This window comes from Ailuropoda melanoleuca, chromosome 12, assembly GCF_002007445.2.
Source record: "Ailuropoda melanoleuca isolate Jingjing chromosome 12, ASM200744v2, whole genome shotgun sequence".
Classification (NCBI taxonomy): Eukaryota; Metazoa; Chordata; class Mammalia; order Carnivora; family Ursidae; genus Ailuropoda; species Ailuropoda melanoleuca.
This window is the reverse complement of record NC_048229.1, coordinates 69,879,664-69,951,413: the sequence shown is the minus strand read 5'-3', so window position 1 is coordinate 69,951,413 and position 71,750 is coordinate 69,879,664. Positions and strand designations below refer to the sequence as shown.

The following is a 71,750-nucleotide window of genomic DNA, read 5'->3' as shown; positions in this document are numbered from 1 at the left end:
ATATGGAGCCATTTAGGTCCTTATATTTTGCCCCAGCTGAAGAAAGGAAAGAAAGGAAAGAAGAAAGAAAGAAAGAAAGAAAGAAAGAAAGAAAGAAAGAAAGAAAGAAAGAAAGAAAGAAAGAAAAGGAAGACAGGAAAATTTATACAAGGACGAGGTATTTGATTGTATTAACTATTGTTAACAATTCAAGCCTCACAATGAAATTATTTTTATATTTTTAGATATACACTGAAATATTCATGAACAAAACAATATAATTTATTTAAAATTCAACCAGGTGGGAGTGCAGTGGATTTATTTTTGAAACAAAATTTTTGGAGGCACCTGGGGGGCTCAGTTGGTTAAACGGCTGCTTTTGGCTCAGGTCATGATCCTGGGATCCTGGAATCAAGTCGCACATGGGCTCCCTGCTTAGTGGAGAGCCTGCTTCTCTCCCCTCCCACCCTGCTCATGTGCTCTTAAATAAATAAACAAAATCTTAAAAAAAAAAAAAAAATTTTTTTTGAACCAGGATGATGAATATCTGGCTGGTCACTATACTATTCCACCTTTTTACATATTTGAAATTTTCATAATAAAAACTTTGAAAATAAATAAAAAATAAAACACATGATTTGGCTTGTGGTCCAGAGTCATGTATTTTTTATTCCAATGGGCTAACTACATTCTATTAAGAATGGAATGTGGTTTATATAAAATGCAGTATTTTGGACAACCTAATTAATCCACTGGTCCACCCATGAGAAAAGGGAATAAGGTAAGACACTCATAGTAGTTCCTAAGCCATGTTGAAGGCCAGGTTTTCAATAGTCCATGGCAGTAGCAGCTAGCGTCAGCGCACTACCTTTCAAGATGCCCTGGGTGACTTCCCACCACCTGTATCTGCAGTATGGCACCTGAGGGCCGCTGCCTGCACACCTGCCTGGCAGGCGGGAAGTGCTGAGGAAGTAGCAGCCCAAGGAACGGTCCTTGAGAAATGACTATCAGGAGTTGCTGTACTTAGCTTCATAGCCCATTTCCTAGTAAAGTCTGAAGCTTTGCAAGTTTCCCAGAGATTCCCTGTGGGATCCTGCTCCAGTAAGCTCATGATGGCAATGGCCTGGGGGCTCCCCCTTCATTTGGTTCCCTTTGATCCTTCCCTTTGATCTTTCCCTTCCTACCAGTTTCCTACCAATGTATCCTTTGCTTCCCTACCTCACATCTCAGGGTCTGCTTTGGAGGGAATCTGAACTAAGAAAAATAAATATAAGCAGTTGTCTTTCCTTAAAAATAAGTTTATTCAAAAATATTACTATGGGATAACAAATAATGACAAACACTTAAATATGCTAACACATACTAAGTATTTACCATAAGCCATGATATACAGAGATATATAGATATGTATATGTTTATGTATGCATGTATATATGTAACAAATATGTGTTAGATATAATTTATATAATATATAATATATAATATATATGTGTATATTATATATATTTATCTCACTTGATATTCAGTTACCTTATTTTATACATAAAAAGAGATATTAACCTGACCAAGCTCATACAGCTAGTAAATGATGGAGTTGATAATAATATTGTTACATTTTCGTATTCAATTGATATTGTTATTAAGTTGATAGTGTTAATTGTTTGGGGGAAAGTCTGGGGAGGGAATGTGTTGTGCTACAGTATTCTCACTTGGCAAAATGAAATATGTACTATAAGTCCTTCTCACTCAAATAATTATGAAAATAACTAGGAAAACTACGTTAGCCATATCTTCTGAGAAGGAATATAAACAAATGAATAGACCTTTTATCCAAACCTCCTCCCCCCATCATAATGATGCTAATTTTTTTCTTCTGGAAAGAAACATTTTGAAAACAGAATGAAGAGGAAATGTACTCCATTAGGATAATTCCATCACTCCAGGCTTCCTTCCTACAGAGAAGGAAGCTTTCCTGAAATTAAAGCTGTGGCCGCGAACAGAGCACCAAAGATAGCTCAAGATAACTCAAATCACCACATCCCTAGAACAGAGCTGAACCTCAACATGTAGCTGGCTCTGAGATTTGCAAGAACTATGCCCAGCTGTCAGTCAAAGGACATCTCCATTTAAAACAGAAATACCTAAAAAAACAAAAAACAAAACAAAACAAAAACTCAAATGCAAAAGATCAGTGATACTGGGGGAATTGTTTAATAGCATATAGCAAAAGAGGTAAATGCTATTCCTAATGATGTCTGGCCCTGGGACATGTCCATCCTGGACAGCATGAACTAAAATGATTCATTCTAAGATCTTCACATTTGCGACAACACAGATGGACCTAGAGGGTATTATGCTAAGTGAAATAAATCAGACAACAGAAAACAAATACCATTATGATTTCACTTCTATACAGAATCTAAAAAACAAAATAAATGAGCCCAAAAGACCCAAACCAAAACAAAACAAAAAACAGACTTATAAATACGGAGAACAAACTGGTGGTTGCCAGAGGTGATGGGAGGAGGATGGGAGAAATAGGTGAAGGGGATTAAGAAGTACAGATTTCCAGTTACAAAATAAAAAAATTAAAAGTCACAGAGATGAAATATACAGCATATCATCAATAATATTGTGATAACACTGTATGGTGACAGATGGTAACTACATTTATTGTGATGAGCACTGAATAATATAATCGATTGTTGAATCACTATGTTGTACACCTGAAACTAATATAACATTGTATGTCAACTATACTTCAATAATAAAAACTTAAGTAAATAAATAAATAAAATTAGTCATTCTTAGATGTAGTTGTTCTCTGCTTTAATTAAACCCCAGAGGTTGGGGTGCCTGGGTGGCACAGCGGTTAAGCATCTGCCTTTGGCTCAGGGCATGATCCCAGCATTGTGGGATCGAGCCCCACATAAGGCTCTTCTGCTATGAGCCTGCTTCTTCCTCTCCCACTCCCCCTGCTTGTGTTGCCTCTCTCGCTGGCTGTCTCTATCTCTATCGAATAAATAAATAAAATCTTTAAAAAAAAAAACCCAGAGGAATACTCAAGTGAGTGCGTTTTTATATTTATAAAACTTATCAGGCAGTGGATGGTAATATGTATCAAAATCTGCAAATCTGTTTACATTTTGACTTGGAATTTCAATTCTGGGAATTAATTGAACAGAGATAACAAATATAGAAATATGTATCTATAAGATATTTTTATTAAATCAATACTCTTAATAGCACAAAACTAAAAGAAAGAACTAAATTGCATAGAGTATTGACTAAAGTATAACATATATATAATGTGATTCCATCACAGGCATCCATTGTGAAGAAGGAATGAGGTGATATAGGAAAAGTCTTCATCACTGAGCATGGAAAGTACTCCACTAGAGAACGTGTGGAGGCTCTTCATGTTCTAAACATATATAGAAATATTTAGAACTTTGCATAACAAATTCTGGCTAGCTTTATCTCTTCAACTGCGATTAGCAAGTTCATTTCAAATTTTGTTAATTTTATTATTTTACAAGTGTGTATTTTTTTAAGATTTTATTTATTTATTTATCAGAGAGAGAGGGCACAAGCAGGGGGAGAGGCAGGCAGAGGGAGAAGCAGGCTCCCCACTGAGTAAGGAGCCTGACGCGGGACTTGATCCCAGGACCCTGGGATCACGACCTGAGCAGAAGGCAGCCGCTTAACCAACTGAACCACGCAGGCATCCCTACAAGTGTGTATTTTTACATCACTTTTTTACACTTTTGCAACCAAGAGAAAGTAAAGATGTTTTGAAAACTAAAAAAGGCAATATAACACAGAAGAAACTGATTTTACCTGTAATATTATTGCCCTAACAAGGAGATTCTATCCGCAACAAAATTCTTCATCAAAAGATACCCTGAAGAATGAATTACTGGTGCTTGTATACTTAGTCACAGATTATAGTTCCTTGACTGAAGGTGCTAGAAAGAGAGAAATTCAAGATTGGAGTCTTAAAGGCTATTGTCAAAAAGTGAAAAGAATCTCCAAATTTCTATCACTACAAATATTGTAAATTGGGAAAAACTTATAAATTTGCAAAACTCCCACTGAAATTCAGTTTATACAAGCCTATGTCTATAGTTGCTTAAAATAGGGTCCAAATGCAATTGTGCCAACCCGGCTTCCTTCAGGTCTCATTGGAGTCCAGGTCACAGCTACACATCATCAGGGCGCATATACCTTCATAGACAACAAAGCAGCAGCACCAAAGAACAAAGGTAATGATCTGAGTCTTAAGGAAGGAAGACAGAGGTCATGGGCAAGATACAGTAAGAGTGATGCCTGTTGACTTATGTTACAGCCTTCTGGTTTTTTATTCTATTAATTCTATGTTATTATTTAATTTCCTCTTGCATAACCAAAGAAGACATCTTTGTAAGTCTTTGGCACCCTCTTTTGGACAACCTGATAATTTCAAAACTGATATTTGTTTCAGTGAAATGAATTTCTGAGTATATCACAGGCAAACTGAAATTAAACCTGAATTGATATTTTTAATATTTTTGTTTTCTATAATTGATAGACTTTACTTTTAGAGCAGTTTTACAGTTGCAGAAAAATCAAGCAGATAATATAAAGCTTCCATACACTCCCCTCCCCCATAGTTTCCTCTATTATTAACAACTTGGATTAGTATGGTACATTTGTTAAAGTTAGTGATATAATAGTAATATATGATTATTAATTAAAAATCCATAGTTTACAATAAGGTCGTACAATTTCATGTTTGCCATTATAGCATCAGAGAATAGTTTCACTGCCTTGTGCTTCACATCATCATCCTTCCTCTCTTCCCCTCAGCCCCAGTAACCACCGATCTTTTTTATTATCTCTACAGTTTTTTATGTCTCTATAGTTTTCCAGAATGACATATACTGGAATAATAAAATATGTATTTGGAGGGTATGTGGGTGGCAGAGATGGTTAAGAGCCTGACTCTTGGTTTCGGCTCACGTGGTGATCTCAGAATTCCTGAGATCAAGCCCCAAGTTGGGCTCCATGCTCAGTGCAGAGTCTGCTTGAGTTTCTCTCTCCCTCTCCCTCTGCTCTCCCCCCTGCTTACTCATGCTCTCTCTCTCAAATAAATAAATCTTACTATTATACACACACACACACAACGTATTTTTTTCAGACTGGCTTATTTCACGTAGCAATATGCACTTAAGAGTTTTCCATATCTTTTTGCCATTTGATAGCTCATTTCCTTTTGTCACTGAATAGTATTCCATTGTATGGATGTACCAAAGTTTGTTTATCCATTTCCTATTGATGAACATTTTGATTGCTTCCAGTTTGTGCAACTACGAATAAGACTGCTATAAACATTCATGTGCAGGTTTTTATGTGTGTTAATAGATATGTTTTCAACTCATTTGGGTAAATACCAAGGAATACGCTGGCATGACCGTACTTGGAAACTGCCCAACTGTCTTCCAAATTGACTGCACCATTTTGTATTCCCACCAGCAATGAATGAGAGCTCCTGTCGTTCTGTATCTTCAACAGCTTCTGGTATTACTGAATTTGAGCCATGCATATTTGTATTAATCATGATGTATAAGTTCCTATTTACTGTTGAACTCAATTTGTTCATATTCTGTTGAGGACTTTTGCATGTATGTTCAGAAGAGATGTGAGCCTGTTTCCCTTTTTTTCTAACGTCTATATCTGGTTTGGGGTGGGGGGATGTTAGTGTAATGCTAACTTCATAGGATGTGTTAGAAAGTGTTCTCTTGGGGCGCCTGGGTGGCGCAGTCGTTAAGCATCTGCCTTCGGCTCAGGGCGTGATCCCAGCATTCTGGGATCAAGCCCCATATCAGGCTCCTCCACTAGGAGCCTGCTTCTTCCTCTCCCACTCCCCCTGCCTGTGTTCCCTCTCTCACTGGCTGTCTCTCTCTGTCAAATAAATAAATATCTTTAAAAAAAAAAAAAAGAAGGTGTTCTCTCTGCTTCTGTTTTCTGTAAGAGGTCGGAGAGAATTGGCATCATTTCTTCCTTAAATGTTTAGTAAAATTCACCAGTGAAACCATCTAGAACTGGTGCTTTTGGTTTTGCAATTTTATTAAAGAGTGATTCAAAATTATTAACAGATATCACCCTATTCAGATTATCTACTTCTTCCTGTTTGAGTTTGGTGGTTCTGTCCAATTGGTCCATTTTATCTAAGTTACCAAACTTGTATCATAGAGTTGTATACAGAATTCCTTTATTACCCTGTTTTTGTCCACAAGATGAGTAATGATCAGTTCTTTTTTTTTTTTAAGATTTATTTATTTAGGACTGGAGGAGATTATGCTAAGTGAAATAAGTCAAGCAGAGAAAGACAATTATCATATGGTTTCACTCATTTATGGAACATAAGGAATAGCAGGGAGATCGGTAGGAGAAGAAAGGGAAGAATGGGGGGGGTAAAGAGAAGGGTGAATGAAGCACGAGAGACTATGGACTCTGGGAAACAAACTGAAGGTTTCAGAGGGGAGGGGGGTGGGGGAATGGGATAGGCCGGTGATGGGTATTAGGGAGGGCACGTATTGCATGGAGCACTGGGTGTCACACGCAAACAGTGAATTATGGAACACTACATCAAAAACTATGATGTACTGTATGGTGACTAACATAACATAATAAAAAAAATTTTTTTAAAGATTTATTTATGTATTTGAGAGAAAGAGAGCATGTAAGTTGTGGTAGGAGTAGAGGGAGAGGGAGAGAATATCCAGCCAACTCCCCACTGAGCATGAGCATTATGTGGAGCTAGATCTCACCACCATAAGATCACAACCTGAGCCAAAATCGAGTCAGAAGTTTAGCCAGCTGAGCCACCCAGGCACCCCAGAGTAACAATCAGTTCTAGCAGTATTTTACTTCGTGTATTTTGATGCTGTGTTGTTAGGGACATGCATATTAAGGATTGTTCTGACTTTTTAGAGACTGACCCTGTGTTCTTTATGCAATACCTCTCTTTAACCCTGATAATTTTCCTTGTTCTGAAGTCTGCTTTGCCTGAAACATAGTTACCCCAGTTTTGTTTTGATTGATGTTAGCATGGTAGAACTTTCTATAGCCCCTCTCTATCTATTTGTGTCCTTATATTTATTTAAAATGGCTCCTTTACAGACAGTATATAGCTGGGCCTATTTTTCTTACCCACTTTGATAGTCCCTGTCTTTTAATTGGTGTATTTAGACCATTCACATTTAAAGTAATGATTGATATTTTGGATTAAAATCTACCATATTTATAATCATTTTCTATTTGTTGCCCTTCTTTCATTCCTTTGTTTTCATCTTCCTCGCTTTTTCTGCCTCTCTGATTTTAACTGAGCATTTTATATGATTCCATTTTCTCTACCCTCTAACATATCAATTATACTTCTTTTTTAAATTATTTTTCTGACTGCTATAAAACTTGCAATATTTATTTACAATTGAAATTCACTTTCAAATAACATCATACCTATTCATGGGTGTTGCAGGTATAACAGAATATCCCAGTTCCTTCCTCCCATTTTTATAACATTGCTGTCATTTATTTCATTTAAAATCTCTACCTAAAATCACCCAGTACATTCTTGAATAGTTATCTATCATATCAATTAATAAAAATAAAATATCTTATTTGACCTTCATATATGTATATCTGGCTTTCTGACATACATCATTTTCCTTCTCTGAAGAACTTGACATTTCTTCTAAGGCATGTCTACTATCAACAATTTTCTTTAGTTTTCTTTGTCTGAGAAAGTAGTTTTTATTTCTCTTTTACTTTTGAAGGATGATTTCTCTGGATACAGAATTCCAGATTGGTGGGTCTTTTTAAAAAAGACTTTAGGGGCACCTGGGTGGCTCAGTCAGTTAAGCATCTGACTCTTGGTTTCAGCTCAGGTCATGATCTCAGAGTCTTGAGATGGAGTCCTGAGTCGGGCTCTGCACTCAGTGCAGTCTGCTTCTCCTTCTCCCTACCCTTCTCCCCTCCCCTGGCTTTCTCTCTCTCAAATAAATAAATTCCTTAAAAAAAAAAACACTTTAAACATTTCACTACACTCTCTTGTTTGCATGGTTTATGACTAGGAGTCCAATATAATTATTATAGGGGTCCCTCTATAGAGAAGTCCCCCCACCTTCCTGACTTCTTTCTGTCTTCAGTTTTTTTGTAGCTTGAATATAATATGTATAGGTATAGTTTTTTGGTGTTTATCCTGCTTAGTATTATCTAAGCTTCTTGGTTCTGTTACTTAGGGACCAACAATCACTTGGAAAATGCTCAGCATTATTACTTCAAATATTTCTTCTGCTCCTTTTTCAGTTTTTCCATCTGTTATTCCCATTGTGTGTGGATTGCATCTTTCATAAATGTCCCACAGCTCTTGAATATTCTGCTCCATTTTTTTCATTATTTTTTCAGTTTGGGAAGAAAGATAACAGAATTTGCTTTTATAATATCCTATTTATTTTTTATGAAGAAAATTTCATTCATAGATTTCAGATTCATAGTCCTAACCCCCAGTACCTCAGAATGGGACTCTATTTGGAGACAGGGTCTTTAAAGAGATAATTAAGTTGAGATGAGGTCACTAGGGTAGATCCTAATCCAATATGACTGGTTCCTTACAAGAAGAAGAAATTAGGACACAGTTACAGAGGAAAAGCAATGTGAAGTCACAAAGGGAAGACACTCATGTACAAGCCAAGGAGAGAAGCCTTGGAAGAAACCAACCATGCAGATACATTGATCTCAGATTTTTAGCTCCCAGAATTGTGAGAAATATAAATTTCTGTTGTTTAAGCCACCCAGTCTGTGATATTTTAATGGCAGCACCAGCAAACTAATACAAACACCAGAGGATGTGCCCAAGGGCCCTAAAAACAACTTTTTCCAATGTACATTCATATGCCTACATTGCAGCACCAAATTTTTATTTTGAAACCATTTTTTTTCTCTTTGGCTATGTAGAAATAAACGGGAAGTAATAATAAGCAGGGAAAGTTAGACAGAAATATGTCTGCCACCATACAGATTTCACATGGCTCAAACTGCAGTCTGCTTCTTGGAGACTGGGAATTTTTATAATCCCCAAATAATACCAAGGTCAAAACCAAGTTCATGAGAAGAGCTGTGGGGCTATGGATAGCCTTATGGTATCTCATCATTTTCAAAGTCTCACAGGGACTGGCCCACATGGCCATGCAAAAAGGGAAATCATGTATAGAAATCTGGGTGATGAGACTCAGGAAAATTGCAAAGAGGGATTTGTACTATCTTTGTTTGAGCTCTAACCTGTAGTCTGACTTCAACTCTAAGCTCAGCTACCAATTAGAGGAAGAAGCCAGACAATTCACTTCTCTCCACAAGAGATGCCAGTTTTCTCATGTGTGAAATAAAAGTATCAATCCATGAGCCAAACTCTGAGGCTTTTAACAGCTCCCAAACTTTATAAATAATAAAAGTAGAAGAGGATAATATCCAGTAAGAAAAATCTACGATGACATACTTAAAAGAAGCTTGAGTCAATCTCTCTATGGCATCCACATGACTTGGACAAGTCTGTATGAAAATAACCAAAGGCAAAGCAGTGATCTCACTGCCGTGTAAGTCATGCAATTGAAGTGATATCAGTGAAAATGTCAGAATAGGGACCTCTGAAAATTTACCTCCTCATAAAAGCAATGAAAAAATAATGGCAAAGATTATCAGAACCAACTTTTTTGGAGCTCTGGATATTAAACAAAGACTTGTAGTAACCCAAGGAGTATTTATTCAAGAAAAAAAATGGCTAAATAGTCCTAAGAGCAGCAACGTTTTTGGTGGTTTTCTGTTTTTTTAAGATTTATTTATTTATTTTAGAGAGAGAGGAGATGGGGAGGGGCGAAGGGAGAGAGATAATCTTCAAGAAGATTCCCCACTGAGCTTGGAGCCCGAGGCAGGGCTCAATCTCATGACCCTGAGATCAGGACCCGAGCCAAAACCAAGAGTCCAATGCTCAACCAACTGAGCCACCCAGGCACCCAGCTTTGTGGTGTTTTAACCTACCCTAGTACTATCCTCCCCTGCCCATCTCACCAGTATCCTTGGAAACCAACAGTCTACATTCTTGGTTCCAGAGAGAGCAAAGGGGATCATCAATAGACACATCCCACAGAAAGGGGACTGGCTATCATTTTTTTTTTTAAGTGGAATGTAACAAGTGTTGACAAGGATTTGGAGAAATTGGAATCCTCATACATTGCTGATGGGGATGAAAAATTGCACGGCTGCTATGGGAGACAGTTGGCGATTCCTCAAAAAGTGAAACAGGGGTGGCTCAGTCAGTTAAGCCTTTGCCTTTGGCTCAGATCATGATCTCAGGGTCCTGCGATCCCGCACCGAATCTGCTCCCTGCTCAGTGGGGAGTTTGCTCCTCCCTCTCCTTCTGCCTCTTCCCCCACTCGTGCTCTCTTTCTCTCTCTAACAAATAAATTAAATCTTTTTTTAAAAAGTGCAACAGGGGCACCTGGGTGGCGCAGTCGTTAAGCACCTGCCTTTGGCTCAGGGCATGATCCCAGCGTTCTGGAATTGAGCCCCACATCGGGCTCCTCCGCTATGAGCCTGCTTCTTCCTCTCCCACTCCCCCTGCTTGTGTTCCCTCTCTCGCTGGCTGTCTCTATCTCTGTCGAATAAATAAATAAAACCTTTTAAAAAATAAATAAATAAATAAAAATTAAAAAAATAAAAAATAAAAAAAGTGAAACACAGAGTTACCATGTGACTCAGCAACCCCACTCCTAGGGATACACTCAAGAGAACATGCAAACATATGTTCACACAAAAACCTGTACACAAATGTTCATAGCAGCATTATTCATAATAGCTGAAAAATGGAAAGAAAGGAAGTGTTCATCAATTTATAACTGGATAATAAAATGTGGCACAGCTAGCTGTGCAAGGGACTATAATCCATTCATAAAAAGAAAAGAAGTATTGACACTTGCTGCCACGTGGATAAGTATTGAAGTTTCTGCTAAGAGGAAACAGTCAGGCACATGATATGACTCAGTTTACACGCGATGTCCAGCATTGGCAAATCCAAAGCTACAGAAAGTGTATTAGTGCTTTCAACGTTTTGGATTAATGAAATATTCTGTAATTAGTTACGACAGTTGCACAACCTTGTGCATGTACTCAAAATCACTGAAATGTACACTTTATTTTTTGAGAGAGAGAGGGAGCATGAGTGAGAGGGGAGGGGCAGAAGGAGAGGAAGAGAGAGAATTCCAAGCAGACTTCACACCCTGCGGGGAGCTGGACGTGGGGATCAATCCCACCACTCTGAGATCATGACCTGAGCCAAAATGAAGAGTCAGACGTTTAACCAACTGAGCCACCCAGGCGACCCTGAAACATCCACTTGAAAATGATGAATCTTACGGTATCTTAATTGCATCTCAACAACGACAACAGGCCATTAAACCAAATACTGTTATGGATTCCGAAAGATTGACCTTACGCATGGCGCAAACCAGCCACATCGATAAGAATAAATAGAACACCAGCACTGTGGCTTCTCTGATTTTGACACACATTCTCAATCTTTCAAAAGTCCAATAGTGCTGCCCGTAAAGCATTTTCATTTTAAGCTTCATAATAAGCTCGTCCATTGTTGTCATCATTCCTTGCCTGACATGTGATTTTATTTTATTTCCACAACGTAGTAAATTTTGATAGATCACAGTAATTTCAATCCATGAGGAACTTTCAACTGTAGGAGTGAATTAGAAAGATATTTTTATATTGCCTATTTAAGATAACAGGTCCTAGCACCATGCTCCGGGCAAAATACATCAAAAGTATGAACTGAAGGTTAAGTTTCCTTTTAGATCTCAATTTTTATAACATCACAAAAATTCTTGCCTAAAAGCAATCCAAATTATTCAACTGCAAGATATTCTATATTCACCTCATTCAGCCTGAGGGAAAGAACAAAGTCAGTAGCTGGAGACACTTCTAAGGTTGAAGCACATTCATCTCCTCGTTATGCCTTTCTCAGTCACCAATCCCTGAGCACGACCCTGGTACCCTCAGAGAGAAAATGCAAGTAAGAGCTCTTTGAAAAGTTTTCTATGATGTCATATTTGCAAAGGTAATTCTCACGTGAAAAGAAGCAATAAGAAATTCAAGTAATGAAATTTAAATACCATGTCCAACAATTATTGCCATTTTATCCTACCCAAATCAATTAAATTTAACTATCTCTCTAAATTAGTGTTGATAGCACTGAATCCCAATTTGATGTTTAAAAAGATACTTTGTATACTTGTTTCTATTTTATTTTTTTATAATTTTCCTCATCATTTACTTAAGCAAATGAATTTATTTTTTCTTTTTTTAAAGATTTTATTTATTGGGGCGCCTGGGTGGCATAGCGGTTGAGCGTCTGCCTTCGGCTCAGGGTGTGATCCTGGCGTTATGGGATCGAGCCCCACATCAGGCTCCTCTGCTATGAGCCTGCTTCTTCCTCTCCCACTCCCCCTGCTTGTGTTCCCTCTCTCGCTGGCTGTCTCTATCTCTGTCGAATAAATAAATAAAATCTTTAAAAAAAAAAAAAAGATTTTATTTATTTATTTAATAGAGAGCAAGCACGAGAGAGAGACAGAGCACAAACAGGGGGAGTGGGAGAAGGAGAAGCAAGGTTCCCGCTGAGCAGGAAGTCCCACGCAGGGCTTGATCCCGGGACCCCTGGAATCATGACCTGAGCCAAAGGCAGACGCCTAACCGACTGAGCCACCCAGGCGCTTCTACTTGTTTCTTTTTTACAAAGTGTCTTGCTGTGATTATGAATGAAATGTGGGAATGAAGTGTGGTTTTTCTGCCTCTAATGCTGTTTATGACAGCAGAGCTGATACTCAGTTTCAGAGGGCTCTGTGGGGATCTTCACCCAAAAGAGTTTATCTATTGAACTATCCAGACATCCTCATTACAAGATGATTCTAAATACAGAGGAAGTCACTGGCACATTATCCAGGAGCTACTTGGATGACAAGTTTCTATTCAGTCAAGTCTTCCTGGCATCACTCTGTTTTGTGCAGGACCTGGTCTTACGCGCACGCGCACACACACCCACACACACACACAGAGCCCATTGGGGTTGTGCAACACTGTGGTACTGCTTAATAAATGCTTCTTTAAAAAAAACTTTATTGGGATATAACTGTCATATAAAAAATTGCACACATTTACTGCATACATCTTGATGAGTTTGGACATTTGCATGTACCCAACATACCATCACCACCACCAAGATACGAAACATAACCATCACCTCCCAAAATTTCCTTGTGTTCTTTTGTGGGTTTTTGGTCTGTTTGTTTGTTACTGGTTTGGGGGTTAGAACACTTACTATGAGACATATATTCTTCCCATATTTTCAACTTCACAATGCCGTAATGTTCACTATGGGCACAACGTTGAATGAATGTTTCGTGACAATCAGGTGTTATCGCATATGTTCATTTATTTACATAAACAATGTTTTTTTTTAAAGATTTTATTTATTTATTCGACAGAGATAGAGACAGCCAGCGAGAGAGGGAACACAAGCAGGGGGAGTGGGAGAGGAAGAAGCAGGCTCATAGCAGAGGAGCCTGATGTGGGGGCTTGATCCCATAACGCCGGGATCACGCCCTGAGCCGAAGGCAGACGCCTAACCGCTGTGCCACCCAGGCGCCCCATAATCAATGTTTTTGTACTGACCACTCAGTTTGTGCCAGGTCCAGTCTTGGCAGTCGTGACAGGATGATGAACAGGAAAACAAGGCCCCTGACCTCATGAGGTTTTACGTGTAAGTGAAGGAGGGGCAGAAAGTAAACAAAATCATTTCAAATACCGGTAAGTGCTATGGAGAAAATACAGTTGAAAAATAAGATAGGAAGTGACCAGGCAGAACAATGTACAAAGGTTCGCTAAAGTGCACAGGGAAAGTGGTCAGCTCATCAGGCCATCCTGCACCTGCAAAGACCAAGGGAGCTACTATATAGAGAATACTGTGGAAACGTGACATATTCCAATAACAGATGTTTGAGGGCCAGGTAAGGAATCAATGTACCAATAAAAACATTCAACTCACATCAGGTTTGCACTGGGGTCTGCTTTAAAAAGTCTCCCCTAAGATTTGGTGGGTAAACCTTTATACACATGTAGCTCCATCCTGTTCAGCTTTCAAGATTTTATTTATTTATTTATTTATTTATTTATTTATTTGAGAGAGACAGAGCACATGCAAGTGGGGGGAGGAGCAAAAGGAGAGGGATAAGCAGACTCCCTGCTGAGCGCAGAGCCCAATGCAGGACTCGATCTCATCACCCCAAGATCATGACCAGAGCCCAAATCAAAAGTCGGTCATGTAACTGACTGAGCCACCCAGATACCCCATCCTGTTTCAGCTTTCAAAGGTGTTCACCTAAAGACTAGTCACAATTCTGCTATTTAGCAATGAAAAAAAGCATACTTTCAACTCTGTCTGGAAGACAGAATTCAGAAGCTATAAATCCTGAAATGTCTCACTGAACTGGTATCACCCTCACACTCAGAAGTAAGAAAAGGGATACAATTTTCCAATCAACAAATGAACAAGGTCAAAATGCAATTTGGGAGCAAAAAAATGGTCGCTGCAAATGGTCTAGGTATAGATTATTTAGAACCAGTTCTTTCAAGACAGCTATTTTAATGCTTCACATGATATTAAGAAACAAACTTTCTCTGAATTTATGCAATATTTTTCATGTACTTGATGCAATTTATAAACAGTAGTTGATAAGTTTGTATAATAAAGTTACCTGCAAAAGTGAGGCAGGGGTGTGATGCTCCTTGCTACACGTGAGCAGCTCAGCATCTTCGCTGAAGTAGCCATCTTCGTGTGAAGGGCTGACGGCTGGGCAGAGACATGGAGAGATGGATGCCAATTCAAGACTCCTTGGGCATCTCCTGCAAAACTGTGGCAGAAAACCGAGGTCAGGGACGCCGGGGTGACTCAGTCAGTTAAGCGTCTGCCTTCAGCTCGGTTCATGAGCCCAGGGATGGAGTCCCACATCGGGCTCCTTGCTCAGCAGGGAGTCTGCTTCTCCCTCTGCCTGCCACTGCCCCAGCTTATGCTCTCTCTCTCTCTCTGACAAAGTCTTTAAAAGAAAGAGAAAGAAAGAAAGAAAGAAAGAAAGAAAGAAAGAAAGAAAGAAAGAAAGAAAGAAAAAGAAAGAAAGAAAGAAAAAAAGAAAAGAAAAAGTAAACCTAGGTCAAATATTCCAGTTTATCTTTGCTCTTGGTCCTAGTCCATTTGAGCTCCTGTAACAAAACACCACTTGTAACTAACAGACATTTACTTCTCAGAGTGCTGGATGCTGGAAGTCCTGGATCAGGGTGCCAGCGTGGCCAGATTCTGGTGAAGCCCCTCTTCTGGGCTGCCAACTGCTGACTTCTCACTGTGTCCTCACCAGTGAAGGGGTCTTGTCACTTCTAACACATTGGCCAGATAATCAGTCGCAAAGTTTTCTTTCCAAACTAATTCTAACCCATGTTCACTTGTGATACCAGAACTTTGGGGGACATAATTATTATAATATTTTGCTTTGTTAATTTACAAGAGGCTGAAGTGAAATATGTAGTATTTGAATTGGACTGTAACTGTTCATCTCGGATGTAATTGATCTCTGCTCTAATTACCAACAGACAAGCAGCTCCTGTTCGGTGTCCGTGCTGGTTTCCCGCCTACGTTGTGCAGGCTCTCCGCACTGCAGCCAGAGTCACCCAGCCCGGGGGTGTGTGAGGACACGTGTATCACAGGCTGCACAGAATGCTCCATGCGGGACAAATAAACAGTAAGTCTCCAATGTGCACTTGTCTTATATTAACGAATAAGAAGTTAGACCTCTAATACTGACGTGGGAGAACAATCCTACTGTTGTGTATGAAATGTGCAGCATGCCAGGCTTGAAGGAAGAGTGCAAGTTCACTGCCATGCTCCAATTCCTTGAAGTGATCAAGAGAACACCGAGACTCAGTTGTCTTCTGTTCCACTTAAATTAGCTCCACTATGATGTAAAACAGGGATCTAATCAGACCTGATGTATAATCTGCAAAAAATTCAGAATTGTCAAAGGCTACGTCATTATTACCGCAAGCTGCATAGTTCTGTGCATAGTTTGTAATCTGCATAGTGTCTATATAGTGCTACTTATGTGCAGTTTATATCTATGCATAAATATATTGGATGTTTACTAAAACAACATTTATTATAAAGGCCGTTCAGCCAACGTAGTTGAGAGACTCTAGTCTAAAACATCACTTTAATCATATCAATCACTTAATCGAAAACTATTATTTATTCTCCACTGGCTACAAGCTATAGACCGAAACTTTATGCAGCAAATCTGGCCCTTCACGCAGTGGTCCTGGTCCCCTTTCTTATCCTTATTTCTTCCTGCTCTTTCATTCCTGCTAACTGCATGGACCCACTCCATCTTCCCTGATCTGGTTATGATATTTTGAGTGTCTATCTCCTTCTACGTGATATTTCCACTGTTGGAGACAGACTGTTATTTGCCCCCTGCTCAAGTGGAAAATTTCTGCATATCTTTTGCACCCTGATAGATGGTCACCTGCTCTGTGAAGCATGCCTCCTTGGTCACTGGGGGTCCACATCTGTGTCTCCCCCATGAGGACAGGAGCCCTCTGAGGCAGGAAACACATCTTATTCTTCTCTGCACGTCAGGAATGAATGTTAATCAGTGCCTTCATAAAGATATCTAAATCCATTTTAGAGGTAGAAAACTACCTTTAAGAACTGTAATATTTCTCCTACTGGGTCCTATGAGGAGGTGTCGTAAATCAATCTATGACATGTATGATTGTAGGCAAAATATCTTTATAAATTTTACACTGAAGTAAAAATTCCATGATAACAGTTATAGGAATAAAGCATAGCTCAACAAAACACTTGTGTACCCACACTAATACCAAATATTAATTTCATAGATCTCTTAAAAGAACTTAGAAATTTTTTGCACTGGGCCTTTTTTAAAAAGCATCTCAGTTGTACAACATCGCCACCTAGCGGTAGACTTCAAAACACAGTAGGTCAAGCCTGTCTTCGCGGTTTCAAAGATAACTCAGTTAAGTCTGGCCATGGTGGAAAACTACGGGATGAACTCGCCCTTCTCCCGGGGGGAAAAAAACAGATAAAATGTACCACACAACTATTTGCAAGACACTGGACAACGCACAATAAAGGACAGGAGTCCTGTGAAACAGGAAACAAACAAGGTCAGCCCTACAGTTGTCCCCAGATTGCTGCCTTGAAAGAGATCCCAGGCCACAGGCAAGGGTGGGGAGAGAGGGGAAGTGACTCATTAATGATAATATGTCAATATCTGCTTATCAATTGTAACTGTGTCACACTAATACAAGATGTTAATTATAGGAGAAACTGTGTTTGTAAGAACTCTTTGTACATTTTTTCCGTAAACCTAAAATCACTCTGCATAGTGTGTGTGGGCAAGGTGTTTGGAGCTCTGGGGGTGCCCCTGGGCCCCTAAATAAATTTGTTTGAAAAAAAAGCATTGGTCAGGGTTTTGTATTTGTCCCTCTCCCCCACCTCGGCTGAGGTCCGCCTGGCTACCCAGCACTGGTTTGGTTCCAGGCATAAGGCTCTCTATGTTCTCTGAAGTTAATGATATTCTGGATGTGAGGTGACTCCACAGTGGCCTCATGTCATATCCATGATGCTCTGTGTCCTGCTGGTCCTGGGGGCCAGTCAGTAGCAGCACGTCCAAGACACCTTACACCAGACCCAGCTCCCCACTCACTGCTGTGTGCAGTGGCAGCTGTGATAGTCAAGGTTGGATTTTTCATTATCAAGATCTGACTTAAAAAAATAAAAAGATCTGACTTCATACAGAGACAAAGTGGACACTGGAGGGGCGCCTGGGAGGCTCAGTCGGTTGAGCAGCTGCCTTTGGCTCAGGTCATGATCCCAGGGTCCTGGGATAGAGCCCCAAGTCAGGCTCCTGCTCAGCGGAGAGCCTGCTTCTCTATCTCCCTCTCCCGCTGCCACTCCCCCGCTTTTGCTCGCTCTCTCTGTCAAATAAATAAATAAAATCATCTTTAAAAAAAGAAAAAGAAAGGAAGTGGACACTGGAAATTCTGCCCCTCTGGAGGAATGACAGCACAATTTTGAGTAGCTATGACTAATTGAAAATGAATGTGCAGGGCCTGAGTCCAGTTCAGTGGCACCCTTCTGGGAGACATGGTATCGGCAACAAGAAAGTTGGAGACCGTGCGTAAAGACCTAGAAACACCTGATCTTTTACTTGGGTGTAAAGTACACATTCCAAAACTACCCAAAGAGGACAAATGTCAAGATAAAAAACAAGTCGAGCTAATGGCCAACATACCAGAAAAACGCAGTCTTTACAAGCTATATGGGAGTACCAAAATCAAGTCACTGCTGCTGTTAACATCTGCAAAAGCCATCAGGCAAATGAAGGAAAAATTCACGGAGCTCTCAGAGAGGCTCTGCAGAAAAATTCTCATCTTCAAGGAAGCCTGACACTGTTTTCAAAAGAAGCTAAATGAATGAACAAGAGTGAAGACAACTGTTACACAAAATAAATACTACAAAACTCTTTTTTAAAAAGTCAGATCAAGCTTCTGGGCAAACCCTGCAGGAGATGAGGGATGGGGCTCCTGCTTCCAGAGAAGACAGGGATGGTGGGAGCCTGGAATTGGATGAAAGAAGTTCACCAGAAGACAAGACCACATGGGAGGTGAACTGAAGGAAAGACAGCGATCAGTATGGCCTGAGTTTAAAAACTCATTTTAAAACTCCTGAAAAAAAAAAAAAAACCAGCTGCATACTAATGGAACTGAAGACTATGAAATAATCAGTGCCTTGAAAGATCATCTGAAATGTCTCTAAAAACCAGGAAAGCTTCGCTGCAATCAGGAAAAAAAAAAAAAAAAAAAGCAGTTAGAAAGGGAGACGGAACAGCTCCAGTGGAAACTTCACATCCTCCTTCAAGTGTATCAGCATAAAAATCATTTTCACCAAATACCTGATTTAGAGAGGATGTCCCCTGCAGAGAGGTAGGAGACTTCTTCAAAACCATATGACAAGACTAGCCATTAATGCAAAGAGCTGGGCTCCTACAAAATACAAGCCAAAATTCTGTCAGGAAATTTTTAAAGAATCGTGTGTTATTATTGAATCCTATTCAAAGAAGAAAGAGCTCATGACAATGAGCTGAGAGACACCTCCGTAGCTTACGAAAAGAAAGTGCATACCTGAGAAGAAAGAAAGAAAGAAAGAAAGAAAGAAAGAAAGAAAGAAAGAAAGAAAGAAAGAAAAAAGAAAGAAAAAAGAAAGAAAAAGAAAAACTGAGGAAGAATGTACGATTCTGAAAAAATATCCTTATGTCCCTGATGTTGCAAATAGGATATTTGACAGAGGGCAGAGACCACCAGGGCGCCCTTTGGACGTCCAGATCTCCAAGGAAGGAGCAGCACTAGGCTGTGGTTGGTTGAGGATCCAGGGTCCCACCAAGGATCAGAAGCCCAGGGGAAAGACCCCTCTGGCAGGTCAGCTCCATCCTGACACAGATCTTTCTCAAGATCTCAAGATGGTGAGGGTATCCAGGTCCTCCTGGTGCAGACAGCTGCTTGGGACTTTCTTTTGATTCAACAAATTACAGGATCAGAATTCCACTGACCTAGACTCTGATCCTCTCCCTTACCCCCTGTCGGACTTCAGATGCTTTAAAAAACCCTAAGGGGATTGCTTAGGTGGGTAGGACTCTCTGGTCTTCCCCCATTCCAGAAATTCAGAAGAAATTGCCTAGGAATCTTCCCCACCGAGGGCCTTCACTGGCCCCGCACTTCCTCCCCATCCTCCATCAGCCACAGGAAATGTCTCTGCATTGAAGGCTGTCCACACCGCCTGAAAACAGAAGTGAGTCACCACTGAGCTGACCCCACCTTCCACTGATCCCACAGCTATAGAACCAGAACCACAATGAGATGTTTTCTCTCCACTAAAATAATTTTCTAATACTATTTTAGTCTTATTGCTATTAAGCAATTCTGTAATGTCTACAACGAAAACCACTTGGGATTATATCTCATAGACAATGCTCTGTAGTTGTGCATTATTTCAATGTGACACTAAGTTAATTGCTTCATTTTATCCTATTTGCAAGCAGCATAATTACAGCTTTTTGTTGTTTTTAGCAAGTCTTCTAAAATAATCCAGGAAGCCAGTATTTCATTTTGCCTTTCTTTTAAAATAATTTTGATGTCGTTCTTCTGGTTTTATTGCCATTGTATAAAGTGATTACACATCTCAGTGGGAGACCTGACAGAATTACAACATTGAGGATTGTGGATTATTTTGTGCCTGATGTGAATGTGAATCAGATTTAACCTGCCTCTCTTCTCAACTTGCACTCCTTCGGGTGTTGACTGGGAGGCAACCTTAACCTTGACTCTGAAAGGCGACCCAGGTTCATAGGTCAAGCCCAGCTGCTCTTCACCCAGGTCCTGCCCCAGACAAAATTATGAAGATGACAAAGGCTTTCCAAGACCCCAACTCCCTTCCCTGTCCTGTGTCCTCTACCACCCTGCCCCATCACAACCCTGGATTTGGGGCTGGACAGGACCTCGGAGGCTGGCAGTCAACCTTCACCCCTCCTTCCCTGAACTGTCTTGCCTTTACAGCAGCACACTCAATGGAAACAGTTTAAACCCCTAAATGAGACTATGAGTCCATGACGCTCAAAGGCCACCAATGCCTCCAAATCACACTGAGATGCAAATCCATGCTCCTGGTCGAGACATGCATATGTCCAAGGCCCTCCTACTCAGCCACTGACCATCCTTCTGTCCAACTAGCATCTCAAGCTCACTTGTGCCATTTCCTCTGCGAGGAACACCTTTCCCCAGATGGGGAGCTGCTGCCTCCTTCATTTGGATACCAACGCTGGTCCTGTCTTCTTAAAGTGCCCTTCCCTGACCACCCCAAGCCAGTGGATCTGCTCCCTCAACCCCTTCTATTCCCTCACCCTATTTGTGGCCTCAGAGCCATCATCCTTTCTGAAATCATCTTATTTCCATATTTATTCACGTGTTTTCTGCATCAGTCTCTGCACTAAAAAGGGCAAGTAAGGCAGAAAGATGATCTTATTTCTGACAAGACCTCTCTCCTGTCAAGTATATGACACGCACTCAAGGATCTGGGAAACTGAGCAAGAAATGAACAAGTGAATCCAGTGCGAAGACACCCATGAAACCTCAGACCTGCCCAAACAGCCACTGTGGGCCTCCCAGTGCAGGACCCGTATACCTGCGATATCTCCTTGGAGCCTTCCCTGGATCCCACTGCTCCCATGGGCTCAACGGTCCCTGAAGAACACAGGCTTTACCCTGGAAACGGCTCCTCTCTCAGGCGTGGGTTTCAGGCCAAAGACTCCACATTAACACAGCTCATGGAGAGGGCTGGGGAAGGTCAAGGTTATGGGGAAAGAGGAGGAGACATGGTGAGGTAGCCACTGCCTCCTGTGCTCAGCGTTGAGCTGGAAGGAGCTCAGAAGCTTTTGTGATGAAAAAAAGCCACCACACCTCAAGGCCCAGGTTTTTCACTGGTTTGGAGAGTCCCTAGCAAGGAGGGACTTGTGAGCGCTCAACACTCAGCTCTTCCCTTGGAGTCACGGCTAATATTTTCAAGACGCAGAACTCAACAAAGCACAGACCTTCATAGGAACTCCACACTGTTCTCTACTTCATCCCCTCAAAACCCACCGATGGAGCCCCCCTAGTGCAGGGGTCCCAGGTGAAGAGGAGGAAGCTGAGGCTCAAACAAGCTCCAAATTATAAAACATTGAGACGTATAAAACAGAGCTCATGCTCTGAAGCCTAGGGACAAGGCTCACCTCTGCACCTTCCCAGCTGGGTTTCTTTGGGCCACGTCCCCTAAACCTGCTCCCTTGAATTCCTCAACTCTTACAGAGGTGCACGGGTTAAATGAAATGAACTTGCGGGAAACTTTAGCGCATGCTAAGAGAAGTTGCTATTTTTATGATCACCCTCTTAAGTTACTGGCAGCTGAATCTGGGACATCCATCCCAAAATCCCATTCATTTTCCATTCCCTGAAAAGCTGCTTGGCCTCTGTTTAAGCTTTTATTGGCTGGCAGACTGCACCAAGAGGCAGTATGAGGACCTCTCGTGGAGGCAAATGGTCATTTACTCTGGAAGAGCTGCCCCGGAGATTGCAAATATGCATGTGCTTGGGCCACGTACGTGCAGGTTGGAAGCCTAAAAGCACACTCTTCCAGGGGCAGAGCCGAACATGAGCAGGTGTAGGGGGGTAAGGGGCTCCGCCTGGAGTGCAGATCACAGGAATAGTCCCTGGAGCTGAGAAAAATCAAGGGAAGAGGGGGTCGGTCATTCCAGGCTCACTGTGAGTGGGTAAGAAACAATGGGAGTGTAATTAGCAAATGCAGTCCTATTTAGAACCAGGGGCTCTTTCTGCAAGTGGCAAAAACATTTTGAAGGTAACTATGGGAACAAACGGGGAGGGCATCAGTAAAGTAACATTGGAAATTAACTTGTGTTTCTCTGCAACAGTAACAGCTGAAACCCAGGGGTTGCTCCCTCTGCCGGAGCACTCACATCTGACTCGGTATCACCAGCATTCGAGTCTGAGCCTCTTATCAAGTTCAGACGGTGGCAAGGTGTCTGCCTCCCTCCTGGCCATTGGTGACCTGAAGGGCTTTCACACAGACCACGCACTGCCCCATGTGGGAACTTGATAGGACTGTAATTCTTAGATAATGCTCTGGAACAATAAGTGTTTCTACTGTGGCTCTCAAAATTCAGGGTCTCCATGTTGCTCCATTTGTAGGTGGTATTTTGTGGCTACTAACGAGTCCACTAACATAATCAGGAACACAGGATTTTCTTTTTTCTTAAAATGAGACTTTTTCTTTCTTCTGCTTTCATTGCTGGTATATAAGTAAGAACAATATTTTGGCTAGCTCTATTTAACAAGGCCCCATAGCACGAATGCTAAGAGGGAGTTTTACATGAGTGGACTCACAAGATTTGGAATGCAACGTTTATTTCGGTTGTAACAAGAGCTGAGTTACTCTAGTTATAACATCAATATGTTTAACAAGATCAGTTTTTGATTTAAGAAAGGGTAAGGCTGTGAAACATTTTGTATGGCCAAGCTTCTTTTTCTTCACTATTCGTCATGTGTAGCTCTAACAATGGTTCCAAAGAGACCCGCCCCTGTGAATCCTACCACCTTCATCCTTCATCCTCAGAGTGGAGCTTTGGCACGGATTAGCAGCTCAGAGAGGGAGTTTTCCTCCAGAGGCAACCAGTTTCTCACACTTAGGAGTCAGTGTTCTCCACCACAAGCCTGACTGACACCTGCCAGAACGAGCCTGGGTCCAGTAACGAATGCTCGCAGGCACACAACTCTCAAAGCCCAGAGCGCCACATTGTCCCCATCCCAGGTTTCTATCCATCTCATTTAATCCCGCTGTGGCTCACCTTGAGGAAAGGAATGGCAGGAGGTGAGGTGAGGAAACTGGGTCTCAAACAAGCTCTAGAACGTAAGTTTTTTCAAAGTGACTCTTCAAATTCGGTGTTTCCCTGTAATTCTATTTGTAGGTGGTGTAATGACAGTATCTTTGTTCTTGCTAACAAGTCCACTAAAATAATCAGAAATACAGCAAGAATATTGTCTTTCTTCTGAATTAATTTTGATTTCTTTCTCTGTTTTCCTTTTATTTAAGTGATTCCACAATATGGAGAACTAATAGGATTATAATGTTTAGGATGTTTTTTTTTTAAAAAAAGATTTTTATTTATTTATTCGACAGAGAGAGAGACAGCCAGCGAGAGAGGGAACACAAGCAGGGGGAGTGGGAGAGGAAGAAGCGGGCTCATAGCGGAGGAGCCTGATGTGGGGCTCGATCCCATAACGCCGGGATCACGCCCTGAGCCGAAGGCAGACGCCCAACCGCTGTGCCACCCAGGCGCCCCTAGGATGGTTTTTTATAAATGTTCATTACACAAAACGTGAATTATACTTTGGTCATTACTATTTAATCCAGAAACAGGAATACTTTTTCTCTCTTCTGATGTAATTTTGGACTTTCTTACAATTGTTTTCACTGCTGTTGCCAAATAATTGTATATTTGCTCAAACTGAAGCTCAATAGAATTATTATTTCTAAGACAGTGCTTCATAAATGGATCTTGTTTGGAAGTAAATTTGGTGAGTGCCTTGTTTCTTTGTCCCAGATGGTGTAAGGACAGTATTTCAGAGATGGTTGTTTATTAAGGTCCCATAATGAGAGTTTATCATGAGGGATCTTACACCTAGAGGGATTTGAAACACAAAGTCTACTTCTGTGTGCCAAGAGCTGAATTGAATCTACTTATAAAGACAGATATAGCTAACTAAGTTATTTTTGAAAGAAAGTAGTCTGTGAAATTTCTGTAGGCCAGGCATCACTTCCTTCAGGATTCACCTTGTATTTAAGTGTATGAACAGCTCCAAAGAGACATGCCTGTGGATTCGGACACCTTCAGCCTCCAGCCTCAAAATCCAGCTCTGCACAAAGATGACCAACACAGAGAGGGAGTTTGCCTCAGACGCAACCCAGTCTCATGGTTTTCTTCATACGGCACCCTACTCCGTGCCCCTCGCCCCATTCCATGCCCCTTGCTCCCTGCTGACCCCGCTGACCTTGACTAACAGCCCTCAGAACCAGCCTATCAGGGCACACACTTCGGTGAATGAGAATGTAGGTAAAGTGCAGTCACTGGGACGCCCGAAAGAGAATCTGAACTCGGATCTAACCTGAGGCCACAAGGCGTCCTCCCCAAGCTACCACGGACAGCCCAAGGCCAAATTATGACGGTGAAGACACTTTCTAGGACTCCTAAGTCCCGTCTCTGTTCTAATGTCCTTCACCTCTCCCTCCCCATGGCAAAGCTTATCTTGAGAATGGAAAGGACCTCAGTGGAGCTGTCGACCCTCCCTTGCTCCCCAGTTGCCACTCTGGGCCATCCTCGGCCGCTGCCCGGCCAACCCAGTGACAGCTGGAGCTGATGTCCACAGTCTAGAACTCTGTCTTCCACCAGGGCACAGCAAGGGCCCGTGCTGAGGAGCAGCTCACCACAACTGGGCCTTGGGAAGCCCTCCTTCTCCTGGGATCAGTTTTCTGTCACTACAGTAGGACTGCCAGGACACATAAACAAGGCTGTGGGCCTGCGGCTGCCCTTTGACCCTCACAGTACTGTCAGCACACGGGTCATGGCGTGTCACAGGTGGAAACGACCATCTATAAACGAGCCGGGCAACAGCAGGTCACTTTCCCAATGACCCTGAGGTCTTTGAAAATGGTGACCTTAATGAGGTGGGGTCCAGGAGTAAATGTATTCCGTTGCTCAAGTCAACAAACTGCAGACTACTTCCCAGTCTTGTGGAGACGGGCATAACACACGCAATACTGCACCTCTCTAACCTTGGCCGCAGGTGAGTGAGACTATTATAGACATTATGTAAAAAATTCCCAAAGTGTCCCCTACTCGGTTAGTTTCTAAAGACAAAATACCCAGTTGTTACTTGGAGGGAAATAGTAGCCCAGAGGAAGCACCCTCCTTCCACAGCCAAAGAAGCACTGTGAGTTTTTGACTGTAGCATGACATTTTGCTCGGTCACATGACTGCAGTTTTTCTTTGATCATCTTGAATTATGAATGCTTTGGAGATCAGCAGATTTGTCCCCAGTTAAAGCAAGTATATGGGGTCTCCATCAGTTGATGTATTTTCATCCTAAGTGACGCTCTAACACGGTGTCTGTCTGGAGGCTTCCAGATTCAGCCTGCACCTAAACGGACTGCCTTGCAGGCTGGGCCTGTTGCTCTGAACCCCTGACATGACCCAAGGTGAGACCTGACCCCCGGACACATCACTGAGTACTGATTTATGTGAAGTGTTCCTCGATATCAAAGGTGCCCGACTGACCTAATGGTGTCCAGGACGAGCCCAACATGGGTCCAGACAAATCAGCTCCTGGTAAGAACTGTTTGTGAGCTCACCGTGCTGGGCACTGTGTCCACCAATCCCTTTGTTATCCTACTTCCAGTTATGTCTTTCTTTGTAACTTTAGTTTGTATTCCTCTTGATGTGGGCATAAGTTCATGAATTTTGATTAGGATGTTGGATCCAACTTAAGGAAGTCACAGAATTGGATTTTGGGGGGAAAGGCACGTAGCAAATGATATACCATTCACAGTAAATTGAAAGCTATTCAGCATGATTTCATGGTTTGTTCTAAAAAACAAAAAACCTTTTTTCTGTTAAATAATTGCATTAACCAAGCTGCCTTAAAACAAAATATAGAATCTGAGTTTCAGCAGATAGAAGCATTTTCTTTAATAATACTTTGTACTTCCTCAGTGGACTATAAGAGATATATAAATAATTAAGAAAAACAAAATTAGAAAGGAAATTTTAGAATTGAGGCCTGATTATTTGGTTGGACTAGTCATTTTATATTTCTTCTGATAGAATATTATCAAATAGAATATCTAATTTATAGAATTGTTAGAATATTTGGGATGCTTTGGGTTTCAGAAAGGCAGCTGGTCTTTTTCTTAGACAAAATAGCAGAAGAATAAAAAATAATAACAGAAGAGTATTATCAGAAGACATAAATACATAAGTGTTCTATAAATAAATATATTCACACATGGTATGTGTTCTGTTCTAAGGAATATGAAGAAAGTGCTACCCTAGATTATTAGCAATAAACAACGAGGCATGTGCTATGATGAATACAAGATGAGAGGTAAGATGTGATAGGACATAGGGGCGCCTGGGTGGCACAGCGGTTAAGCGTCTGCCTTCAGCTCAGGGCGTGATCCCGGCGTTCTGGGATCGAGCCCCACATCAGGCTCCTCTGCTATGAGCCTGCTTCTTCCTCTCCCACTCCCCCTGCTTGCGTTCCCTCTCTCGCTGGCTGTCTCTGTCTCTGTCAAATAAATAAAAAAATAAAATCTTAAAAAAAAAAAAAAAAAGATGTGATAGGACATAAAGTTGGTGCCACGGAAATCTTAAGCTCTGAATACATTATGACATTTCTGGCCACTTATGTCAAGTTCCCAGGGCCCCGCATGTCATTAGCAACCCCTCTTCACCAGTTTATTCACGGAGAAATGCCCCTGGCCCCTCATGATCATACGAACGTGAAAGGGTTCTGAAAAGGATCCCAGGATTGAATGAGAAGAAATACATTTCATACATACCCGTTCCCATTACATTTAATAAAATTTACATTCTTGGGAATTTCACTTATTTTGAACTTCTTAATTTGAATACTAGAAATAAAATATGATTGACACTAGAACTTATATTTCTTCCCGTAGCACCCAGACAGCAAGAGGCCTCAGATTTTAAAACAGCAGGGTTCAGTGATACCATCGATTTTTATCAAGTCTGGGAGTCAAAAGAAAAGTGGCATGAGTATCTTAGGAAACCAGAATGATGTGAAAGGGTAACTTTAAATGATACAATAATAACTACAATTTAAATGATAGAATAATTAACAAAAATATTAAACATCAATTATAATTGAGTGTTCTAACAGGAAACATATTGTAAATTCTAATTTTATTTACATTTTTACATCATCTGGGCTCATATTATTGAGTCTGGGTTATGAAATAATGATTAATAAAATAATTATATTTTATCAATATAATGATGTAGTACTATTACAAAATGAATAGAAACTTAATTTGAATAAAATTGTTACCACTATTAGTGATAAAATACCATATTTTCATAATTTTTAGGGCAATACTTTCTAAGTTTAACATTAATACTTATTCAAAATCACATGCAATATCTCTTGGCCAATAAATACAGTAGCATTCTTTATATTAATGTTATTTTCTGTTTGAAAAAAGAAAGTAAATCACTGGAAATGAATGGATGCTTTTGAGTTACGTTTTAATGTCCTTTCATTTTTCAACATTAATCAGATCGTATTATTCATTCCATACTTTTGAAATTTCCAGTATTTGTCAGTATCTTCTTTTGAAAATTTGGAGTTATCCACACAATTAAATGCATAAAACTTTTTTTTCTGGTCAAAGATATGTTATCGGAATATTCAAGTTACAGCGAATGAGACGATTTTAATCTAAAATGCGTGCTCTGTCAATACAATATGTTGACAAGCATTAATAGCAATGGCCTTAAATTTCACAATAGCATGTGAATTAATTTACATGTTCATTTTAAGCAGTTTTCAATGTAAATTGTTTTTGGAAAGTTACCTCCGCACATTCACTTGCTTGTATGGTAAACATTTTATGACCCTTTCCGTTATACCGTCTTTTTATAAGTTATCCTCTGTTTAATAACAGTATTATCAAGATGTAATTATTCACCATAGAATGTATCCTTTTACGGTGTGCAATCCAGTGGTTTTCAGTATATCGTTAGAGTTGTACAACCATCAACATTAGCTAATTTTAGAAAATTTTTATCATCTTTAAACAGAAATCCCTTATCAATCAGCACTCGGTCCCATTCTCCCTCCTCCCTTAGTAGTGAGCGGAAACTATGAACCTACTTCTGCCTCCATGGATTTGTGTACCCCAGACATTTCAGTATGAATGGACTCAAACAATAGGTGGCCTTCTGTGTCTGGCTTCCTTGACTCAGCATAATGTTTTCAAGGTTCACCCATGTTAATAGCATGTATTTCATTAATTTACATGTCTGAATAATATTGCATTGTAAAATATGCCACATTTTATTCATCCATTCATCAGTTAAAGGAGGTCTCAGACACTAACACTCAGTGATTACCAACATCTTTCCTCATCATTCTTAAGTAAAGAGCCTGAAAATAAAATCTGGGAAACAGGTGGACCCTCCTGGAGGAGAAAAAAGCCCTCAGATGCCCCCCCCCCAAAAAAATGGGTAAGACTTATTTTATGAAGCTGCAATGTAAACTCATGAGGAAATTTGTCTCTAAGAAAGTCGGTTCACTGTGCACAGGCGAGAGTGACTCAGTAGCCAATCTGGCACCCAACATTTATCTGAGGAATATGTGTGCACACAGACACAAGCACACATGCTCCTATTGGATCCAGTGTACAGAGTGCCATTTTATTCTGTTAAGTCATGAATGGCTTAAACATTTATTTTCAGGGTGAGAGTCAAATTTTTTTTCCTAAATTGAAGTACTTTTTCAGTGCTGTGAATATTTTATGCAAAATGCTTTCCATAATAGAAATTTGTTTCATATCAGTTCCACTATCCCTTTGGAATATTCCTAGATGTGCTACAGGACAGACGCTGTGGTGTTCGAATGGGGGTCACTGCTCAGCCTCCTGTACCCCCTCATCCTCCCCAAGATGACATCTGGCAGTGAGGAACCTGAGCACTTCCCAGCCCTAAGCTGTCATTTCAGCATTTTCCTGAACTGAGATGGCTGATGTGAGAGAGAGAGGGGGCAGCAACAGATGGAAGAGAGTTGGAGAGAGGGGAAGGTAGAGAGGGGTCAGACATCAGGAGAGAATGGAAAGGAAGTGGTTCTCAGGGGACAGACCCAGGGCAGCCTGGCTGCCTGGGTACTGGCTCTTCCCTTGGCAGCAGGCTCTGGATGCAACCGGCCCAGGTTCCCCTCCTCCCCTAGTCGACTCCTTGTGGCTCCATTATTTTCCGACAACACTTTTCCTTTCCTTCTATCTTTACTCCAGACCCATATTTGAGAGCAGGCACCACAATGGATTAAGCAGATGGGCTGCAATTCTCCAGCTCACTTCCTGCCCCCACTTCTCAATGAAACATATGAGAAAGAGGAAAGCCACACCTGATGGCCAGGACCGGGCCTGGTACCCTCAGTTATGTCTTGGTGTTCTTCTGCAGAACATAAATGTTTTTAAAGACTGTGGACATCAGAGATGTCCACTCTATGACCGTGATGGATCAAGACACAAACAAGATCGCTCTGTGACCTGTTTAAACCACAAAATACCAACTGGCCTCTCTCCTTCACAATTATGGCACCAGCCTTGTTCAAATTTCCCTTCCTAAAGATAAGATTTATTAAAATACCAATCATAGAACCATCTCTGTACATGGCAGCACAAAATCCAGAGAAAAATGTCAGTTTCCATGAACTCACTCCAAAATCACCCGGCATCAGTGGAAATCCTATAAGGCCCTTCTGCAAGAGCAACAACTGCCAAACGGTGGGGGAGGGGGGGGATTCGGAGGATGGGCAAGGAACTCAGCAGCAGGACCGGGAAGAGTGATGGTGGCCCCTCAAAAGAGTCAGAACAATCCCTTCAGCCACTGTAGACTGGGGTGGGGCCATGAGGAAAATGCTGGCTAGAAAGGTGCCCTCTCCCCTACCCCTCTCCTGTGGGGGCTGGGCTATGAGGGCTCCTTGTCACCCTATTGGGGGAACAGGGTTGGATTCCATTCCCCCTGTCCACCTAAGGTCTGTCTACAGCATCCATACAAGTGGATCTTCCCTCTTACCTGGTGCCCCACTCAGGGTTGAGACGCTCCAGGCTACCGCTGTTGTGAAATGAGAGCCGATGGTCAAATCTGTGGATGTCAATGATATAAGAACTGTGTGCATAGAAGAAATCGAAATTTGGGGATGTCAGAAAGTGTGTCATTACTTCACCCTGGGTGGGGCAGGTTGAGCAAAGGAACAGTTGTAGGAAAGATGCATTGTGTTGGTGGGACGGCTGGGAGCCTCTTGTAGGACAGAAAGGGCATCTTAGTGAACGAGGATGACGAGACTGCGAATGGGTCAGATTCTGAGGGGCCTTGATTTACATGTAAACCATAGGGCCAATGCCTCCACTGGAAGAGGCTGTGGTTCTAGAAAAGTGCATTGCGCCACCTCTGTGATCACAGTCCTGGGAAAGATACCCTTTGTTTCTCACAAGCTCTACCCACTGTCAGAAGAAAGTGTGTCCTGACATCCCTTTGTCCCATCTGTTACCAGGGTGGGAGTACCTCACCCTCTCTGACAAGGCCCAAATCTGTGCTATCTCAGTTACTCTCCAATTCAAATTCCCCCTTCAACTGGCCCTGAGACTGTGGATTTGTCTCCACTTTAATAAACCAATCAGAATAACTGGATAATGAAATCCAGGCAAGTTTTTAATTCTTTGTGTCCTTTCTTTCTAAAGTACAAATAAACATCTTCTCCAGGATGAAGGAAACATGTGGATTCCCTCTTATCTTGCACATGTAGGCAACATTCTGAGTCTTAGGTCAAGGGAAATTCCCTCGTTTTTCTGCAGGTCACAGGACCACCTGAGCAAATAACTTCACATGATCTTCAACGGACTAGATCCTGTCCTACTAGTACCCCTTAGGTTTCACACCTGAGATAGGGTAAGTCCTTCGGTACTTTGTTTAGAAAATGAACTTCATGCCCTTCTAAAGTTCATGGACATTTACCTCAGTTAAAAGAGAAGGAGCTATAAAAATTTTAACAAATGGGTTTCTTGGAATATTCAGATAATTGTTTAAAGCCTCAACTCTCATCATAGAGCAAAAGATACAAAAGCCAATTTTGTATATCCACCTTAGTCTCAATTATGTCATGGCAATAAATGACCTCAAAACACTACTGGCTTACCTCAACAAAAGTGTATTTCTCATCCTTCTGGGATTCAGCTTAATGGGATCATCATTATCTAGGACAGAGAAGGGTCATGGCAGTGAGAAAAGAGCAATGGCCCCAAAAATGGAGGATTCGGCTCAGGGATGGTACAGACTGCTTCCTTAAACGCACTCGCATCTCACTGGGTGAAAGATACCTCAGAGCAAAGCCCGAAATCAACAATTTGTGAAGTCCAATCCCCTTGGAAGACAAGGCCTAACTGGGCTAGTGCCATGAGTGTGGGCATGAAAAAAGTGGCCCCTATTAAATACATTTTGGTTCATCTATCTGGTCAAAATTATTAGCTTCCATCCCTAAAGTGCACACAAAAATCTTACCCTTCTCTACCAGACACAATGTGAAAGATTTTCTAAGCCCCAAACCTCCATTCACACTGAAAGCAACAGAAGATCACACTATAACTCCTTCATTAAGATATCAAAGAACAAAAGCCCATGCTGTGAGCCAGTTGGAACAGGGACTAGACCCATGTAGTAAACATCCTCTCATCTGTAGAGAAGAGGAGGGAGACTGCATCCATTGGAACAGAGTGGTAGCAAGATTCAGCTGGGGAGATGTTTAGGGGTAGACCTTTAACAGAGCATGCTTTTCCCCCTATTTATCAATTTCTGCTTCCTGGCTGAAGTCCCCAGACCAGATCCCTGGATGTCCCTTATCTTGCTTGCCCTCATTAGTAGGGACCCTAGAAACTGCAGTAGAGAAAAAAAAAAAAAAAAGCAAAGGAAAAGACATACAATTACAAACCAATTAACCTGATTCCATTTACTTCAGGTCCAATTAGCCCACCCCCCAACTCATTATGCCTCATTTTTCTCTCATCTTAACTAAAATATCTTGAGCTTATCAGTTGTCTGTGGCAAAAGCACACTTCCTTTTCTTTTTCCCGTGGCAGTTTACAGGAATGCTTAAATAATAGAGGAATGAATTACTGGTAGAAGTTTTAATGCAATCATTGCCGTAGAACAAAGGTTTTAAATCACAATCCAGGTTAGTTTTTGGATTTCTTAACTATGTATAAAATTTTTCTCAAAAGGTATGTCTCCAAGTTTTTATGTATTCATTTAAATGAGTATAAAATCTACCTGTACCCCAAAATCTACCTGTACCCCTTACCCTGAAGTTCATGCATTCTATCTCCTATCCTTCTTCCTGTTGAACGACACATTCCTTTCTTTTTTTTTTCAATAGTAATAGAATATGCCTTTACTAACACATTCCTTTCTGAGCTCATTTCTTTCTAAATGTTCCCAGGCAATAGTGGCCAAGAACATGGGAATCATGACAGAAATATTCTGTTATCCATAATTCAAGGCACAAGAAGGTTTCACCCATTTTCTGCTTTCCAGGTTTTCACAGCTAACATAGCTTTACCAAAAAAATTTATAGTGGCATAACATGAGTAGCCATCTTTCTAGGATTCAATAAAGTTTTCCACCATCCATGGTTTGTCTCCAAGACAAATCCACATATACACTTTTTTCCTATTCAATGTCATCATTTCCAAATAAAGCAATTTGGTGATTTTATCAGGCAGAGTTCAGCCATTCAACCAGAGAAACAGAATCAGTTTATAAAGATTAATTGCAAGGAATTAGCTGATGTGACTGTAGAGACTAACTAGGCAATTCCAAAATTCATTGTATAGGCTGAACTCTTGAGCATGAGCTGAAGCATCAATTAACAGGAAGAATGTCTTCGCAGGGAAGCCTTTACTCTGTCCTCTTAGCCTTGCAGTTGATTGACTCAGGCCCAGCCAGATTATACAGGATAATCTCCCTTAAAGTCAAGTGATCGTGGACTTTAATCACACCTACAAAATAGCTTCACAGAAACACCTAGATGAGTGAATAACTAAGTTATGTGGCTTAGCCATACTGACACGTAAAACTAACCATTTCTGTCTACACCTTGTTGGGCTATAAGCCATACATCTCTCCTGAAACCATAAATGACTTCCAAATTAAAAAAAAAAGAAGTGATATTTCTGCCTAATATGGTACAACTATCCTGCCTACAATAGAAACACGCTAATCCTTGCCCCAAAAGAAGAGGCAACATCCTTGAGTGATGTGCATCCTTCTCTTTTGATACTCCTTAAATATGGAGATTTAAAGTGAACTATTGGGGTGCCTGGGTGGCTCAGTTGTTTAAGCATCTGATTCTTGATTTCTGCTCAGGTCATGATCTCGGGGTCCTTGGATCAAGCCCCATGTGGGGCTCTGTGCTCAGCGTGGAGTCTGCTTCAGATTCTCCTCCCCCTCTGCCCCTCCCCCTGCTAGTGTTCCTTATTTCTTTCTAAAATAAAAAAATAAAATAAAAAGTCTTTAAAGTGGACTATTATTGGGATGCCTGCTGGCTCAGGCAGTTGAGTATGACTCTTGACCTCAGGGTCATGATTTCAGGCCCCCAAGCTGAGCATGGAGCCTACTTGAAATAATAAAGTTAACTATTATTAATGGATCACTATAGGATAACTGTGGGAACAAAAAATATATTTTTAATATATATACAGATTCATAGCAAAATTCTGATAACTAGTATGTCCTCGAGTCTGCAAATGGTCACAAGGTAGTAGCTGGTATTATTAATAATTTTCTTCCACTACCAACTCATATTTCCTTTGACCTCAGCAACCACCTCCCATGGTTTTGATTCTGGTCAGGTGACCCAAATACTTATTTGTATTAATATATATTTAAACTATATGTAATATATACAAATATCTATCTATATGTCTGTTCTTATAGAACTACCTCCAGTGCTAATGTCTGTATCATTAATTTCAACCAAAGAAACAAGATCAGTAGCGTTCTGAACGCATAGGAAACTAGTGAAATTATACATACACGTGTGCATGTGTACATATACATATACACACCTAAAGACATTTGTTATAAAGAATTGGCTTATACAATTGTAGCACCTGAATAGGCAAATTGAGGGAGACCTCTGGGGCAGATGCGATGGAAGGTCAGGCTGAAACTCTCTCATGGGCAATGAAACTGTTGTCCACAGCTGTGATTTCTTTTCCTACAGGAATGCCCAGCCTTGCTCCTAAGATTTTCCATGATTATATCAGCCCCACCCAGATTATCACGATAATCTCCTTTACTTAAATCCAACTGATCATATAACTCAATTGACAAAATACCTTGAAACCTAGATTCGTATTTTTCTTAATAACTATAGCGTATAGACTAGCCAACATAACAGGTAAACCTTACTATCACTGATGGAAAGAAATGTGTTTTAGGGGCACCTGGGTGGCTCAGTCGGTTAAGTGCCTGCCTTCCACTCCGGTCATGATCCCAGGGTCCTTGGATTGAGCCCTGCATCCAATTCCTTGCTCAGCAGGGAGCCTGCTTCTCCCTTTCCCCCTTCCCCTCCGCTAAATAAAATTTTTAAAGTGTTCCAGTAAGAACTGAGGAAAAATATAAAGTGAAGTATGCATATCCATACAGTATTATAATATCATCAAGCCAAAATAATTAAAAACCAAGAGTACTGAAACACTGTGGAGAACAAAACATTTACAAATGTAAACTAGAGAGCACAGATTCTAAATCATATTTGGAAAGACATTAGGAGAGATGTAAAATTGCCTGGTAGAATCTGTACTTCTTGAGCTGATTACTTCAAGTTTCTTTCTAAAAGTGTTAAACATTTAATGAAGGGATTAAATAGAAGGGTATTTAAGAAGTGGGTGGGGCCCCCAGGGTGTTGATAAGCCTGGCATCCTGGAGTGCTGCTCAGGGGCCCACTCACCTCTGTGGGATCCAGGTACCTCTTCCCAAGGTGGATTTGAACAGCACTGCAAGCAGTAAGCTTTCTAAGTTTTCATCTGCATTCTGCGCTCTTTGATAATGCCACACGCTTTATTTTCCAGAGTTTATAAAAGTTAAAAATCACAATCATGATTAGAGGGGCAAATTGTTGGAGCAGGAGCTATTTGCATCGGTACGTTGTCAAGGGACTGATGGGTGCTTTGAAGTTGGAGACTGGAATTTCAAATTTAAGATAACAGCCCTAAGTCCCACAAGTGGGTTGTCAAAAGTTCTAGAGTTGACACTGTAAACAGAGAAAATACATATATATGAATAACATTTTATATTAAAATGTATTTTATCACAAAGTACCAGTTACTGTGTATTTTATCTCAATTTTTTTAAGGTTTTACTTGTTTATTTCCATTAATTTTCCTAGCTCCTATTGCTTCCAATTTTCTCTGCATACAATTTTCTGGATTTTCAGTAACTCAGATCAGATTGTCATTTTTTCTATTATACATACATATTTAACTTATATGTCTCCAAATTAGCATGACTTTAGCTGTACCCCTAAAATAAAAATACAGAATCATTGTTGAACTTACAGGCTTTCAACCTGGGAAAAAAAAACGTTAAGACTTACATTTACACGGAGTTTTTAATCCATAAACATATCCTCCATACTCCATACTCCTCTTCCCGTTTTCTCTTTGCTACAAAAAAAAACCTGGCAAAGCAGGATTGTTTACAACCAGAGTCAAAGGATAAGAATTGTTTAAACAAAACCCTTACCCTGATAGAGCTACCAGGAAAACAGTGGGCGGGCCAAGGAAATTGGCATTCCAGAGTCCAAAATTCAGGTAAGCATTAGGTTTCTCTTTCATTATCCGTCAGATTCAAGGTAAAGAGGAAGGGTGGGCTCAGGACTTTCAGGTAATTCTTACATCAGGTATGTTGCTCAGGTTTTCATTGTTGCATATTGAAAACAAGAACTGTGTATCTTTTACCAATTGTGGAAATATTGGTTGCGTATATTCACTGACAGGAGGAGAATACACTGGTTCAGGCTCTCCCAATAGGAGATAAATCAATTTTTAAGATTTAGGTAATTTAGGAAATTATAACACTATGTTAATGATAGGGTATCATTAAGTATTGATATGTACTGGGACACCTTGCTGGCTCAGTTGGTAGAGCGAGCAATGCTTGATCACGGCGTTGTGAGTTTGAGTCCCACGCTGGGTGTAGAGATTACTTAAAAATAAAATCTTTTTAAAAAATTGATATATACTGCAGAATGGGGATTAATTTGTAATTATGAAGAAACTGTGGGTTAGGAACTCACCTAAATTCGCAAATTTCAGGCTATTTTTTTTTAAATACCTTAAGTGTGATTCACACACAGAAGTATATGAAGTAAAATCCCATAGTATTATTTGAATAGAGCTACTGAAGTGAAAAGGAAACTAAGTTGGATTTCTTCAGTTAGCAAGGCAGTAATTGTAAATAATACAATTATAGCAGGTGAAACAGCATTTAAAACAATGAAGATCAGTAAAAATGTGTTTTGTTTTGTTTTTTTTAAGATTTTATTTATTTGACAGAGAGACAGCCAGCGAGAGAGGGAACACACGTTGGGGGGGGAGAAGCAGGCTCCCAGCAGAGGAGCCCGATGCGGGGCTCCATCCCAGGACTCCGGGATCATGTCCTGAGCCGAAGGCAGATGCTTAATGACTGAGCCACCAAGGCTCCTCTTTGAAGAAAATAATGAGTTCAAATTTTTGTGCCTATGCAGTCTCCAATTAGCCATTGGCGTTAAGGTCCTTAGTCTGAGGGATGCTGGGAGAAATTTTTCTTTACTCTTCATGTATTTGTTCTGGATGTAAAGAGTTTACTCAAATCCTAGTAATAAAAGTGCATCCTATGGGAATATCTGGTGATGTGCTTTAAGACTTACCTGAAAATATTTTGATTAATTTAGAGCACAGATAATCTTTTAGCACAATGCCTGGATAAAAGAGTAGTTCGTTAAACATTGGTGGTCATTAACACCCGAAATCTTATCACAAATTATCAAAATAAAACACTCAAATAATGAGAAAGTACATTGCAAATCTCACTCCAAAAACGAGGAAACAAGAAGTTAAATGGGTTATATTAGTGACAAGAGTTTCAAAGCAAGGCGTTCAGTCTTAGTACAGCTCGACTGTGGCTAATTTACTCCCCATTTAAAGATATTCCTGGGGCGCCTGGGTGGCTCACTGAGTTAAGCGTCCAACTCTTGATTTCGGCTCAGGTCATGATTTCAGGGTGGTGGGATGGAGCCTGCTGAAGATTCTCTCTCCAAGGGCACCTGGGTGAACTTAGTTCGTTGAGCGTCCAGCTCTTCACTTCAGCTCAGGTCGTGATCTCAGGGTTGTGACATCAAGGACGCAGTAGGGCTCCACACTTAGGAGGGAGTCTGCTTCTAACCCTCTCCTACTGCCCCGCCCCCAGCTCACAGGCTCACTAAAGTAAATCTAAAAAAAATTCTCTCTCCCTCTGCCCCTCCCCAACCTGCTCATGCACTCGTTAAAAAAAAAAAAAAAAAAAAAAAAAAAAAAAAAATTTTTCCACAATCAATTCTATATGTATTATATATTATAAAATGGTATTTCTTATAAAGAAATGGTAGCGGCCAAGAAAAGACATTCACACATAGAAGACCTGTTACGAGAGAGGTGGGAGAGGGAGAAAGAGAAATACTGATCTCCTTGGATAGAAATGACAGTGTCTCTTAAGTTGGGGAATTTTCCTTGGGATACTATGACGACAACCATAAAAGAAATGCTGTCCTGAATTGTATGCTAACAATAATATAACTCCTAGGATAATACATCACCTTTTTCTAATGGATATTATCACAATGGCAGTTGATCAAACCAATTTTAATCGCACTGATATTTGGAATGAAACAGATTGAATTACCTTTCACATCTTCTTCTCCCGATTAGATTTGGTTTAAAAACCACAGATCAAAACAGAGACAACTGGAATTTGGATGCTCCTTAGGAAAAGACGAAACCCAAGGACAACACCATCATCAGCCGTGGACTCAAGGTAAGAAACCACTGGTCAAAATGAATTTCTTCAGTGGGTCCCAAAGTGGAAACAACTCGGCATGTCGTGCCCATGTTCTCAACAAAAAATCATTATCTTGAGAGGCACTTACAGCTTGTTCTGAGCACCGTAGTGTCAGAAATATAAGCATGGTCCCACAGCTGGCTAGGACAGGCAGGTTCTTAGCAAGCAAGGCTCTGGGCCTTTTGGTCCTGCTGCTCTAAGCAGGGTGACATCCTCCTCTGTCACCATTAGGGATTTAGGGGGAATAAATGTAATCAGCATGACCTACCCAAGTTCAAGTCTCCAGTTCAAACATGAAAACTGTTCTAAAAGACGTCATCCGTTCCCATGTTCTCCTTTAGAATACTTACCAAAAGCAGCCAGACAAGACTGGACATCCATCACAAGATCTCAATCACACACCCTAGCTCAAGCCTTTGAGAGGAACCGATTCCTTGATACTATAATCAGGAAAAAAACTGGCTAAAAAAACAGACATTCACGAACCAAGAATTCAAATAAGTTCTTTGTCTGTAACACCAAATATGTTCTACCTGTGATATTTCCCCAGATGGGTTGCTGAAAAAACTTTGACCTATTTTGGATTATCACAATCATCAAAGGTAAAGGTATGGGACGGTAAACATGTAACATCACAAGTCACATTCCTGCAAAATGAAAAATTTTGTCAGTGGTATACCCACTTAGAATCACCAGGAGCAAAAATGTGGAGAAATGTAAAAGTTAATACTTATTTTGAGAATACCCTGTCAGGTTTTCTAAAGCTTGGAACTGTCACTTTGGTCCAGGTAATTCCTTTCTTGTGAGGCTGTCCTGTGCCTAACAGTTATTTTTCAGGTCTCTACCTGGCCTCTACCAACTAGATCCCCTGCCCACCTCCCCTCCCCCTGTTTGTGACAACCCCAAAACTCTGTATACATAATGTCCTCCAGTTGGGAGAACAGTCACTCCCATTGGTTACCATATAAAGTTACTAGGACAGTGGTTCAGTATCTGTTAAATGCTCATGACTAAGTAGCACGGTCATAGGTTTATCAGCACAGAAACCCTCCAAAGACCTGTGTTCATTAATCCTTGATCAGATTTATATATGTGTATATAAGATAGGGGTTTTTATGCACACGTTGGCAAAGAGAAAAATGTCAACCTAGTCAAGAAAAGTTGTTTCTGATCCATTGTTGAAATCAAAGGGAGGAATTTAGATCACATGCCTTTTCAGCCAGTTTCAACTCATCTATAGTTGATTGCTGAATGTGTTATGATCTCAATTTATGTTTGTATGTGTATACACACACATTTGTACATATTTATTTGTACATATACATACTAAACACATGGACCAGAGTAATGAATTCACACATACGGAATATTTATATTTCTGATATTGGGGCCTGTATTAATAGCACCTTTGCTTTACGCAATTTGAGAAAAAGAGTCACAGTCACTTGTGTTATGACATCCTCTTCTCTCTTTTCTTCACACAGATGTGGTTTCAGAACCAAAGATCCCTATACCCAGGGCAGAGCGGAAATGAGTCCATCAATTCCTTGGCAGATGGCCCAAATGGAAGACCAGGTCTGACAGCTCAGCAGCACCAAATTAATCTGTCCACGCTCCTGGGCAGGTCTCATCATTTTGCTTCCTCCAGTTCTTTCAGCAGGAACCAAACATTTCTATCTGCTCCTCTCCCATCCCGTGAGTCCTCTGTCCCTTGTGTGAGCCAAGGACCAAGTGTCATGATGGTGAAGCCCATGCAGGGTATGCAGAGGAGAGAATTCTCTCTCTACTCTGACCCTTAGGAATTACCTGCCAATACCCTCGACTTCAGGAAGGGACCTCTCAGATACTCAGACTCCTTTCTGGCTCCCAAACCAAGAAAAATGCCAGAATCAAAAAGAACAGACTGGCACAGGAATACTGCAGGGGAAGGACTATTCTGAGCCTTGTCCTGAGCACCAAGAACACCAGCTGCAGGATCTGGAGCAGGTGGACATACTTTACGTTCTGCAACAGTGGGATGAGGTCTGCCAGACTCTAATTGCAAAATGGGATCCTTGAGAAAGGACATACTGAGACATACACAGCTGCAGCACAGTCAGCTGCAGAACCAGCCCATTCCTTCAGCCAACTGCACCAGCAATGCATAGAAACCTCAAGTCTTATGGCAGCTCCTGTTATCCACAGATGTTCAGGAAAAAGTACCTTTTCTGAGTCCTAATCCACAGAAAGAGGACCCTCCAGGACCCCAACTGTGCTTCAGTGAAGATTTTCAGGATGTGTTCCATATGCTACAAAGCCCACCAGGGCCTGAGTTTCAGAAGGAAGAAGTCATTCTCAGAACCTGGTCCAGGCCTCTCCTCTTTTGATGCAGAATCAGAGCAACTTAAAGGATAGTGAACAATGAAGTCGTCCTGTTTGGGACAAGATTAATGTAAGAGGAAGGAGAAAACAACTGGAAATCCAATGAAGTTTTAACTTTTTTGTGGCCACTAGTTATCTTCTGTACTCCCTTCACTGAGTAAGCTGCATACAGCCTCTGGAAGCACCATAGGCATTAGCCAGCAGACAGGTCTGCTGAGTCCTTCTGAACGAAAGCATTTTTCTGACAAACATGACCTCCTGCCTGTAATCACCACGTCCACCAATCCGGAACATCCATGAACCGTAACCAAACCCAAGTGAAAATAGGTCTATGAGGGACTTATCAGCACTCCTTTCCCTTCTAGCAAGATGGGAAAGCAAACTTGAAATTAGTTTATCAAGAAGAAAATGAAAAAGGATGGTATATTAAATTATGTGACTTCATAAACGTGAGCTCTTCTCCAAAGTTCTGAGGGCTTTAATTGGAAATAGAAACTCTCTCATCAACCAATAAGGGAATGATTAAATCAATTAGGATAAATCCACAATACTGAGTATCCTTCACTTGTAGTTTTTTCCTTTTTTAAAACATATTATAATGAAAATGCAGTAGCGACACAATTACTTGGTCTAATATTAGTATTTCTATATTTTCAGGTTTTTCACATCGTGTATGTGTGTGTACATACATATATATATACACACACAAACGTCCAGAAAATTCATTTTATTATAAATAAATTAGTATTAAACTAAAGCCTGAGATAACCATTCTCATTTTCAGTTTTCTCTCTTCTGAAGTGGTAACTTTTCAAAGTAGTCTTTGGTGTATGAACGTCTAGTGGGTTTACCTTGGTACAGTAAAAATATCTTTGAAAAATATTTTTTGCTCATTTTATCAATTTGTGTTATTTTGTTGTATTTGCATTGTTTACTTTCCAATGAAGGTGTCAGAATAAGGTCCATACACATACATCTAGTACTACAAAGATACCCGTTTTACACTAACACAAATAGGTGTACATCCTTACCGGTGGTATATGGGTACATTATGTACAGGAGTTTGTCTAGATGTTCACACACTAACACTCAAGTGCTAGAATATTCCAACATCAGTATTTACGGTCAAATTACACTCAGCAGAAATTATTTTTCCTAACATTAGCTGAATTTTATCACCTAACAAATTAAAACTCACACATGTGCACACACAGGGGACACTCAAATTAGTGAGTGTGGCATCTATCAAGGAAAAAAAAAAAGGGAACCTAATATATTTGATGGTGTTTATACCATGAACAGACTAGGTGGCTTGAATGGCAGAAATTTCATTTTCTCACAGTTCTCAAAGTATCTACCAGTTTGGTTTCTTCTGAGGCCTGTTTCTTTGTTATGCTAATGGCCATCTTTTCCTGTGTACTTACAAGGTCTTCCCGTGTGTTTACATTAACAGTGTGCCTCTCCCCATATCCAAATTTCCTCTTCTTAAGTTTTTAGTGTATGGTCTCTGGCATAGGTTTTGGTTTGCTTGCCAAAGACACTAGAGCCACACCCTTCTAATGAGTTCCATGTTTTAACTATTTTAAACCCTGTAAGAACGTATTTGTAAATTTTCCACTTCCTGCTTTAAAAATGTTAGAAAATAATTTGATTTACTTAAATCTATATTGTGGACAACAGCTACCAATTAAACACAAACCATCAGGCAGAACAGTTATCACCAAGCTTCTCTGAAGAGCCCAGATGAGCTCTTCAAATCTTTGGACACAAATTTATGACCTGAGGCAGCCCACGGTGCCAAAGTGCCAAGCTCATAAAACCTGATACATTCCCCAAAAATACCCCAAAAGCAATAAACTATCAAAACTGAAAACTGCAGTTAGAAAATTAAAAAAATGAACTGAGGATGCCCTCCTTGTTGACAGGCATGACCATACTGGAAGCTAGAGAACCTGAGAGGAAAAGAGCAAAAAGATATGCAGAATGAGTTTCAAGGTAATGTTTATTATTGACAGAGAAGCATAAATGGCATTTGCTTTAAGAAAATATGCTCAAGGGGCACCTGCGTGGCTCAGTCTATTAAGTGTCTGCCTTTGGCTCAGGTCACGATCCCAGGGTCCTGGGATCAAGTCCCCTATCAGGCACTCTGCTCAGCAGGGGTCTACTTCTCCCTCTCCCTCTGTGCTCTTTCTCAAGTAAATAAATAAAATCAGCGGGCGCCTGGGTGGCTCAGTAGTTAAGCGTCTGCCTTCAGCTCAGGTCATGATCCCAGGGTCCTGGGATCGAGCCCCACATCAGGCTCCCTGCTCAGCAGGAAGCCTGCTTCTCCCTCTCCCACTCCTCCTACTTGTGTTCCCTCTCTCGCTGTGTCTCTGTCAAATAAATAAAATCTTTAAAAATAAATAATATCAAAATTTTAAAAAAAGAGAGAAAGAATATGTTCAAGGAGCATATTAAAAACCCTAAGTTATAGGAAAAATGAGAAGAGAACAAACTCAAAAGGTTAGGTACAGGCTGATGATAACAGATAATAATCCACAACTGGGTGGATATTCTTGTTTCCAGAGGTCACTAGGATTTACCTGTACAATCCAAGTTTTTAACAGACTTTTATTTGGGTATTTACCTCCCCTTTATACCACATTCCCAGGGAAGGTTACACTATCTGCAGCCCAAGAAAGATAAACCTTGATTAATTTAAGTCAATCTAGTCATTTAGGAAGTTAGGAAGGGGCATGTGCCAAAATTCTGGCCAATGAGAAGTCTAGGGGCTTCTGAGAAAGGTTGCCCACCAATAAAGGAGACACCTAGGAGGAAATTGTCCCTCTTTCGCTGTTAGAACTGTAGCAGCCAACTTCCGACCTTGAAGGAAGCAGCCTACAAGACAATATAGAAATAGCAGAGCAGAAAAATAAAAAGAACCCTGAAGCTACCTGCCTCAGGACTTGTTATATATACAAGATATAATCCCATTTCCCTTATTGTTTGAAGTCCTTTAAGCCTTCTGTTATAAGCAATTAAATACAACTTACAGATTTAGGCAGAGGGAGCATATGACCCAGCAAACAGCATTAGACCAAAAACAAGAGATGTCAAGAATTGAAGCAGCATCTTAAACCTTTAAAATACAAATACAACTGCTTAAAAGGGACAGGGAACAAAGGAAAACCGAAGAGCAGAAGCATAACCCACTGCTGCGGTTTGCCATGTTTCTGCCACTAACGGAAGGTATAGAAGTTATATAAGGCCTAGAAAATTTCAGAAGCTGAAGTATGGGGTGGGGGGAATAATGTGGAAGGCCCAGAATTCAAGAGCTAAAATGAGTAAAATATGATGTTTCCCAGAGCACAAGTCTCATAAAGTCAAGAAAACCCAAAGAGCAAGAATTTGGCAGCTCAAGGGAGGGGTATCCTGACTTTAGGACTTGAACAGCTGGTCTTTGAAGCAGATGCAGCCATAGTTCCATGCCATTAACTAAAATTCAACTCATTTTCCTTGCTTAGATTTGTGCCCCCAAAAATACTTCTGATAATGTTTCCCCACATATACCTCTCAGCCTAAAAAATGAAATGCCAGAGAAATTGCAAAAACAGATATTTGAAAGTTACTGGTTTATAATGAGTGCTTTGGTTTACACAGCTTTTGGGAGTCTAGATATAATGAATCAGACTCTTTTGCCCATGCTTTGACAAAACTGAAATTTCTAGTCCTGTAAAAGCTACGGTAACTTTACTAGGGTATAAACATCCTAAATGACATCTATTTATCTACCTATTTGAGAGTGTGCACGCATGAGCACAAGGGCGGGGGGGGGCAGAGGGAGAGGGAGAGAAACTTAGGCAGACTCCATGCTGAGCACAGGGCCCAACATGGGGCTTGACCTCACAACCCTGAGATCATGAACTGAGCACAAATCAAGAGTTGGACGCTTAACTGACTGAGCGATCCAGGCACCCCTGGAGAACACATTTTAAACAAATGCCCACCACCCAATCCTTCCCAATACCAACTTTAAAATTACTCCTGGAGTGAGCTAGGTACTACTGGGAGCAGTTGTATCCTCATAACATACTAGAGAAGGGCAAAGTGAAGCCTTTTGATTTAGGCTGGGTTCCCCCAGAATTGAACTCTAAGAATGTGTGTGTAACTGATGATTTCAAGATGTACTTATTAGGGAAGTGCAAATGTGAAACAAGAAAAGGAAGCCTAAGGGGTGCATGCATAGACTGTCATTGTGGGCCAGTATGCTTATTTTTGCCAGGAACCTCTAACAGATGGCACTGACACCATTATCCCACTCAGGGGGTAATTCTCAAAGATTCAGTCATGTCATTTCTCTGGACAGCAAGGAAACTGTGTCTGCATCCTCTAATGCTCATCCACCATCGACTGAAAGCCACTCCCAGGGGCATTAACTCCATAGCACTTCAAGCAGAAGGAAAGCTTCAAGTAGGCACTTGCGGTGTGACTCCCATCAGTGGCACGTGCTGGAATGGTGAGTGCCCAGAGAACGGCACCAACACCTTCTGTTACACACCTGCTGGTTCCTCATTAGCTCCTCTCTACTCCGGCTCTCAGCAGTTCAATGTTTTGCCATTTCTCACAGTCCTTGACACAGATCTTCTCTCTGCTCCATCCAGAAGAACTAGCATCCTTCTAGTAGGCTACTAGTTCTAAAATGAAACCACTTTGTTCATTATTGACCTAATTAAGAGCCAAAAAAATGTCAGTTCCATGGTTTTTGTATCGAAAAGGTTGTGTGAATACGATCAAAGAAAAACACTTGGAGACTCAAAGTTCTATTTATTTTCAACAATGAAAGCAACACAACAAAGAGCAATCAATCCACTAATTTGTAAATCTAACACAATCCTTAGCACAAAACTATTTTCAATAAATAAAAACACATTACTGGTAACCGAATAAGACTGTTCTTTAAGACTCTGTAGGGGTTCTGTGTGTGTTTTAAACAAAACTGGGTGGTAGGTAAAGAAACACGTTCCACAAATACAACTGACAAAGACTGGAAGAAAAGAAGAGCCAAGGAGCAGGGTCCCCAAATAGTAAGTTAGCAAAGGGAATATGGGATTTTAAAAGCAGTTGAGAAATCAGAACTCACTAGGGGATGCAAGGTTGTAAGGAAGTCTGTGTTCCAAGGACTTGCAGTAAAACTTTCCACATTTCTAGATTCTTGATTTGAAATCTATCCAATCTAGAGGAGCTTCTGCCAAAGGACAGGAAGCTCTTTATTCATGCTGCCTGAAAAGACCCATCTCTTAATCTCCCTCCTTTGACTTTGTCACTAACTCCTGAAACAATATAGCAAGCGTTCCATTCAGAAAAGGATTACTACTACAGAGGCCAACTTCCCTCTGATTTAGATTTTCCTTTCATAAACACACTGATACTGCCAGGGACAACTCTAAATATATCCAATGTCTTTTACGTTTAGTCTCCTACACAACTCTGCTTGGCTACAAAATCTAAGATTCACAGAGCAATGGCAGCATTGGTCAGAAGACACGTGTCAGTTCCAATGTACAAATACCTGAAGTTCAATGGTCACAAATCTNAAAATTTTTTTTTTTTTTTTTTTTTTTTTTTTAAAACCTCAATTGCCACACCTTTTCTCTTTTCTCGTTACCTTGCCAATTATTTCTTTCGGAATTCAATCCTCCGAGCTACATTCTGAGCACCAAATTTTTTGACCAATGCATCTCGGGCATCCTCATCATCTTTTTGCAAATCTAAGTCATCCTGTCGGGACCAAATGGGATACCCATCAGCCCTCTGACCAGACTCTAAAAAGGAGGAAGTAGCCTCCAGCTCACCACTATTTTTTAGGAAGGCCTGTGTAACTGTTGACAGATCCAAGTTAAACTTTTCCATTAACTGCCGGATGATCTTAATAGCAGCTCCCACCTCTGGTGCAGAAACTTTTTCTTCTTCTTCTTCCTCCTCATCCTCATCAGGCTGTGTCTCAGAGTCTTCCTCAGGTGTGGGTGGATCATCATCACACATTGTTATGTGTATTTCAAAATCGGGGCTCTCATCAACCTAGAGAGTGATGAATATGACCAGTTCCTAATTACCAAGTCCCAAACACAGTATCTACGCTCTCTCAACTACCACCCCTTTGTCCTTTCCACCCCAATCACACTGAGCTTCCTTCAGTCCCTTCAGTCCCATCATGCTCCTTCTTATGTTTATTCATGTTGGGTGTGCTTACATATACATATATATGATGGGACAAAGAGGGAGTGACGGTGTGTGTGTGTAGGTGGGGAATATACATGTGCTTATGTGTACACTACGTGCACATATATGTATATATATAACTATGGTATTCCAATAGAACTTTAGAAGCTACGCTAAATATGAAAAAACACACATTTGTGCATACACTTTCACGTATACACTTGTGTTCATTAGATCATTTGTTAAAAGTTTGACTTCAATCTCAAATTGTAAGCTCCATAAGGGCAGGAACTGTGTCTATTTTGCACATCAGTACATCCCCTGTACCTACTAATGCCTTCACATAAGTACTCAAAACACGTAGCTTTACAAGCATACGAGGGCCTCCATGCTGTACTACATTTAGGCACATTACAACGCATGTTATGTGAGAAGAGAACTATGTATACCATGTTTGCATTTGAAAGTTTATGGATAATAGACCAAATATAAAAAATAAAAATTCAGACTACAAAAGGGAAAAATCACTAAATTCTGCCAATTCCTGTGCATTCCTTCACTCACCAATTACAGAATTTAAATTATTTTCCTATGTTACAATGAGGCCTAACCATTTTCCTTTGTTAATAAGAAAAATTATTTTACTAGATCCTTTTTCTTGGAGAAGACATGCACATATAATTTGGACTTTATTTTAAATCACTCCTATTTTATAGGTCCTACCTTTCCCTCTAACTATGATTAAATATGGGATTGCAACCGAGTATCAGAAGCTCAACTAAATATGGAAGCATTAAAAAAATCCCAAAACCACCTTAAGTACAGAAAAAGCTAAACCTGCTCATTAAAAAAATTAAACTCTTTTAAAAATTTCATTTATTTTCCTGAGAAGCACGAAAATATTTTAAAAGATAAATCCACAGTCTTAAAAACCTTAAACTGAAAACTGAGTCCTTGAAATGGGGTGCTTTATATGGTCTTAGAATAATTCTTCCCAATTTTTCTCCCTCTACCCCTCTGAAGTTTTCCTACCAAAACCTAAAAGCTACATGCCTGAAACCAAGATCACTCCCACTTTCTATTCTCCCGCCCCACCTCCCCATCCCCAGCCCATCCCCAGCCGCCCTTACCTTGCCGGGCTCTAGGTGTACAAAGAGTAAATGCGATAACCAATTTTAAAGAAGGATGGAAGTAGTGAAAAGAAGTTAAATCTAGTCAACATACCACAATCTCCTCAAACTCCCGGGTGGCTTCTACAAGCATCTTTTTGACTGCTTCATCATTCTCCTTGATCTCTTCCTTTACATATTCTTCCTCAGGTAAGTCTGGAGTTCTCTTATTCTGTGGTTCTATTAAAGAGAAGAACAGCACCAGATTAGAATTAGCCTCTTTTGCAGAAACCAAAAATACAGTGCATGCTCTGTGAGCTCTTAGCCAGAAGTGAGCTTGTACATTTTTTCTATTAGAAGACATCCATTTGAGATCAGAAGAATAAGAAAACATAAGATATGCATGTTCAAAGATTTCTACTCTTGCTTCTGAAAAGTTGTACTCTCCAAGTGGTGATATTTTTCCTAGGTTTTAATATGTAAAATAAAAAATACTCTTCAAGCGTAATTCATTTTTTGCTTTTTATTTATAAATTGTGCAAATTAACAAAATTGGGTTCTCTGGAAAATAGATTGTGAAATGGAGATAAACACATAGGTGTTTAGTAGGGTGCACTCCCAGCAAAACACCTGTCAAGAAAGCGGGAGTGGGCAGAGAAAGAAGCTGAGCAGTATAAGAGCTCCAACAAAGTCTCAGCTGAAACCATGGGGAAGTCTTGAACTGGCCAAGTTGGGGTGAGGAAGCCATGAAAGAATTCCTCCTAGATCAGTCCCTAAATGCTAGCCATCCTTAAAGACAAGACTTTGGGCAAGACGGCTCTCCCAGCTGCTGTAGACAGATGAGGAGGGTACATCACAATCCACTACATACCACAGAAAGGAGGGTCTCCCAAAGCTAAGCATCCTCCCGTTTCTTTTTTACTCTTTGTTCTCTGAGGATTTAATTCTGCTCTCTTTTCTACTTAACAAAAACTTACTACTAAGGAGCAGCAGGAGAAAGTTGTTTGTGATGTAACTGTTCCGTATCCTGATTTAGGTAGTGGTTACAACAATCATATACATACTAAGATACACAACTGGAAAATAGTATGGTGATCAAAATACAAAACATAAAATTGCCATATGAGCCAGCAACTCCACTTCTGAATGTATACTCAAAAGAAATGAAACCAGGGTCTCAAACAGATATTAGTACACCCACTTTCATAGCAGCATTATTCACAACAGCCAAGATATGGAAACAACCTGGGGCGCCTGGGTGGCACAGCGGTTAAGCGTCTGCCTTCGGCTCAGGGCGTGATCCCAGCGTTCTGGGATCGAGCCCCACATCAGGCTCCTCTGCTATGAGCCTGCTTCTTCCTCTCCCACTCCCCCTGCTTGTGTTCCCTCTCTCGCTGGCTATCGAAAAAATAAATAAAATCTTAAAAAAAAAAAAAAAGATATGGAAACAACCTAAGTGTCCACTGATGGATGACCAGATAAACAAAACATGGTCTACAAGTTCTGTGGAATATTATTCAGCTCTAAAAAGGAAGGAAATTCAGACACATGCTACAACATGGATGAACCCTGAAGACACTGTGCTAAATGAAATAAGCCAATCATAAAAGGACAAATACATTTGGTCTATCTATGTGAGCTAGATAGACCAAATTCATAAAGACAAAAATGTAGAATGGTGGTTGTCAGGGGCTGGGGGAAGGAGCAAAGGGGAGTCAGTGCTTAATGGGTGAAGAGTTTTAGTTTTATAAAAACAAAAAGTTCTGGAGACAGATGGTGGTGATGGTTACATGACAATGTGAATGTACTTAATGCCACCAGACTGAACACTTAAAAAGAGTTAAAATGGCAAATTTTATGTAACACATATATTACTCAAAAAAATATCTCTAATTATTACCCATTTTGTTAATTTTTGCCAATCTGATAAATAAAATACACCATTTCCTTGTTCTCATTTACTTTCCTGAAAAACACCACCACAGACATGCGTTAAACAAGTTTCTATGGGTCAGAAGTCCAGGCATGGTTTCTATAGATCCTCTGATTAGTGTCTAATTTACTTTTATTTAATAACAATACTCTGCATTTGTTTATTGGCCATTCATTTCCTTTTCTGGAAAATTCTTGTTCCATTTCTTTTGCTCATCGTTCCACTAGTTTTCTTTCACTAACTTCTGTAAGCTCTTTGGACATTAAGGAAAGTAACTATGTTGCAATGTATTGGGAATATTTTTCCAGTTTGCTCTCTGACTTTATCATGGGAAGTTTTTAATTTCAAGTAATCAAATATAAAAAACTTTTAAAAATCTTTTTGGTTTCAGGACTATCACCATGCAAATATTAAAAAGTATATTCAAGGGGCGCCTGGGTGGCACAGCTTAAGCGTCTGCCTTCAGCTCAGGGCGTGATCCCAGCGTTATGGGATCGAGCCCCACATCAGGCTCCTCTGCTATGAGCCTGCTTCTTCCTCTCCCACTCCCCTGCTTGTGTCCCCTCTCTCTCTGGTTGTCTCTCTCTCTGTTGAATAAAAAAAAAAAAAAAAAAAAATCTTTAAAAAAAAAATAATAAAAAAAAATAAAAAGTATATTCAAGGCAGCCTACTGAATGGAAAAAAATACCTGCAAATCATACATCCAATAAGAGATCAATACCCAGAATAAAGAATGCATACAACTCAACAACAAAAAAATTCCAATTAAAAAATAAGAGGATCTGAATAAACATTTTTCCGAAGAAAATACACAAATGGCTAAAAGGCACATGAAAAGATGCTCAACATCACTAATCATGAGTGAAATGCAAATGAAAGCCACAATGAAGTATCACATCACACCTGACAGAATGGCTATTATCAAGAAGACAAGAAATAACAAGTATTGTTCAAGATGTAGAGAAAAGAAACCCTTGTGCACTGCTGCTGGGAGTGTAAATTGGTGCAGCCACTATAGAAAAGGGTACTGAGGTTCCTCAAAAAATTAAAAAATAGAACTGCCATACAATCTAGCAATATCACTTTGAGGCATCAATCTGAAGAAAATGGAAACACTAACAGGAAAAGATATATGCAACCCTATGTTCACAGCACCATTATTTACAAGAACCAAGATATGGCAACAACCCAAGTGTCCAGTGATAGATGAATGGATTAAAATATATATATACACACACACACAAGTACTACTACTCAGCCGGGGGTTTAAAAAAAAAAAAAAGCAATAACAAAATCTTGCCATTTGCAACAACACGGATGGACCTAGAAGATATTATACTGCCGAAGTAAGTAAGAGAAAGACAAGTACCATATGATTTCACTCCTAAGTGGAATCTAAAAAACCAACCAAACAAAACCAAACCCAAATTCACAGAGAACAGACACAGAAGAGGGTTGGCATGGGGATGGGGGGGTGCAGGGAAGTAAAATGAGTGAAAGGGATTAAGAGGTACAAACTTCCAGGTATAAAATAAATAAATCATGGGGATATAATGAACAATACAGGGAATAAAATCAATGATATTGTATTAACTTGTATGATGACAGATAGTAACCAGACTTCCTGTAATCAGTTTGCAATGTATGCAAACGTAGAATCCCTAGGTTGTATACTTGAAACTAATATTGTACGCCAATAGTACTCCAGATTTTAAGAAAGATCAATAAAAAGCATAATTAAAAAATAAATTAAAAACATATTTATGCATATTTTTTTCAAGGTTTTTTTGTTTTTTGGTTTTTTTTTAAGTAATCTCTACACCCAACCTAGGGCTCAAACCTACAACACTGAGATCAAGAGTCACATGCTCTACCGTCTGAGGCAGCCAGGAACCCCTCATCCATACCTTCTTAGTCATTTTAGGATTTTAATTTTTATAATTAAATATCTGATCAAAATATTAGAGTAGGGTGAATCCAGCTTAATTCCCTCCAAAGTTCCAAGTTGCCTGTCTGTAGTCCCAATGCTACCGATTTAAAAGCAAAGCCCTACATGATCTACTTCACCCATACACATAGCCTTGTCCTCTCTCCCAAAATTCTCGGTTGCTTACTCCTTTCTAGCCACACTGGTCTTTGTTGCTACAAGAACACACCAGCTATATTCCCACCTCCGGGCCTTTGCATTTAATATTCCCTCCGCCAGAATCGCTTCCTCAGATATCACCTGGCTTGCTCCTTCTTTTGGTCTCTGCTCAAGTATCAGCTTATGTGTGACATTCCCTTATCACCCTGTAGAAAACAACCTCCTCCCCAGCCCTTAACCCTGATTTATTTTTCTCTATAGCACTTACCACTGCCCAGCTAGCATGTAAAGCTCCATGACCGCAGGGACTTTAATTTATTGTTATATCCCAGCAGGATAACAGTGTCTGGCACTCAAATATCTGTTGAATGAATGAATCTGAAATGTCACTTTTACCAAAAACAGAATTCCTACTAAGCATGCTGAACAGGAGAAACAGATTTACCTCCCCAGACCTGAAATGTTATATGGAATAGCCAGCCACATAACGGAAGGGGCAGGGGAGGTGGGGGCGGGTGACATGCTTCTTTAAACAAAAGGGTCTGTCAGTTTAAGCTCTCAATACCCACTACATCAAAAGTGAAGCATCTTCACATCTTTCCACTAAGTCCTAACCACACCTGAAACCCGTTCAATTCAACTGCATTAAAAACTCACTTCACCTAAGCGAGATCAGGAAGACCATTCCAACTGACGAAACCTTCTGTGAATACGCAAAGAAACCAAAACATGAAAATAAACTGGTCTGGCATGCCTTTAAAAAGGCTTATACTCAATCTATCTGAACAGAGAAATTTTTTAAAAAACGAGTTTCTGGAAAAGACACCCTGGAAGCTGGTTAACAACACATTGCCTCTGGGGAGGAAAAGTGGGTAGCTGGTTGGTAAGATTGGGGGGGTGGTATCCCTATATACCTTTTCAATTTCAAACAACGTCAATTCCCTAGTCACTGGAAGAATACATCGAAGTGCGATTAGAAAATGGTGCAATTTTCCCCGGATGTCTAAAGGGGCGGAGGGACTGCCGGGCGGCGCTACCAGAAGCGCCAACATGGATGCCTAACAGAAAGGGGAAGGCGCCCCGCCCCCACCCGCACAGGTGCAGCGCAGGTCCCGCGCTCGCCGCAGAGGCCTCACCCCCGCTATCAGCGGCTTCGGGATCCTGCTCAGCTTTCCGCTTGAGTTTCTGGGACGAGGGGCTCACTGGGGCGTCCCCCAACAGGTACTTATGCTCCTGGCCCCGCAGGTGCTTGAGGTAGCGGTCCTTCAGGGACTGCCACGAATGCTGGGTGAGCGAGCTTTTCTCCATCGCCTTCCACAAGGCGGTGCCGGTGACGGAGCTGGGCGAGCGGGCATTTTCCTTCACGTACGTCAAGATGGCCACGTCGTCCGCGTCCGTGAAGGCGATGCGCCCCCCGTGCGGCTGCGGCTCAGGCTGCGCGGCGGAGGCGGCACCCCCCTCGGCCTGGGCCCCGGGTTTCGTCTCCGGGGCCTGGTCGGCCGCCGAGCCCAGCCGATAGGCCTCCAGGTCTAGCCTCTCGTTGCGCTCCACGCAGTCCAGGATGTACTGCGTGGAGATGAAGTCGCCCGAGGCCTCGGCCGCCGCCTCCCCGGGCTGGGCCAGCAGCACGGCCCCGGGTTCCTGCACCCGGCACAGGGTGCCGCCGCCGTGCAGGATGAGCGTCGAGAGCCGGCGCTTGGCCGGGCTGGGACGCACGTAGAAGGACATGGAACTGCCATCTTCCCTCACGAACAAGGTCGAGGAATGGGTGGGCCCGTTGGGGTCTTTGCCCAAATCCATCGCCTCCGCCATAGCTGACGCCAAATACCAGAAGAGCGGCCCCCAGACAAGCTTCTGACGCACAGAGCAAAACAGAACCGACTACAGCTCCCGACGCCGCGGCCGCGAAACCCCGCCCTGCGCCTGCGCAGCAGGAGCGCGCGAAGCGCGCCCACCCCCCCTCTCCTCGGAAGAGGCGGAGCTTCCGGCCGTGACCTGGAAATTACAGTGTGAGCGCCGTCCCTTTTAGGTTGGGCCCTCGGGAAAGATGGCTGCGGTGCAGGGGGCTGAGGTGAAAGTGGACGGTGGCGAGCCAAAACTGAGCAAAAAGTAAGTGTCGCCGCGAGTTATTGAAGTCTTTGCGGCCGGACAGTCCGGGTTAGGAAGCGCCTCGTGCCTCCGGCCGAGGTGGCTGTGCCTGGGGCCTTCCTGCCGGTTCTCATGGGTAACAGCCACGCCGGGTCGTAGCCGCTGCGCCCCGAAACTACATCCCCCAGGTTGCCCTGGGGTTGGGCTCTGGTGAAGTCCTGTGGTCGTATTCCTGGAGTTAGGAGAAATGAGAATTGACTAGAAAAAAACCAAACTTACTGCTTCCCTTCCCCTCCCTCTGAAAAAATGCGTTCTTTCTTTATTGAGCCACGCCTCGCTACCCTTTGAGCTATGTTAAATACCCGAGCTTTAAGAAAAGACCTTCAAATTTCCCTTAGCCTCCTCGCGGCTATTCTGAATCTTACGTATTAAATGGATCCTTTCTAAAACTCTTTTGTGCACCTATCCGTATGGGTTATTTTAAGGATCTGTGAGTATTAAATAGAGTGACCAAAATCTAGTAGTAGGTTCTGTCTGATTCAATCGTTACACTAAGGCTGCACTTTGAAGCACTGCTGGATAGATCTTTGGTAACCACCCCAAATCCTTGGAGTGTGAATATAAATATATCAAGATTAGCCTTACGTTAATTGGCTATGTTCTATATTCCTGGGTATATATGATACATTCCCTCTCAACTAGGATTCTTCAATTGAAGCACAGAACCCAGGCAATGGTTTGTTTTCTCTGTATTCCCAAGGATGGTGCATAACTAGTACCATTCCAGAAGCATAGGAGAAAAGTTAGTTCATTACAAATAATGGCTGCCTTAGTGGGTTGGGGCTCAGCCCTGATGAAATAGACACTTAACCAGTAAAAATTGACCTTTCTTTGTGTCTCTGGATTTATGTTTCAAATATCCTAGAAAAATGAGAAAGGAAACATCTGAATTGATGGTTTGATAGCACCCACTATGTTGTCCTGAGAGTATCTGATGCATCTCTATAAACGAAACCTGGTCTTGGACTTAACGTTTTTGGAAAAATTGAACTTTGATCTGTTACAGCAGTATAGTTGACCCTTGAGCAACTCAGAGGTTAGGGGCACTGACCCCCATATGACAGAAAGTTCGAATGTAACTCTTGACTCCCCCAAAACTGAAAAACCAACTGTTGACTGGAAGCCTTATCAATAACATAAAGTCGATTAACATGTCTTTTGTATGTTACGTATATATTGTATTCTTACAATTAAGTTAATAGTGAAAAAATGTTTTTTAAGAAAATCATAAGAGAGGGGCGCCTGGGTGGCACAGCGGTTGGGCGTCTGCCTTCGGCTCAGGGAGTGATCCCGGCGTTGTGGGATCGAGCCCCACATCAGGCTCCTCCGCTATGAGCCTGCTTCTTCCTCTCCCACTCCCCCTGCTTGTGTTCCCTCTCTCGCTGGCTGTCTCTATCTCTATCAAATAAATAAATAAAATCTTTAAAAAAAAATCATAAGAGAAAATGCTTTTACAGTGCTGTACTGTATTTATCCCCCACAAAAATCTGCATATAAATGGACCCTGCACAGTTAAAACCCATGTTGTTTAAGGTCAACTAAAAATGAACTTAAAGGTTGTAAGTCATAAATGCCTCCTAAGCAAAGTTTCCAATTGAGTGCAATTTTAAGGTAAATCGAGGAATTTGGCTAATTCTTTTCTACTGACTTTCCCTAACTAATTACAGCTGCACTTTTTAAAGCAGGTTTTATGTGTCAGACACTATGCTTGAACTATATAAACTTTCTAATCTCGAGAATAACCTTGCAAGGGAAGTATTAATGTCCATTTTTCAAATTAATAAACTGATGCTCTGAGTAACTAAATACATTGCTAAAGTGTGCATATCTAAAGTGTGGTCTGTCACTGATTCGGGCTCTGGAGCAGAGATCGAAAACCATCTCCGGAACTCCACAGCCCATGCTCTTTACACTGCCTGCACCATACCTCCTCACATTGTCTAAAAAAATCTGCTGTTGATGTATATTCCTCTAGTGACCAGGGGCTAAAATAATTTTTTTAATGATTAACATTTCCTTCTGTGTCTTAACTGTACTTGGGACTTCCTTGGTCTGCACCAAGTTACGCCAGTTATTTTCTCCAAGTTTAAAAACAGATGGGCTGCCTGCCAGGTGAACCATTCCAAAATGAAAGCTCAGGTTAATGTAGTCCAGGACCCTTCCTGAAATTCTCCTTTCCTCCTTGTTCCTAGAGCTCAAACAAGTCTTATCTTTGACTCAGAGGTGCTTTTGTGTGGCTTGCTTTTAGCTTCATCTAGATTTTTCAAATGACAGTGACATTTCATATGCTTCTCATTGCCATCTTGTGGCCAGATATTTAATCACCAAGAGAGAAGTCACATGTCAGGGGCTTCAGAAACACTGCTTCCTGTCCTGTCGCCCTATTTTCTAGATTGTTGTGATCGTCTCTACCTATAAACTGTTGATTGCCTTGGTCTTGAGTTTTGACTCAGATATGTACCTTTTTACCATAGCAAGGACAGAACATTGTCAGAGTTGCAGCACAGTGAGTGTTACAGGGTTGTTGTCAGTTAAGAGGGTCTTCAATGGAACACTAAAAGGTTGTGCAGCCCCCCCCGCCCCCTCCCATAAGAGTAGGAGTGCAGGTTGGGTGTATATATTACTGTTTTGTCCCATCTGACACCACATCTCTGTTTCCTGTTAGGTGGTGGTAATCATTAGTTCCGGGGTGTTCTGCCATGTTGACGCAAGCTGCTGTACGGCTTGTTAGGGGGTCCCTGCGCCAAACCTCCTGGGCACAATGGGGGCAGAGGGAGCTGCGACTGTATCAACTTGCTCCTCTCACAGCGCTTCACAAGGACAAGCCACTTTCTGATAAAAGAAGGTTGGTGCCCTTACTGTTGTTGCTCTGGGAGCAAAAATCCTTCCCTTACTTAGGTCCTTATCTGTTAAGCCTCTGGCTAAGTCTTTGGACTTGTTGCTAAGGAAACAGAGCCCTACTACCAAAACCAATAGTTCTCATTTTCTCTTTAATAAATTCAGTTTCTCACTCTAGATCCTTGAGATGACTTGTGAATCTTATATTAGAACAGTGCTGAGAGCAAACATTATTTTCCCTTTCCTGTCTTTCCGGACTTGGTTTGCTCCTGAGATTGATTTGGTTTCTAGTCTTTGTTCTGTCTCTGGGACTTCTTTGGATTTTCCTTAGGATTAATTTGATTTAAAGAACACATCTAGTTGAATGGAAAACCGGTTTTTTTGTTAATGCTAGGAAAAACCAAATAGGCTCCAGTGCCTGTTGACTGAATTACAGCACAATAAACCTAGCATACAGTTCTGGAATGATTGTCTTCACAACTGTTACACAACAGATTACATCTAGAGACGCCTACTTTGAAGCCCTCAGAGTCAGTCTTCTTACTTAAATATTTCAAATCACATTTTTTTTAATTGAGTTACTCTAAATTCATACCAAAGATTAAGAATGTGCCCTAAAGCTGAATAATACGCAAGCATGACTTAGTATCATTTGCCATGGTTCATTTATTATAGACTACTTGATTAACATTGGTGGTTTGAAAGAATGAACAATTCTGTTTGAATACTGAGGATATCCTCCACGCAAATCTGTTGGGTTTCTGGTTTCCGATAGCAAGATTTCAGATCAGAGTGTAGATAGTGAGGGATTTAATCAGAAATGTATCCAAATGTAAGATTTCTGTCCTGGGTGCAAAGAATGAAGGGTTTAGATACCTAGGATAGCTCACATTTGCATGTTTACTAAATGCTAAGGGTAGGGTCATCTCAGTCCTCGGAACATTTGGGGAGGGGAGTGTCTTCTGTTATTTCCATTTTATAGATGGGGGGAAGTCACTTGTCCAAGGTCCTGTAATTGCTAGGCAGATGTATCAGGATTTAGTCCCAGGCAGTCTGACTCCAAAGATGTTATATTATGCCCTATTCCACGCTGGTTTATACACTGTTCTGCCAGTTTGTTGTCAAAGTCAGGCTCAGCAGACAGACCAATACTGAGGGCCATTGTCAGTGCACTGACCAATGCTGAGGGAAGGATTGTCAGTGTTGTGGCTCCTTGAACTCTGAAGAGCTACCTCTCCCCAACCCTGCCCTACTCAAAACTAACCCACTCCCTGGAGAGATGTAGAGAGGGGTGGCAGGCAAAGTTGGAGATGTTGCCTGTTTCGGTGTTTCTTTGTCCTAGAGTATCTTGATTTTAGTTGGAAACTCACACTGGAAAGCAGAGGCTGAGAAAGATCTTTCACATCTTGATTCTAAGATTACTTTTCCTTTGTCTCGTTCACCTATAGAGTTGACAGACTAGAAGTGGGGGTGTAGAACCAGGCAAGAGCGTTTCCCCCCAGGCTGTTCATATTTTTGCAAAGGGGTTATGGGGCAGAACATAGGAGAAGACTCTTCAGGCAACTGTCACATTGAACATTTGCATCTTCCCAACAGTGAGCTAAAGAGACGCCTGAAAGCCGAGAAGAAAATTGCAGAGAAGGAGGCCAAGCAGAAGGAGCTCAGTGAAAAACAGCTAAGCCAGGCCACTGCTGCTGCCACCAACCACACCACTGACAATGGTGTGGGTGCTGAGGAGGAGAGTTTGGACCCAAATGTGAGTCCCCTGGACCCCATGGGGAAGCTTCTGATGAGGCTTAAGGCAAATAATTGGGACCAGTGACTAAAAAGATAAGTAGGAAAGGAACTGGAAAAAGCAGAGCCCTGGGTTGCTGCAAATGGATGGGGGGCGAGGGAGACTGCTACTCCATCTGGTAAAGGCACAGGCCATGAGCATTTTCCGAATCAACTCTCAACAGGCATTTGGGAGAATCCAGTACTTCCAAACGACTAATTAATCTCCCCCTGAAACTAGCTGGGCCTTAGAGTAAATCCAAACAAGATATCTCCCTAAAGATTGGCTACGGTTTACCTTGGGCCAGAGATTAGCAAACTGTACTCCATAGGCCAGATCCACCTTCCCTTGTCTTTCATCTCATTCCTCCTCCCTGGTTTTGAAAATAAAATTGTATTGGAGCACAGCCATGCCCGTAGGTCTAAGGGTGCTTTCACATAACAGCAGAGTTGAGTGGTTGCATCAGAAAAAGCGTGCCGACCCCAGCCTTAGAATATTCCCTTTTTATATCCTCCAGGGCCCAGTGGCTGGTCTTGGGGAGAAGTCTAATGTGTAGTCAGAGGTAGGAAAGTAGGAAAAAGATAAGTAGCTCACCATGTAGACGCATCCACAAAAGTGCTAACCAAGGCCACCTGTACAAATTAACTTATTTTAGGCAGAATTCCAGTTTTTCTTTTCACTGATTCTTGCGTTTTGGAGTTCTGGCCTTCATTTCCACCTATGGATTTGGCCACCGTGCATAGTTTAAGTGTACATCCCACTCCGTATCAAATCCTGGGATTTTAGAGGTGTGCAGGGCTCGGTTAAGGAAACCTCAGTGTATTAGAGCCACTCTGGGGCAGAGTACAGTACTCTGCAGGACGGGCCACTGGCCTGACCAGCTTCAACTTCTCAAGGCTTTTTTCTCTTTCCCCCAATAGCAATACTTCAAGATCCGCAGCCAAGCAGTCCACCAACTGAAGATCAACGGGGAAGACCCGTACCCACACAAGTTCCACGTTGACGTCTCGCTCACTCATTTCATCCAAGAATACAGTCACCTGCAGCCTGGGGACCACCTGACTGACATCACCTTAAAGGTGGCAGGTAGGAGGACTCCCTGGCAGTTTGCTGAGCTCCCATAGCACAGACCTCTACGGTAGCACAAAGGAAGGTCTGGGTTGGTCTTGCTTTCAAGTAGTCTGTGTCTGAGGCTACACTTCACGAGGGACAGGGCTGCTCTGTTTCATTCACAGAAAGAAGTAGAGCAGCCCTACGACATGTAAGATTGTATTCCAGATGAGGTGATGCTGCAGGGGAAGGGGCATTTCCTGAGGGGATCTCCTGACCGGATGCTGATGCTAGTTCATAGTCCTTTAGGAGGACTTCCCCTTAACCATGGCCCCATGCTCCTAAAAATTGCCACCTATGACCTAAGAATGTTTTACACTGAGACTGTATTTCTAGAACATGGTTATTTTGGTGTTCTAGTATCTTGCATGGGATCTTTTCTTTAATTAAAAGAAAAAAAAATCTGGGGCTCCTGGCTGGCTCGGTCCATAGAGCATGCAACTCGATGTCAGGGTCCTAAGTTCAAGCCCCACTTTGGGGATAGAGGTTACTCTAAAAAAATGTCTTTGGGGCACCTAGATGGCTCAGTCATTTGAATGTCTGACTCTTAGTTTCGGCTCAGGTCGTGATCTCAGGGTCCTGGGATGAAGTCCCATGTCGGGCTGTGCCTCAGCACACAGCCCGCTGGAGATTCCCTTTCTCTGCCTCTGTTCTTCCCCCTGCCTGCGTACACACACTCTCTCTCTCTAAAATAAATAGAATCTTTAAAAAAAAAAAATGTTTATTCTCCCCCTCCCAGAAAAATAATAAAACTGTTAATTGTAGAACATTTAGAACATTCAAAGAAGTAGAGAGAAAAGTTTAATTACCCATTATTCCAACTACCCAAAGAGAACCTCTGCCAATAACTAAAAGCCCAAAGGTTCAAGCCTAGTAATTTTATTAAAACATGTCTTGATGTAGTCATTCTGAGTCAGTATTCTCAGGTACACAGTGTGCCCTTTAAATACATATTCAAGTCTTCTAGGAAATTTTTCTTAAATACAATTTTTTTATACCGTTTCTTGCTTTGGTTTTCTTTTGGGACTCCTTATGTCCATGTGTGGGGTCTTCTTTTTTTTCAGTATTTGTCACTTTTTCTCCAATCCTTTTTATCTCTTTCTTTGTGCTTTGATATTTAAATTTTCTTCTTCTTCCCCACTTGATTTCTCTTAAGGCATTATTGTATTCACTTCTTTTTTTTTTTTTTTAAGATTTTTATTTATTTATTCGACAGAGAGAGAGACAGCCAGTGAGAGAGGGAACACAAGCAGGGGGAGTGGGAGAGGAAGAAGCAGGCTCCTAGGCAGAGGAGCCTGATGTGGGACTCGATCCCGGAACGCTGGGATCACGCCCTGAGCCGAAGGCAGACGCTTAACGACTGCGCCACCCAGGCGCCCCTATTGCATTCACTTCTATTTTCTTCTAGTTTAGTCTTCAATTCTGAAATGATTTTTTACTTTATTTCTGATTTTTTTCATGTGTCATTTCATTTCTTAGGTTTTCAGTGATTGTAGTATGTGTGGCTTTTTGTTTCATGTCATTTTCTTAATGTCTTTGAGCTCAGTGTGAAATAGAATTGTTTTTTTTTTCTTAGCATGTCTGTCCTGAGTGCTTTCTATTTAATAACTGGTATTTGACCTCAGTGCTTATATCTTATTTTTATGTGAAATTAGTATTCTAAATGTTAAAAGGAAGCTTAGTTGAGATAGCTTTTCCAGCTTCACTGAGTTCCGTCTTTTGTTGTTTTGTTCAGTGTTCAGAATTATAGCAGCTTGCTTTCTGAGATTTCCAGGCTGTGTTCCCCTTCTTCATTTTTGTTGGACCTTCTCTTTTCTTTGTCTGTGTTTTTCTGGTCTTTTTAAGTTTTGTGGGCCTTATCCTAGAAGGGAGCCCCCGCTGTTAAATTTAGCAGGCTCCTGAAGGGTGTTAGCCCATGTAGACCTTGTGCAAACCCAGCGCCCTATACTCACCCATGTGGCAGTGGGCATATCCCCTCCTGGGTTCAGCTGCCATCCTCCAGTTAACTGCCACATTTTCCAGTGACTACCTATGGCTGTTTTGGAAATTTCCAGTTCTCAGACCCATCAGACACCCCAATGCTCCCTATAGCTTTTTCCTGTATGGAGGTCTTAGGGTTCTTGTTGGTTTGCCCCATTGCTTGTATTTGGGGATTCCTGGAAATATCCGCCCACGTAATTTTGTTGTAAGTTTTTGACCTTGCCTGTCTAGTTGTGCTTTCTGATTTTGTGTGAGGGTTGAGGTAGATGCAAAAACTGTGCTGCCACCAACAGCCATCTTGCAGGAGTCCAGTAAACATCTTGAAAGATAGGTCTTCCTGCACATTTTTAACTGATTTAATGAGGACTATTGTCATGAAGAAAAAGACTGGGCTTAACTCTCAGGCTAAAATCAAATTGTTCTGGTCTGTGGTCATAGGACATTCTACCCAGACATAGACAATGCAGAGGGAACTTTTCTAGCACTGATACCACGAAATGGCTTCTGGTTCTATCGGTCAGTATTTTTGTTGTTCTTTTTCTAGGTAGGATACATGCCAAAAGAGCTTCTGGGGGAAAGCTCATCTTCTATGACCTTAGAGGAGAGGGGGTCAAGTTGCAAGTCATGGCCAATTCCAGGTATGTAGAAATACCCCATTACAGGCCTTTCTAGATTGGCCCAAAGTGACCTGGTTGGGGACAAAAGCCCATGTGGTCTCCCTTTCCTGTTGGTACTTAAAGTTAAAAAGTAGGTTATGATTGATTAAGGCTGAAAAGAATAAAAAGACCATGTGGTCACCTAGAGAATAACAACTGCTCTTGTTTGTGCAGCAGTTACAGGTAGAGCATAACAGTTGAGCAGTTCACAGAAGAATCTGAGATTCTTCTCGGGGGCACACTAACTAGGCATCGGCAGTTCAATGAGGATTCCAGAGGTCAGTTTTAAAAACTAAACCAGTTGGGGGGGGGGGTCAGTTAAGCATCCAACTCGATTTCAGCTCAGATCATGAGATAGAGCCCTGTGTGGGCCTCCATGCTCAGCAGGAGTCTGCTTGAAATTCCCTCTCCTCCTCTCCTCTTCCCTCCACTTGTGCACCTACTCGTGCTCTCTCTCTAAAAATAAAATCTTTAAAAAAAAAAAAACTAAACCAGTGGTTAGTTTTAGCTTGGAATATTATATACTGAAGCACATTGTACTTTCACTCAGGAATTATAAATCAGAGGAAGAATTTATTCACATCAATAACAAACTGCGTCGGGGAGACATAATCGGAGTTCAGGGGAATCCTGGGAAAACCAAGAAGGGTGAGCTGAGCATCATTCCCTATGAGATTACACTGCTGTCTCCCTGCTTGCATATGTTACCTCATCTCCACTTTGGCCTCAAAGACAAGGTAAGCTCTTGTGGCCTCCCCACTGTGATCTCTCATGACATTGAATCAGACTTGGCAGTGATTTCGTTCTGTCTGTTGCTTTTGGTTTAGGAAACACGGTATCGTCAGAGATACTTGGACTTGATCCTGAATGACTTCGTGAGGCAGAAATTTATCATCCGCTCTAAGATCATCACATATATAAGGACTTTCTTGGATGAGTTGGGATTCCTAGAGGTGAGGGAGAGTTCTTACCTGACATGATGAGATAGCTGCCTTGTTATGCCTGCCTCTAACTATTCCTTCTCTTCCCTTTTCCATGTCCTGTGTCTGTATTGTTCGTGCTCAATGAAAAGTCCCCTTTCTTCCTAGTGTCTTTGTTCCACTTTGTTTTTTTAGTGCCCTGATTAAGAAGGCAGGACCTGAATTCTAAGAAAATGGACAAAATATAGGGCCATCCGCACGCTAATGATGCCACGTTCAGTTATCAACTCATTTTGCTTTTTGTAGCATTAAAAAATAGGCTTTAATTGTTTAAGAAAAAGAAATGCACGTTACTGTAAAACAAATTCAAAGAAACAGAAACAAAACTGAAAGTCTCCTTTCATATCTCCCAACTAACTTCCTTCCCCAAGCTTGAGTTTAATATGTATCCTTCCACCCACTTGCTATGCATAGATACCTGAGCTTATCGTAGAAGTGGTATGTGTGCAGGTGTTTTAGAAGGATTTTATTTTTTGCTTTAGACATAAATGAGGTCACACTGTATGTATTCTGATGGACGTGGTCCCCCCCTTAATATATTCTGGAGCCTTTTGCATGTGTATAATAACTAAGTCAAAAGATATAAGCATTTCCACCTACAGTGTTTATTAAAAATTAAATTGTATGGGCGCCTGGGTGGCTCAGTCAGTTAAGCTTCAGCCTTCGGCTCAGGTCATGATCTCAGGGTCCTGGGATCGAGTCCCACGTCGGGCTCCCTGCTCCACTGAGCAGGGAGCTTCTCCCTCACCCTGCTGCTTGTGCTTGTTCTCTCGCTCTCTCACTCTCAAATAAATAAAATCTTCAAAAAAAAATTTAATTCACAGCTTGTGAAAATTTATGGTACAAAAATAATGGTGTTTGGTATTAATAGAAATTGAGATGCTTCTCGAAAATCAGGACATCTCTACTCTTTTGTCAAGCACCTGCACATGACTATTAGACTTAACTTTCACTTGGGGATATAACAGGCTTAGACCATATCAGTGCAAAACCTGAGTTAGTCCCAAGGCCTCTGGTTTGAGAACCTCTGTCTGAAGACTAAATGTTTCTCCCTGTCGTTTAGATTGAAACTCCCATGATGAATGTCATCCCAGGGGGAGCTGTGGCCAAGCCTTTCATCACCTACCACAATGAGCTGGACATGAATTTATACATGAGAGTTGCTCCAGAACTCTACCATAAGGTAATTAGTAAGAGGATGCCCTGTTCCTTAGAGAAGCAGAAAGCTGGAAATCCATTGGCTAGGTAGGTGCAGTTAGAAATAAGAAAAACAGTGAGGGTGGAACAGCCAGGAGGGTATTCTGATCTGTCAAGCCTGTGAGTGTTACACTTCCAGAAGTTCTCCACAAGATCAGTAGAGCATTGCAGGTCAGAGGGCAAAGGGGTTGTCTTTCCTAGGTGTACAGCTCCTCCTCATCTACTTTTGTTCTCATATTTTACGTTTATAGTCCTCCTTGGATTAAATCTGATTTTAGTCTTTTACAGAAAAGCTTGATCTCTGTCTAGAAGTTGACAATAAGCATTATAAATGGCCAGAGAAAATATTGAAGACTGTCATTTTAAATTCTTGCAGACAACAGAAGCTTTTATAACTAGTTTAAGCACAAGTAGAATGTGTTCAAGTATATAAGGAAGCTCACAATTCCCAGGAGCCAGAAGGATCAGAGAATCAGGCTTGGAGACCACAGGAGTAGGAATGATTCTCAGGCCTATCTGGGCTGTTCCCATGGAGAACCTGGATCTTATCCATGAGGGACAGCTAACACAGCTCATAACTCTGGCTCTAGGCACAGGTCATTGCCCTTAGGACGTCTGTAATACATCTTTTTTCAGTAGCTTTCAAAAGACATGAGCATGGGCGTGTCTTAGTGGTAGGGAGCTTGGGTTACATGCTTGCATCCTAACCCCAAAAGAGGCTTCTTTCTTGGGGAGGGTCACACTCAAGAAGAAGTACTATCCCAACAGAGGAAGCATATTCAGAGGTTCTGAGCAACCAAAATGAAAAAGGACTGTCCACTACAAAGGTCTAAAGAGAGTAGGGTACTCAGCATTTGGGTGGGACCTGAAAACATGCCTGAGCTATGAAAACCAAATTAGCTTTTGTAGACAAACCTTCCAGAGTCATTAAAACTAGCTGCCATGACCTCGGCCATGTGTTATTAGATACTGGTGGTTGGTGGCATTGACCGGGTTTATGAAATTGGACGCCAGTTCCGGAATGAAGGAATTGATTTGACTCACAATCCTGAGTTCACCACCTGTGAGTTCTACATGGCCTATGCAGACTATCACGATCTCATGGAAATCACAGAGAAGATGATTTCAGGTGACCTCTCCTGTTTCCTTTGTCTTTCACACGTGTCTGAAGGGCTGGCATGCTGCTTTCGGGAGGACTTCCTGTGGGTCCTCTTTAAATGACAGATTTCTTTCCCAGGGATGGTGCAGCACATTACAGGCAGTTATAAAGTCACCTACCATCCAGATGGCCCAGAGGGTGAAGCCTTTGAGATTGACTTCACCCCCCCCTTCCGGAGAATCAGCATGGTAGAAGAGCTTGAAAAGGTCTTGGGGGTGAAACTACCAGAAACCAAGCTCTTTGAAACTGAAGGTAAAGTGATGCGTGCCTCATCGGAATGGCCTTCCTTCCTGTTCAGCATTGAATTAGATGAGGTCAGGGCTAGAATTTTCCACACTCTTCTTTTTTATATACTTCTTTACTGGGGTAGTATAACGTCTTCATTCCTAAGTTGTACGTTTGTATTACAGAAACTCGGAAAATTCTCGATGACCTCTGTGTGGCAAGAGCTGTTGAATGCCCCCCACCTCGGACCACAGCCAGGCTCCTTGATAAGGTGACAAACAAACCACGCTCTTCAAGTACATGCCCTCGTCCTGTGGTAACCAGCCCTCTGCTCCCTGTGAAGGGGAGCTCTGCTGTGGACCACGAGCTTTTACAGCCCCTCAGGAAGGCCCTCCCAAGAGAAATAAGAGAATTAACAAGTTTTGAACTCCTGCTGTACTAAGCTCTGTGCCAAGTAGTTAAGTAATTTCAGTTCAACCTTACCAGCCGTGGAGAGGCTTAGGATAAAACCCCGGTACCAGCAGGTAGTGGGTCGGAGCAGAGTCGTCCTCCACCAAAACTGGCACGGTCAAAATGCCATTCAGAAAGGATCTCTAGCTCTGCTTTGCTTTTTCCTTAAGCTTGTCGGGGAGTTCCTGGAAACAACGTGCATCAATCCTACATTCATCTGTGATCACCCGCAGATAATGAGCCCTTTGGCTAAATGGTAAGATAAAACGGGGTATTTCAGTTACCTATCACTGCGTAACAACTTCAGAATTTAGTGGCACAAATCAACAATTCTCAAGAGTTCGTGGGTTCAGTGGGTAGTCTTTCTGCTCTACAAAGTGGTAGCTAGGGTAACTCAAGTGGCTGTAACTGGAAACTCAGGCGCCTTGTGTCTCGTCCACATGGGCTCTTGTCCTCCAGAGCCGCCTCATGTAGCCTCTCTGGCAGCGTGGCCCGGGCTTCCTTACATAGGGGCCAGGTTCCAGAAGAAGAAACCCCAGGGTGCAAACACATATCAAGCCTCTGCTGATGTCCCAGTGGCCAAAGCAAGTCCCATGGGCAGCCCAGAGTCAGCGTGACAGGGCAAGAAGGGCATAAATACAGGAGATACGGTTCAGTGCACCCATCTCCCACACAGGTGTGTTGTGAAGATGATTAAAGCTTCCGTGTCTCTCACCCTTCTCACTACTGTACCGAATGGTTTGGTGCTGGAATGCATATGGGCCTCAGGTCTCAATCCGCAGCGCTTAGGAATCAACTAGAATTCAGGAACACTTGTGTTTGTAGCCGATGTTATTAGTGAACCTGTATGTTCAGGGTCCCCTTTGGTCTCCTGTCCCCAGGCACCGCTCTAAAGAGGGTCTGACTGAGCGCTTTGAGTTGTTCATCATGAAGAAGGAAATATGCAACGCCTACACCGAACTCAACGACCCCGTGCGACAGCGGGAGCTGTTCGAAGAACAGGCCAAGGTAAGGAAGGAGGGTGGGAGGCAGCGGCAGCTGTTTCCTCATGTGCCCACTTGCTAGACAGTGTCAGCCTGAACCCAGGTCTCTGTCATTGTCCGCATCTCTTGATGGCTTCAACAGAAATGAAGGGTAAAGCCACAGACTTCACTGGAGGAAGTCACATTTCAAGATGGAGAACTTGGCTGATTTGGACCTGAGAATTTCCACATAGAGGAGCTTGGGCGTGATCGTATCTGTGTGGGGAGTGTGATGCTTGCCTTGAAAATACATTTGCCTAACGAGAACATCATTTTTCATAAATGGTACTTTTATGAAGGTGGCTTGGGGTAAGAGGCAGATAGATTAATGAAGACAAAGCCCCCACTGGCTTGCCCGCACCAGCACTGCCACAGATGGGTAGTTTCAGGAAATGAGGGAAAGACTCTTGGGAATCCTCAGTCTCCGAAAATTAGTCTCACTGGACTCACAGAGCCTGGGGCATTGGAGGTGTTTATTTCACAGAGACATTCACATGTGTTCTGAAGTGGGGCTTACTGACCCTGACCTGGTCTTTGAAAAAAATGGCTCCATCCTGAAGTTACTGGGAAACCAATTCCCAAGAAGTGCTGGGTGTCCAGAACATTCCCAGAATGTTATCCTGATGCACTCTTTCAGACAGACCCCACGCAGCCTGGAACAGTGTCGCTCTTCGGTTCTCTTGTAGGCCAAGGCTGCTGGCGACGATGAGGCCATGTTCATAGATGAGAACTACTGCACTGCCCTGGAATACGGGCTGCCCCCTACGGCTGGCTGGGGTATGGGCATCGACCGCATCACCATGTTTCTCACAGATTCCAATAACATCAAGGTACGTGTTGGCCCTCCAGTGTGCACTGCCCCAAGGAGCTCCACTCTCAGAGGCGGGGTGTGGCGGGCCTAGAGAAGAAAGGAGGGGCTTTGGGCTAGGAGGAGCAGGAAAAGCAGTTACACATGACTCCACAGGAGGACAGTCAGGGCATCCGACCTGATGGGATTTGGGGGTTTTTCTACCTGAGGCAGAAAGAATACTTGTCATTTGCATTTCTTGAGGATCCAAGGAATACACTAAGCCCTCTGTGTGTTATCTCATGTAACTTAAGTCAGCCCTATGAGGTATAGAAACTGTTGTTATTCCCATTGTTATAGATGGGGAAATACTGTAAGAGAACCTGTGTGTTCATTCTTTTCCATCCTCTATAATTGAGAGGGACTGAGTTGAAATAAAAACCTAGATCTCCAGGGGCACTTGGGTGGCTCAGTCGTTAAATGTCTGCCTTGGGCTCAAGGCGTGATCCTGGCATTCTGGGATCGAGCCCCACATCAGGCTCCTCTGCTGGGAGCCTGCTTCTTCTTCTCCCACTCCCCCTGCTTGTCTCTCTCTCTCTGGCTGTCTCTGTGTCAAATAAATAAATAAAATCTTAAAACAAAAAACAAAACAAAACAAAAAAAAAGAACCCTAAATCTCTGAATTTGGCAACAATAACCAGAAGCAAGAGGAATGAGTGGATAGCTGTGAAAAAGAGCGTGCTGCTTACTTCAGAGTGCATTTTCTCCTGTAGGAAGTACTTCTGTTTCCTGCCATGAAACCCGAAGACAAGAAAGAGAGTGGAGCTGCCACTGATACATTAGAAAGCACAACAGCTGGCACTTCTGTCTAGAAAATGATCATTGCAAGTTGTGTAACTCAGGCCCTCTGAATTTCTGCACAAGTTCAAGGATTGCAGGGGAATTCTTGTGTGTCGCTATCCATTTGACGATCACAATTCAGTTCAGCCACCAGAAGAGAGAAGAGGAATTTAAAATTCCTTTTTACTTCTTGTTCCCAAATAAACCATTTGTCTCTACTCTTCGTCTCATGACTGTGTTTACCATGGAACGTCAACTTTAACTCACACAGCTGGCCTAATGAATGTTTAGAATTATACCACTTTATTCATTCAACAAACATATTAATGTCTGCTCTGTGTCAGGCATTGTGCTGAGGGGTTGGGGACAGCAGTGAACAAAAGCCATTGTGCTGAGGGGTTGGGGACAGCAGTGAACAAAAGCCAAGTCCCTGCTTTTGTGGAACCTGTATTTTTTTAGGGGTTGAGGGCAACTAGACAAGAAACAAATACGTATTTCTGGTACATACTAAGAAGAAAGGGTGAGAGGACAGAGGTGCTATTCTAGAAGGGGGTGGATGGGGATAGTGCTATTTTAAATATGCAGTTAAGGAAAACTCTAGGTGACATTTAAGTAGAGATCTGGAGACAGATCTCAGTGGGGAGGTGAGGGGGAGGAAGGGTGATCCAGACTAAAGGACTGCATTTTTTTTTTTTAACATTGTAAGTAATCTCTACACCCCAATGTGCAGCTCAAACCTGCAACCCTGAGAACAAGAGTTGCATGCTCTACCAACTGAGCCAGCTAGGTGCCCTGAGGACTGCATTTTCAAGGAATAGCAAAGGGTCTGGTGTGGCTGGAGAGGAGTAGGCAAAGTTCCTGAGGGGCCAGATCACACAAGCCCTGTAAGCTATCCTGAGGAGTGTGTGTTTTATTATGAGTGACATGAGAAGCCATTGGAGGGTTTTGAGCAGTGTTTTGAAAATACGGGTATGGGGGGGACAGCAGTGAAAGGGAAATGGTGGCTAACAGTTTGAAGTAACTGAGGTGCTTACACGTCATTGGACTCCGCCTGGTCCTGAGGCCAATAGCATTTAGTGAGGGGATGTGTGTTGTGAGAAAAAGGGAGTCAAAGACGATTTCAAGGTTTGGGGCCTGAACAAGTGAAGAATCATTTACTGAAATGGGACAAACAGGAAGTGCAATTTGAGAGGACAGGTTGAGTGTTAGGTTTTAGACCTAATTTGACATCGGGTGGGAATGGTAAGTATGATGTTGAATGTGAGTCTAGACTTTACTCGTTACCTTCGGCTCATTTCAACTGGGCTAAGAATGAGACAAGGGTATGGCTGAGGGCCTGCTGTTACATAATGGAGCTCCCAGCCCCCAACACATGAAGCAGCTGAGGGAAACTATGACGAAGTCTTTTGCACCTCAGTAAAACCTGCAAGTGTCCCAGTTGAGTCGACTTTCACAGCAAGTTGTCACTTCTGTAGCTGGCACACTGATCTGAACATGGCAGAATCCCCTCGCTAGGAATTAACCCCAGAGAGTGTCAAGCATCTCCACCCCTCACTAGTGTTTAAGCACAGGCTCCAGGAGCACTTAGCAATGGTGGTAGATGACCAGGCGGTATTGCAGAAGAAACACTACCAGATGGCACATCCTTCAGCAAGATGGTGTTAAAACGAAAACCAGCTCCCAAAGGAGAGGGTGTAGGTTCAAGATACGTTACTGGACTTCAAGCAACGCTACCATTGAAAAAGGCAACAAGGACCATCGAGGTCACAAGTGACCTTTAAAAAGCTATTTAGGGGCGCCTGGGGTGGCACAGTGGGTTGAGCATCTGACTCTTGGTTTCTGCTCAGGTCATGATCTCTGGATTGTCAGGTTGAGCCCCATGTCAGGCTCTGCGCTCAGCAGGGAGTCTGCTAGAGATTCTCTTTCCCTCTCCTGCCTCTCCTACTTGTGCTTGCTCCCTCCTTCCCTCTCTCAAATCTTCTTTAAAAATAAAGAGCTGTTTAGTAGTAGACTGGGGGCAGAAGCCAGCTGTCTGGCCTCAAGGAAGCTGGAGACAGATGAATTGAAGCAGTAGACGACTTGTTTGTGGGATCTGGCAGGAAAAATAAATAGGATGAAAGCCAGAAGGATTGTAATTATAAAGTCCTCATTACCTCCTTCAACAGTTGAAGGCTCACAATTTGCTAACTGCTGTGCTGGAATGAAGAGAAAGGCAT

General features: G+C 41.7%; 3 protein-coding genes across 4 annotated transcripts; 2 read left to right on the top strand and 1 right to left on the bottom strand.

The window, feature by feature from the left end:
* Positions 1–36,271: 36,271 nt before the first annotated feature.
* Positions 36,272–40,754, top strand: DUXB (double homeobox B; the record flags this gene model as incomplete). The annotated part of the gene is given in 8 exon segments (XM_034639040.1): positions 36,272–36,330; positions 36,332–36,380; positions 36,383–36,418; positions 38,552–38,657; positions 39,023–39,142; positions 39,435–39,469; positions 40,166–40,446; positions 40,448–40,754. Coding segments are annotated over 8 exon segments (993 nt in total), but the record flags the coding sequence as incomplete, so codon positions are not given.
* A 5,071-nt stretch (positions 40,755–45,825) lies between these two features.
* Positions 45,826–54,289, bottom strand: TERF2IP (TERF2 interacting protein). Its single transcript, XM_011235396.3, has 3 exons — positions 53,505–54,289; positions 48,465–48,589; positions 45,826–47,099 (listed from the first exon to the last, which is right to left on the bottom strand). The coding sequence occupies exons 1-3, from the start codon at positions 54,178–54,180 to the stop codon at positions 46,695–46,697; spliced, it is 1,206 nt and encodes a 401-aa protein (XP_011233698.2). The 5' UTR covers positions 54,181–54,289; the 3' UTR covers positions 45,826–46,694.
* A 31-nt stretch (positions 54,290–54,320) lies between these two features.
* Positions 54,321–69,752, top strand: KARS1 (lysyl-tRNA synthetase 1). Of its 2 annotated transcripts, XM_011235395.3 has the most exons (15): positions 54,329–54,477; positions 57,182–57,361; positions 58,951–59,110; positions 60,049–60,214; positions 62,763–62,856; positions 63,425–63,611; positions 63,702–63,827; positions 64,918–65,037; positions 66,018–66,180; positions 66,289–66,462; positions 66,621–66,706; positions 67,056–67,141; positions 67,767–67,893; positions 68,594–68,737; positions 69,468–69,752. In XM_011235395.3, exons 2-15 carry the CDS (start codon positions 57,216–57,218, stop codon positions 69,564–69,566), a joined length of 1,878 nt encoding a protein of 625 aa, XP_011233697.1. In that variant the 5' UTR covers positions 54,329–54,477; positions 57,182–57,215; the 3' UTR covers positions 69,567–69,752. The 2 variants fall into 2 exon arrangements, with proteins under 2 accessions (XP_002927769.1, XP_011233697.1); XM_002927723.4 differs by lacking the exon at positions 57,182–57,361 and having other exon boundaries at positions 54,321–54,477.
* Positions 69,753–71,750: the final 1,998 nt, after the last annotated feature.

Excerpts from the sequence above, each read along its gene's own strand:
- TERF2IP (XM_011235396.3), bottom strand. The coding sequence starts at position 54,180 with ATGGCGGAGGCGATGGATTTGGGCAAAGACCCCAACGGGCCCACCCAT. Across the intron at positions 48,590-53,504 it reads CGAAGCCGCTGATAGCGGGG|AACCACAGAATAAGAGAACT; the intron begins GTGAGGCCTCTG and ends TCTCTTTAATAG. Across the intron at positions 47,100-48,464 it reads GGGAGTTTGAGGAGATTGTG|GTTGATGAGAGCCCCGATTT; the intron begins GTATGTTGACTA and ends ATCACTCTCTAG.
- KARS1 (XM_011235395.3), top strand. The coding sequence starts at position 57,216 with ATGTTGACGCAAGCTGCTGTACGGCTTGTTAGGGGGTCCCTGCGCCAA. Across the intron at positions 57,362-58,950 it reads CCACTTTCTGATAAAAGAAG|TGAGCTAAAGAGACGCCTGA; the intron begins GTTGGTGCCCTT and ends TCTTCCCAACAG. Across the intron at positions 59,111-60,048 it reads AGGAGAGTTTGGACCCAAAT|CAATACTTCAAGATCCGCAG; the intron begins GTGAGTCCCCTG and ends TTCCCCCAATAG.